At 35.8% G+C, this 72,089-nt stretch overlaps 1 long non-coding RNA gene and 1 pseudogene across 1 annotated transcript; both read right to left on the reverse strand.

Moving 5' to 3' along the window:
• Positions 1-14,229: 14,229 nt before the first annotated feature.
• LOC122325061 lies at positions 14,230-36,651 on the reverse strand (annotated as a pseudogene).
• Positions 36,652-41,518: 4,867 nt separating this feature from the next.
• LOC122325225 lies at positions 41,519-47,215 on the reverse strand. Its single transcript, XR_006247269.1, has 3 exons — positions 46,837-47,215; positions 42,373-42,442; positions 41,519-41,987 (listed from the first exon to the last, which is right to left on the reverse strand). It is a non-coding gene; the product is annotated as an uncharacterized LOC122325225 (long non-coding RNA).
• Between the last annotated feature and the right edge of the window lie 24,874 nt (positions 47,216-72,089).

Below are 72,089 nucleotides of genomic sequence, written 5' to 3' on the forward strand. Positions count from 1 at the left end.
GACTGTTTTGGGAGGATATTCTACCTGCTTCTTGCAGAATGCGGATGGCCTCCCGGAGCGCTCTTTGTGTCAGCCCGGGTGATGATAACCGGCAGCCGAGCTGAGTTCGAGCATACGTGGCTCGCAGTAATTTTTCTCCGGCTTCCTCTGTGATTGGCCAGCTTGTACTAATCTTCCAATCACACCACAGCGATATCTGTACCATCTGCACCAATGTCTTACTGATAATGATATCATCAGCTTGAGGAAAAAAGATAAAATGAGAACAACCATTTGTTCATTAACAATTTTCTACAACGATATTATTAGCGGTCAAAGTTTATAGTAAATCTTCTATTTGTTTTTATTATTTTAAAGGTCATTCTCTAAGTCTGGCAAAGGCATTTATAAAATCTACAGAAAGAAACTTAATATTGTTCAAATATATTACTGCGAAAATTATGCCATATTTAACTTATCCTCGGTTTATCCTAGGTTTATAGATTTTCTTCTTCAGACAAACACAGTCTGAGTTTTATCCTGATCTTCCGAGTTTGTTAATGCTGGTGGATGGTGGCTATGATTTTGAGGGCCTCCACAAATCGGATAGATCCACAATTACTGTTTGGAAAACTAAACTATAAGCCTCCGCTACTGCTACTGGTGAAGGACTGGGATGGGCTCTTTGTAATATTACAGTTTTAAATTATAAGCCAGCCAAGAAGCCAAGACGATATGGATATGGTGGGGGGTGAGTAAATATGGTGTCTCCTACTTTGGGTGATCTATTCCCTAAACTAGTGGTTCTCAACTTGCCCACGCCTGCACAGCCTTTATGTCTCTATTTAAATACACCTGATTCAGATAATTAGCTAGTTAGGAGAGAGATCCATTAACTGAGTGTAAGCCAGATAAGAGAGATAAAACAAATGCAAAGACGTGGGATGGAGTTGAGTGGACTGGAGCTGATAATCACTGCCTTAGACTGAACTTAATACCTAAATTTAATAACTACCTTTACAAATTATGGCTTAAGTAGCAGCTGCTTAAAAATGTCTGTAGAAACTATAAGAAAAAACTACCATTCCAAAGTATGAGGAAGATAAATTGAAAATATATTTTAAATATATTAAATATATTTTTTTATTTTAACAATAATGCATTAAACTGTTTAAAGTGACAGAAAAACTATTTGTAATGCTTCTAATGATTCTAAGGGATTTAAAAAAAATGTCCATCTCAGGAATAAATTACATTTTGTAAAACAGAAAATGGTTTAATTGTAAATACATTACAAATATTAGATTGTAAATAAATGACTGCTTCACTGTATTTATATGCAGCCCTTGGTAAGCATAAGAGACCTTTCAAAAATAACAAATAATAAAAAAGAGGCTAAAGTGTAGTTACAAATACACACAGCACACACACACACACACACACCTTCCAATGGCCATTTTCTGGTCTCATCGGAGTGGTCACGCCCACATAGTAATTTCTCATTCCAGCTATTTATATGTACACCTGCCTCTTTGGCCAGCCGCCGCAGAATGGGCAGATTTGTGATGCCTGTGGTGGTGTTTCACTATGATCCTCCCGCTTTACGGTAACACAACAGCTCTCCTTCACCGCCTGACCTTTGATTCAACAGCAGGTTCTCGTGGTATGTATGGATTCTGCACCAGTGAAGATGCTTCATCTCACAGGAGCTGCGTGGGCCTCCTGGTCCCAGGTGCTGGGGGGAAATATGGCTGCACTCAACGCTACCGTAAGGTGTTCAGGCCGCGGTGCGCCCAGCTGATTTGCCCAGCAGACTCCAGCACCGCCTGCAATTTTATCGCCTGTCTAGGCATGGTTCTGCAATCCTGTCTCACAAATAAATACAGCATGAAAATGCAAAAGGGTTAAGTACACTGTTTGCGTTGCAATTGACAACGCAGATTTATGCAGTATGAGATATTATTGTAATCTGCACACTGTTTAAGAATACAGACTTAAATGTTTTATTTCTACTAAGAAAGAGATAATCGTATGCTTATTTGTGTGGGGATTGCAGGTTGATGCACAAATGACTCATCTTGGCTGTCTCGAAGAAATGTAAATGAGCGGGCAAATGCCTGGTGGTTTTGGACTTTGCTCTTTATTAACAATACAGACTGCATTTATTGCAGTCCATCGAGTTTCAACTACAAAATATATAAAATCACTTCTGATGCATGATATGTGTGAAACCAAATGCATAAGGCTGCTAATGTGCCGTCGAGATTATTAACAGTATAACCTTAATAATACATAAGCGTGTATGAGTATATTAGGATAGTGAATTACGGTACAGACTGGGAGACTTCTCACAATAATCGGTTAAAAAGTTCCTCACGACAGGCGATAAGCATGCAATGTCATTTGGCTGTTATTTTTGAATCGTAATAACGTGACGTGCAAAGTAGTGATTCATAAGAAACAATAATAAAGCATAGGAGTGACAAACAAGACCTGCAAGCAAGTTCCAATTTCCACCAGTTTCCAGGTGAACTGATAGTCGAGCCAAATAACAAAGTCTCGCGATTTTTATAAGTATATCGCGAGACTTGCCATTAATGCCACTACCTTTGCAGTTAAACACGGCGTTCTGTGCGAAGCTATAACCTATTAATAAAATAAGAAACAATCGAGTGATTTAGAATGAATGGTAATTCTACTCTGAAGAAGCGGGTGATTTTAGACAAGTTCGCCTGTTTTTAAACTTCGAGTCGTTTTTCTTGCCACGCCCCTCTCTCTGTCTACTGACGTCTGGCAGAGAGGTGTACTTTATTATATGGCTCTTTGTGGAAATCGATACGGAAATACATCCTCACCCAAGTGAGGCCCTAAGTAAATAAAGCCTATTATGAAACAGAAATATCGAAACTATTTATCACTCGTAGGAAAGTCAAATCCAGCACTATTTTTGTGATAGAATAGAGCTATGTAATGTTTAAAACAATAATCGCCGTGGTTCTCATGTTGGAAAAATCAGCTTTAGCCATGTAGTATGTCGGATTAAACGCTTCCCCAGGCATGTTTAATTATTATTCATTTAAATTCTAGGGCTAGCTATTTATTGGAATTAATTCACTATCATCTTAGTGCCTTGCTGCTATTTTTTACAGCTCTAATGAAAGCTGCTGGATTTACATGACGGAGGGGATAACTCTATCCTTATTTGCTATTAGAGTCACCCCAACTGATAATACTTTTTGAGAAAGCAATTTATGTACAAAGCAAAGTGTCAGATAAGCTCTGATCCTAACCATTGATCCATGATTTTAAAGTGGCATGTTGAGCTGTGATACATTCTCCTGCACAAGTCTGATTCCTAATTCACAGTGACAGGTCCTGGGGAGTTATCTGACTAGGGATTCGCAGGTACAAAATTAGTCCTGAGAGAGAGTAGGGAAGACGATTAAGTGTCGGTCTCACTGCAAATTGCCAAACAGCTGTGAGCTTCTCATGCCAGGGGATTCAATTCATCCCCTGCAAAAATATAAAAAAAGCCTGGCAATTCTCACTGGGTTTGTAAAGACAGCCATTTAGTAGAATCAGTAATCAGATTTTTCCTAATCTTTGATTTGGCTTGTTATTAGTCCTGTTCAGCTTTTTTTCCCTTATATATCTTTTATAATCCATTAGTAGGACAGGCAATTTTGATGAGATGACTCTCACAGACACTTTGTCACATGTTTCTGAGCAGTGCAGCCAGACAGAAAATAATAGGAAAAGCCGAGCTAGATCAGATTATACTTTTGAAATTCTAATGAGGCCGTTATACTCTTATTCCATATAGACATATGAATAAAGGTATAACGTCTCAGCTAGAGCTTTCATGGTATAATATTTCTTTTGGAAGATGCTGTCGGAAGCCAACTACACTGACCTCCACATGAGTCTCAATGGTTGTCTTGTGATGTGAATAAATCTACACAGAACAATCCAGATATGTTTTATGATGTTTTTATGTATTCATCCTCTAAAAGGTATTTCCTCTGGGTAGAATTGCAGGGATGATGGAGACAGTCCAGTACCTGGGAAAATAATTGCATACAGAATATAAGTTAGGTCACACTTAATCATAAGCATGTCTGTTACTGTCAATTGATTTCTGTATTTTTGAGAGGCGAAGGCGAGGATCTATTAATATCAAAACACAATCATTTACAGCTAGCATGCAAATCCAACACTACGTTAGGGGAGCATTTACTACGGGCCTGGACATTTAAATATATGCGTAAGCCATGGTTCAGGAGTAGACTGTAGAGTCTGTAAAAAGTTGGAAAAGCATATCCACTAAACATTCTCTAATATGGCCACTGATCATTTAAAGGCTGAATCTGTACAGTAGTAGTCTATGCCCTTTATAGCATCAGATAACTAGCCAAAAGCAAGACTTAAAGCAATAGTTCACCCTAAAATGAAAATTTCTTCATATTCTACTGCCCCCGAAGTATCATCCTATGACTTTCTTCTGTTCAGGCAAAGTCTTTTTTAAATTCCTGGGCTCTTCCAAGCTTGTTAAGCAGTATACACCCGGTGAGTAAAATATAGGGTCGTTTTTTAATTTTTGGGTCCACTATTTTTTAAATAGAAAAAAATGTACACTTAAATTTTAGGTTGTTTGTAAGTACACTTGGTCATTTTGTTCCCATTAGGTACAACTGTGCAAAACTGTTATATTTTTAGAAATGTCGATAAAAACCTAGTGTAAATTTATACTTGTGTTTCCATTAACAGAAACCTCACTTTTTTCCTCTTTGCAATAAATCTTAGTGATGAATGCTGGTGCTTACATATATTCCATCCAATCGCCCTAACCATAATATTTAACTCCTTTTTTAATTTGCACCAAAAATGGCTTTATACGATCATTAAAACACAATGTTTCTACAAATAGTTTCCATAGGCATCATTTTAATTCATTTCGTAAATAATCTGGAAGGGTATGAAAACGCTGCTATTGACATCTGTACAATCTAAAAATGCAAAGGGAAACTTTACTGTTTTTAGTACATTGCTGGGTCAGGTAAACATACCCTATAGGCAACAATTAACAAAAAAGCTAAACCGGTCAACAGTGTTTATAAATACACAGAGTTAAAGGAATTACTCTACTTTTTTTTTTTTTTTTTTTTTGAAAATAGGCTCATTCTCCAACTCCCCAGGCTAAAATAAGTTGAGTTTTACCGCTTTTGAGTGGTCTGGCTGTTCATGCTGTACTGACATGAACGCCAGGTCATATTGATGTGAGTGAGAAACTTTCCCGAGTTATAGAAGTGCACTTTGTTAAATGTCTTGCAGAATTGCCATCCTGCTTTGAACGACCAAAGTGATTTGAATCTAGCAAATTAGTGACTTCCCAGCTCATAAATACGCACTTCCAGGAGGACTTTAAATGCAGCCATCGGAAACTAAGGAAACTAAACAGGAGCTGCAACACAGGGACATATCCAGCAATGTCGATAGTATCAGCGCAGGCATCAAATTATTTTAGTATATTTCGAAACACTTCTATATTTGATAGCATAACAATCAAAATAAAGTGTTTAATTAATAATAAATAATATCTATAATTATTCATATACAGTACTATAAGTATCTTAACAAACTCACTTAATTTAGACTGTCTGCCATAAGCTATATGCTAACATTATTTTTATGTTCCTCAAACAGACATCAAACTTCAACTTATAAACATCAACTTATTCGATTTATCCAAACCTAACAGTTTACTAATACTTCCCAAGGATAGTTAGTGGTTACTTACATGCTAGTAGAATGCCTAAAGTGGACTATAAAAATAAAGTGCAGGCTAACATTTTTTAATTGAACGTGCCATATACAGTTAATACAGAACAATTGTTTAAATGGCACTTTAAAATGAGACAGAGTTGATTCATTGAGCAAAACTTTCTGTTATTTAAAACCTTGGTAAAAAAAAAAAAAGAAAGCGCTGACTTTTGTACATCTCTTAAAGCTCTCGCTAAAACTCCAATTTACATGCAGATAAAGTCATCTTTGATGCCTGTTTATATTTTCTGACCGACTTATATCTCACCTGAACAAATAAATCATTTGATTGGTGGATAAAGTCTGCATCTTGACACATCTGTGGAAGCATCAGGCAGAAGATTATTCAAAGCTCGACACGCTTCTGCAGCCTTGGGTGTGAATTAGTTCAGCATAATCTCTATTCTGCTTGATAGACTTGTGACCCATCACAGTTTATGCAAATCAGAGATCTCTTGGGCGCAAGAATGAGAGATCTTGCATACAGCGCTACGCTCTCTTGAAAACGCATGTGAAGCTCTGAGAGACGACTTCAGTTTGTGCTGTGCCAGAAATGCTGTTTATACAGTCAGGCAGAAGCCTTCTCGCGACGCTAGTGAGAGAAGCAGGCCGGAAAATGTTTTTTGGGGAGCTTTTTCTGCCACTAGCAAACCTGGAACGTAAGTATTCATTTTAGCATATTTGTTCTACACATGTTAGCCTGTACATGAATGAAAGCAGACGTAGTAATCGTTTTATGTTGGTAAAACTATGTTCTGTTTTTAAGGTTCAGAATATATATATATATATATATATATATATATATATATATATATATATATATATATATATATGAATGGTGTGTAATGAAACAGACATCTGTTTAAATGCTACACCTCAGCTGACTGAAACTAGATACTTCCGCTGTCGAGTTGAAACACGTTGGCTGAAAATGTTCTCATCTAGGATGTCAATGAGAGAACCAATATGAAGTTGTTTTGCATTACATCACTTGCTCACCAGCATCCCCTGTAGTGAATGGGTGCCGTCAGAATGTGAGACCAAACAGATCATAAAACATCACAATTATCTATAAAGTAATCCACAATGATCCAGTCCACAAAAGTTGCATGTTTGTTAAGAAAATCCATCATTAAGGTGTTTTTTTGTGTGCAAATGCTACAAAATACTATATGACCCTTTTTATAATATATATATATATATATATATATATATATAGTCGAATTTTACCTAAACACATAAATGATAAAAACTTTTATTATAAATTAGAATTTATTATGTCATATCATTGTATTGATTACTAAGTATGCAAAAACTATGAAATATTTTCTGATATTGGCCTAGGGAAATGTTATCACAACTAAAAATAAAACTTGAAATAAAATAAAATAAAAGCATAAAAATAAATAAATAAAAGTATAAAAACATATTTTTTTACGTCATAATGTTTTTTTTATGCTCCAATAACAAAAAAAAAAAAATTTTTTTTTATTAAGTTTATTTTTAATAGAGATATATATTATTGATTGTTATGCAGTTTTCTTAAACACATGAAAATCAGAAGAACGCTTTAATTCTAAGTTTCACTATATTCTTTATACAGTTTGATTCTATACTTATATACTAATATAGAAATATTGTTGAATATTTCTATTAGCGTTATTTTGATGGTCCCTTTGACGACAATAAGTAACTTTGCACCTATCAACTAACTAAGTGTTAGTAGAGTATTAGTAGACTGGTAGGGTTAGGTTAGAATAAGACACATTCTAAAAAAGTTACCTATAGTCAGTAGAATGTCTGTTTGTAGATCATCACAATACAGTGTTGGCAAATTATAATCTACTTATACTATGATGAAATTTAGCTATCGTTTGTCGTAGTGGCGCTTCGGCTTGACGTTATCAGCCAACCAGTTAATGCTTAACCTTTAGCGGCTTGATAACTCCGACACGGCCGTGAATGAACTTTCACTAGAACGAACACGAGAGAGAGGGAACGGGTTTCGCTTTCACGATACAGAAAGCACCGATGGGTTTGCATGAGAGCGTCTCATCTGCATTAGGGCCCTCATTAGTGCTGTTGGTGCGATAACTCACTCTGCTGTGCTATGGAGGCAAAGCTGAGTGACAGCAAAGAAGTATGAAAAGAACCGAAAGCACCCCATTTCGCCGTCGCGACTCCCAGCAAGACCTCCGACTAATTTATGGAGAGCCCTGCTCTTCTCAGTGTGGGCCCGTGGCTTTGAAGGAGAGGGATGAGAAATGGCGCTATGCCTCTCAATTTCAAACCTCAGAAGAATGAAACATCCACTGGGTCGATGACAGATGTTAACATCTCTAGTCTTCGGAGAGAGAGATAAATGCCAATGACTTGTTTTATTCTTTTGATCAAATATAAAGTCAAAACAGAAAACGCTGGGCCTCGGGGAGAGCTGCGGTTCAGTTAACTTCTTCGTAGCGCTTTCTGTTGATTTTTTTTTTTCCCGTTGTTTGTCCTGGAAGGCATTCCGCTGACAAACCGTGTGCGTAACGCTGAAAACGATGTGTAAAATGAAGTGCAAGCAAATGTTTTGAAAGGAGCTTAAATGGATAGTTTAATCTCTCGTGTTGTTCCGAAGTGATTTTCTTGCACGTAAAAAGGCATTTGGGCCTGTTGGATGAAAAAGCAAAAACAAAACACTGGCTGTTTCTCAAAGTATTATTTTCCTTCTACAGAAGAAAGACGCTGTGAGATCTGCACCAACGTTAGGTTGAGTAAATAATAACATTTTGGAAGATTTATGCCTTGTCCATAAATCAGCATATTAGAATGATTTCTGAAGGACGGCGTGAACCTGAAAAAGTGACGGTGCTGAAACTTTTACAGTTTTGCTGTAAAAATGAATGCATTTTCAAAATATATAAAACCGTTATTTCAAACTGTAATAATATTTTATACTATTACTACATTTTTTGCAGGCTATTAATCAAATAAGTGCATATTTGGTGACCATGAGATGTCTTTCAAAACATTGCAATATCTAACTAACCTAATATTTTACTGGTAGTGCATATTTATGCATAATATTCTCAAAACTCCCAGTTTGATCCCGAGGTCAGAGTTGAGAACCCCTGATGTTGATATTGTATGATATATCGAAATGTTAATACAGGGTTTTACTAAAGTTATGCTATGATACTGCAAACTGCTTACACAAATACTAAACATTAAAATTAAAATGAATTCTATGCCGCCGCTATCTCAGGTTCCGAGAGGCCGCTTCAAATTCCGCTTTTGATCCCATCGAATAGCTGATTTTTTTGATTCATTGATCGCTTTTCTCCAAATTGTGAAATCTTCTCGCACGTGCAGCTCTAGCTGGGGATGGATTTTGACATTCCTGCAAATAAAAGCTTTCATCTAGCACCCACTTATGAAAAGCGTGGTACAATTTTTAGCCTATCTCAGGCTCAGTTTCAAATTCCATTTTGATCCCATCAAATAGCTGATTTTTTTTTTTTTTTTTCCTTCCAAAATTGTGAAACTCTCGCATGCAAACTCTAGCTGGGATGGGTTTTGACATTTCTGCAACAAAAGCTTTCATCCAGCACCCATTTTTGAAAAGCATGTACAATTGTTATCTGGGGCTCAATTTCAAATCTCTGTCATGGAGGATTGTGACTCTCAAATTTATGGAAAGGCTCTGGGCGAATCCAGAGTTGCTCCACGCTTAACCGCTCCAGCGCCATGAACGAAAAGGGCTGGAACGAATGCTCAGTAAACTGCTTCTGACATGTGTTCTTATATTAAAATATTTTACTTTTTGTAACGTGCAAAGAAGCGATGTCTTTCTTCATTGAATCACCACCGCTTGAAAACAGGTGAAATGATCAAATAAGCATGAAAATAAAAAAAGGGGCATTTAAATGCATCAAAGTGGCGTATTTATTCTGGTTTTATTCATTTTTAATACCAATCGTGATTGAGCATGCAGTGAAAAATTGACAGAAAATAATAGAATGGTGCCATCTACTGGTTTTACTCTGTTACTATATAAATACATTTTTATTAACAGTGGGGTTTTTTTGAGATAATTTACTGATCTGTTATGAATGTGTGATCCTATTAGGCTTTTATAAAATTATATTGCAAATAAGCATGTTTTAAGATTTTTAGGATGTTTTAATAAGTTTAAACAGGTGTTCATTTTTTTGTTTTTGCACTCGTGGTGCAGCAGTCAAGACATCAGCCTGATTTTCTAGCGGTTTTGATGACTTTTAATGAATTTATTTATTTCCAAGAGAGGATCTCAATCGCTACAAACACATTTTCAAGTAAAAGTTTGTTTTATAAATAGGTTAATAACTATAAACAAAATAAATGTTTCTGATTTGGGCAAGATATTGTGCATTTGAGGGGCAGTTATATCCACTAACTGATTAAAAATAACCACAAAAATGGTTTCGTTCTGAGAAAAGGTCCACCATGCAGTAGGTTTAAATTGGTGCAGATTAACTAAAACTGTGCCAAAAAACATCTATTTCAAATAAACGCCGTTCTTCAAACTTTCGAATCATTAAACGATCCTGTAGAAAAAAACAGATTTTTGCACTTCATTATGTAGCACAGCAATTTTCAACTGTGATAATAATAAGGTTTCTTGATTGTCAGATCATATGACACTCAAGACTGGAGTGCTGGAAAATACTGCATTGCCGTCACAAGAAAGAAGAATATATTCAAAAAAAAAAACATTTTTGAACCATACTTTGATCAAATGTTAAGTCTACATTCTACTAAAATAAAAAGTGGCAACTAATTACATTTTTATTATATTATTATTATTATTATTATTAATATTATTGATATATTATTTTATATATTATATATATATATTATATATATATATATATTTATTTTTTTATATAAAATTTAATAATAAAAGAATTTAGAAAAATACACTTATTTGGTGGTGCAACATGAGATATCATTCTACAGTAGGAGGTAGTTATATAATTATATATTTTTTGTAATGTAATGAGCAAATCTGTGCAGATATTACAGTGCATTAAAATAATAATAATAATAAAGGCAGTGTATCTGCATGTTTGAATGATTAAAAATCCAAACCCAAAGTATAATATATATATATATATATATATATATATATCAACTACTTTCCAAACTCTTTTGAAAGAAATTAATGCTTACTGTATATTCACCAAGGATACATTTAATAAAAAAAAAAAAATAAATAAAAATAATAATAATATTAGAAAGATTTCTGAAGGACCATGGCACACTGAAAGAGTTATGCTACCGAAAATTCAGTTTTGCCATCAGAAATAAATAATAAAAATAAAAATAAATTGTTATTTTAAATCAAGATAATCGATTCTTTCACGCATTACAAAATATACCTTCCTCGGATCTTACCGGACCATTAAGTTTCCCCTTTACAACATAAAGCTGTGATATTACAATATTTTCATGAGCCAGCAAAATTATGTAATATATAACTGTTTTATTATATCATCCAAACAACCTTTCATGAATCTCAGGGGATAAATTACATGTTAATGTCTTATGGTTGCCTGGTACATTTTGTTAACTTCATTAGAGTTCACAAGAATGATTCACGCCACATCCGATAATAGATAATATCTTATTATTGATGTACTGCATAATGTGCCTTTCATATCCGTAATAAAGACACTACATGAGATATATATATACAGCATGTTCAGATACACATCCAATACTCAGTGACCTCAACGGGGCATATTTTCCAGATATTCTTGTTTATAATGAAAACCACAGTTCACGCATGGAAATTCATGTGCACTTCTCGTGATTGTGCAACTGGAAGGCTGATGCCGATGGCATGGCGAAACACACCGCGTCCATTAAAGATCAGTTCGTAAAACAAAGGATAAAACAAGGCATATGACAATATACATCACTCCACCGCCAAGAAACACTCAAAAGGAATATCAAACGGCAACATCTGACGTGTTTAGTGGTGGATACACTCTGAGAATGATCATGCTAACAAATAGTTTGACATGGAAAGCGAAATAAGCAGTGAAGCTAGTTCTGATCGCGTATACAGTATCTTAGTTCCCTTTAGCTATTTTACCCCGTAACTGTGCCTGAAACGAGTAAACCAACTTAAAAGAGTAACCGAGCCACTCGAGCTTGGACTTTGTCAAGTAAACCTTGGTTGTTTGCAAGGCAGCGCTGTAATGAAACTTGACTAATAAATCACAGCATCAAGCGCCTGTTGTGTCCTAAAATTCCCATCTACGGCAATGTCTCTCGTATCACATCTGGGATACTTTTTTCATTTCATATAAACACAGACGGTACCATCTTGCATCTCAGTTATCGGCTATAGCGAAATGACCTCGGGGATTTCAGTGTTAATGCTACTGCAGCATTATCGCAGTGTTTGACTTTTTACTAGGCCGATTTTGATTTTAATTGTTCGTTATAATCACTTGTTTCTTTGCTAAAGGATAATAGAATCTTTGTCTTTGTTTTTATATGTATTTGTCAACTTTCTGCATTGGTATGTATCCTGATCGGTCTGCTTTTAGCATCTATTTTATATTTTATACCTCAGTTTAGATACAAGGCATACTTTCTTAAAAATTTTTTTACTTGCTATGAAAGCTAGAACTGCAATAGTTTGTACAATTTACACTGGGAAATTTGGACACATATTTTCCATGTTTTTAACTGCTTTAACCGTGTTTTTACTTTTGATTTGTGTCAAAATTAAATATGGACACATTAGTGTTAAGCTGAATGTATACCTTTTATTGTATTCAAAATAAAATGAAACATAATTTTTGTGACAAAGATCAGAACGCCTATTATGATGTTGTATGTTTTGATGTGCGCTCTGCATTACTCTCTAATACTTTTCCTGCATAATTTCTAACAAAACAGTGATCAAATGTCTAATTAGAAGTCTTAAACCTTTCCGGCACTATATAGATATATAATTAAATTACGATAATATTGTAGTAATATAGAAGTAAACTTCTACCAGTGGACGTAAACAGTTAAGTAAACAGTTAAATGTTTTTTTAAATCCTAGTGTTTGATATTAATTCATTCATTTCATATTATATATATATATATATATATATATATATATATATATATATATATATTATATTATATATTTAATTTTTTTCTGTTTACACCTGATTCCTTCTTGTTTTTAATAATGATGTTTAGGAATTTAATTGAAGGCAATTAAGGTCAATTTGACTCAAGTAGCACAACACAATGTTTAAAATCATCGGACATTAAAAATGTTTCTCTAGTGAATTGTGAAGTAAAGTAGCAGAGACACTGAACAAAGATGAAACTTACTAGTGTGCACGTGTTGAACAAATGTGTCTACGCACAGCACTGAATAAAACAAGGCAATGCAGTTTTCATGTCAATACTGGCTTTACACCTAAAAGTCTATCTTATAATATTTGTTGGTTCTAGAACACGCTCAACAGATGCACGAGATCTTTACCACAATTCACTTGCTGCCTTGCAAGCACAAGTATTTTGTCAAGGAACCTCAAATATTGCCTAGACATTGCATTGAAAACTGTGCTAACATGAGTGTTTTGATATATAACTAACATTTTCACGTTATTTTTTTAAGGTTCGTAATCTGATTCTCAAAAAAGGTCCGTTAGGTATTTCTGCTAAACGGCATTTCTGCGCTTAATAAATTCCCTACGAATTGATTGGAAGCACGTGACTAAAAAGTTAAGGTTTTGTGCTGCTGGGACACTTTGGAGTCGCAGCAGCACAGAACGTGGACATACACTCGCTTTTAATTAAACATTTAAACAGTCAGCGGCACTTCAGATCTTACTGCAAGTCTCTGTCAGTCAGTAGTGCATCAAAAGAACAGTGATAAGCAAAGGAATTTAAGGAAAGGGGTCACATTCACACAGGCACATGTACACTAACACACAGAAAATAAACTCAATATGTGATTAAGGCATTCGACGAAATATTGCATGTAGCCCCGATGTTATATGTCAAGGTCCTTCTGATTTCCAAGCAGATAGATCCCATGTACTCTGCAGATGAATGCAGCCAAATAGAACTCAAATAATGATCGATAAGCCAGTCATCTCAGAATATCCCATGTGAATGAAGCAACTTTTGGACACTAAGGGCATATTTGGTTTGGGTATCAGTTTTTTCAACACAAGCAAGTATTTCGGAGTGACACAGGTGAGTTCAACCTTCATGGAGTATCTAGATCAGCAGTCTGATGATAAATAATTCTAAAATCAATTGAAAAGTTTATAATTACGGTTTGTAGAGTAACAGTTTACTCCTACATTGGACTCTAGGAACCAAAATGGCCGCCAAGATTGGCCACACAGAGTTCCAAACCATACAAAACGACATTACTGCCATCTACGGAGACTGACAATGGGAACAGGAAGTCGGCATGCTGTTCATTATGTCGTCCTTCATAAAGTCACCGACATAAAGTCAGCACCTCAAGATGAGCCACTTTTTGACCTTTGAAGGGATTTTGAAGAGGAAAATAGTTTTAGCAGAAGGAGCGAGAGCTTTAATTCTCAGACCCACTCCTGCATGGATCTCTTGCAGTACAGTATGTGGCGCTGCGATCCTTCCTCTTGAAGCGAACACGGTGTAAAGCAGCACCATCATGCACAGGGCCAGGACGCACGGGATGGCGATGGCCACCGCTTTCTGCTCCACCGCTGCTCTCCAGCTTGAGTACGATGTCAACGCTCATCATTGTCATATTGTGGCGGTTCTTCTTCCTGTGGAGGGCTCCAGTCCCAGTCGGGTCGGCGGGTAAGCCATCGCAGCCCATAAAATCACGCAGGATGGACCTTGGGTAGCCAGGCTCCACTCTGAGTCTCTGGTTGTTGAACTTCCAATATTCCTTTCCCTTTGTAGAAGTACGTGAACCCTTTGGAGAAAAGGCAGACAGCTCAAATTGAACTATGCAAACTGGAAATTCTTAACTCCAAGGTACAATAACAATCACACCATTGCCTGTATAATTGCCTGTACCTGTGCCGCTTCAAATAAAAATAAAACATAAGTTTGAATTGTGTTTGAAGGTCCCATCTGGCACTGTGGCTTCAATTACGAAGAAATAGATGTTATAAGCCCAAATTCTGCCCAGAACTGCTTGTCCTCAAAAACTCAGCATGAACAAAGAGATTTGTGAGAGAAGCCAATTATCACACTGAAGGAGCTCAGATAATACCAGATTCATAAGACACATTTGAGGACTCACTACTTGCACAGAGATCATAGCTCAGTGAATCTTTTCTTCTACCAGTCAACACAGTGACCCCAAGTGAACCAATTACTTAAACTGAACTTCTGGAGAGATTTTAAGATGGAGAGTTGTAGAGCATTTCTACAGTCTAGTGGCTCAACAAAATACTGGTGATACACAAATGTGGTGATATTCTCTACACTTATGTGCATAAAAATAATAGGATAACTGACAATGGACATCTAGTGACATCGCATTTTAAATGCATAGATTTTAATATAAAGTGAGTTCTCTCGTTGTAGCTATATGAGACTCCACTCCTCTGGAAATGCCTTCCACAAGAGTCTGGAATGTTTCTGTGAGATCTTTTTGCCAGTTTATCCAGTAGAACACCAATGTTGGACAAGAAGACATAATCTCCATTCCAATTCATCCCAAAGGGTTGAGGTCAGGGTTCTGTGTGGGGCCAGTCAGGTTCTTCCACATTAAACTTATTCAGCCATATTTTTATGTACCTTTGCCTTATGCATAGAATTGTTTAAAATGTCTTGGATGAAGCATTAAAAATTCCATTCACTAAAGGTAAGAGGCCTTTCCCAACCCCTGAAAAACAATCCCAGTCTCAGACTTGCTCATCAGACTATCGAACAGAGAAGTGTGATTCACCACTACACAGAGCAGGTTTCTACTGCTCCAGGGTGCATTGGTGGTGTGTTTTACACCATTAAATGCAATGCTTGGCATTGCATTTGTGAAGGGAAGCTTGCATTCAAATGCTGATGCACATTTTTTGTGCTGATATTAATGGCAGGAAGTTTATAATCAGCAGAGTGGAGCGACTTGTATGCACCCCAGCACTTACCATGACCTTTACATGGTAACTCAATAATTTTGTCCTTGTATAGTTATAAAACAAAAATATTTTACTCTATAAGTGAAGTAGATATATAAAAACATATATATTTTACAATCTTGACTTTGCAATAATTTAAAATTGAACAATTTTGGGTCTTTTTTACCATTTTACTTTAATAGACTATATTTTACATATATTTCTACATAAAAAGTCTACATAAAATGCAAGCATATTCAAACTTACATTACCTACATAAAAACTCATTGTGTCTGAGCAAATGTGCAAGCCACCAGGCCATGACACCAATACAAATGCAATTATAAGAATAATTAAATGTGATTTCCAGTACTGTGAAACTCACATTTCAAAACTAGATTCATAATATGAACGAATTGGTCTGGGATCTTTGCAAGGCACTGCATAGTCAGCTCGGATCATTTCATGTCTCACCATTTTCTTTGTCCACAAAAGCTCCCTGTGGAGAGTCTGGAATGCCTTTCCACACAGTAATGGGTTTTGGATATCCAGGGTCCATGGTTCTCATATCCTCATTGTACCTCCAGTATCTGCAATAGTAGACAGAGACAGAAAAAAATGATCTCAGACATTATGGAACAGTCAAGTGAAGGCGCATATCCACTGGGTCCTATTGTACACTGTAGCTAGGAGCTATAAAACTGACCTGTCCCCTTTGAAGAAGTAGGTTTTGGCCACGTCTTCCCACCAAACAGCTGTTTCAATGCTCTGTGTGGGCATTCCACTGCCAAAAAGAGAAATGTCCTGAGGATATGTGGGCTGTAGAGTTGTATCCTTAAACACCCAGAACCGGTTGCCTTCAGAAAAGCAGAGAAAAGAAAAGATTGTCTTCAGTGTTTTAAAAAATGCATCTTCTTCTTCTAATAGTATCATTATTTAATACTGATCGTAACAATATAAAACCGAAGATGTTTTCAGACCTGTAGATTTAAATTTTTTTTGGTTTGGTTCACTTTTACAAGGCAAAATGTTTTTTTTTGCTAATCACATGTGAGTAAAATGGTTATATTCCTCATAGCATCGTCGATCAAGAAGTTAGCTCCGCAGGTTTATTGCCAATGTAGCCATTATGAATCAAATAAGCACAATAGATAAGCTGCTATTAGCAAATTTCCATTATGAATGATAATACAAATTGTTTCATTGATCCAATGGGTCAGAATGCCTTCTTGAGACATCCAAATTAGTCAAAGTTTGTCTTCAGTTTGTCGCTTTGGTGTGGATCTGAGGGCGACTGCTGTATTCATATATGTCTAAATGAACCAAACCAAGGGAGAATTCTGTGCTAGGTTCTGAAACTAACTCCTAACAAACCAGGTGTGAAAATGTCCTTAGCAGACCCTAAAATCTGAGCTCTTCCTTCACATATTCACGTCTATATTTAGCTTGCAAGGAAAACATCTTACCTTTGAAGAAGACAAATTTCCTCGCTGTTTTCGTGAGACGGCATCGATCTTGGGAGGCAAACCTCTCCAGAAGTAGCTAATTTGCATCGGGTATCCAGGCACCACAGAATTATCTCTTCACCCTCCAGAACCACTGATCCTAATAAGAGCGTACTGGTGTTAGGAAACACACAATTTATGTAAATATATCATTTTCTCAGTGAAGATGTTCATTATTCATACCTTGAAGACGAACAGCTCCTGTCGTAGGATTGCCAAAGTGTTGAACCCTCCGTCACAGATGTTGGGTTTGGAGTTGGGGTGGGCTGGTTTTGACTTCTGCGGAGGGCGATGAGGGCGACCCTGTCGGTCATGCTTTCGAGGGTCAGTCGGTAGGTGCAGGCGAGGAGGCGTAGCGGTCGTCAGCAATCTTGTAGGCTGAGGATTTTTGTCTGGAGGACCTGCAGGAATGAATACAGAATTCAAATCAAAAGAGTGTCAAATCTTTTAAAGATATTTTTGAAATCTCATGAGCCTGAGTTCAAATAAATGAATGCACACTTTGTATTTTGTGTGGTATAAAACTTCTATTCCATTTTCAAGTAATATACTGACTAAAAATGTCATGAGATAAAAGTAACACCATATTTCCTCAGTTCTTCAGTAAATTTGAGCGGTTTGTTGATTTATTGTTTTTTCAGTTCATGTTAAATAACAGATGTAACTTAACAGATATAACAACTTAAGATTTTAATAATGTATTAGTATACGTGTAAGTTAATTAATTAACAAGATTAAAAGTATTTTTCACTGACTGAACAAATTGAATATATATATATATATATATATATATATATATATATATATATATATATATATATATATATTTTTTTTTTTAATTCACAATTATTATAAATTCTTAATTTATAAATATACATTTATTATTATTAAGTAATATTAATTTTAATATTAATAAATGACCATAAAAATCTAGTATCTTTTTTTTCTTTAAAAGATAAACATGTATAATATTTTAAGAAGATTTCTAATCTTGACAGTAATGAGGGTCTGCATTAATTCATTAATTCATTAATTCATTCATTCATTCATTCAATCAATCAATCATTTAGTCAGTCAGTCAGTCATTTAGGTTGATTGCACCAAATTAATGTTTTAGCAATTACTTTAATTATTTCTCAAAGTAAAATAATAAGAGGTTATGCCAAACTACAAAAAATTCAAAAATTTCTTTAAAAATAAATAAAATAAAAAAATAAAATAGCATTTTTATTGCATATTTGAATAAAAACAGATCACCATTACCCATTATTAAAATCTTTTGTAAATTATTTCTTATATATGAAATCTTTAAAAGTTTTGTTCCATATAAAAACAAGTACATTTAAAAATATATGTACCAATAATACCACCATTTTAGTGTTCTGTAGTGGCAGGGTTTGGCGTTTCAAGGTAGTTCTGGTTGAAATGCAGTTGCTCATTGACCAGATAAGTCCAATAAGCCATTGTTTCTATAATAACCTGGTTAATATGATATGGCTAAGGATTTTGAGCAAAAGTTACAGTTAAGGATTTGAGCAAAATTGACAACAATAAGGCTTATTGTTTAAACGCACCATATATTTTCTGGATGCCCTGTAGATCGTCATGAGGCAGTTTGAAGCTTTCAGTGTCCATATACTGATAGAACGGAGCCATTATAGCTGTAGGGTCATTAGAATGCTCCAGTCCCAAAGCATGACCAAGCTCATGGACCGCCACAAGGAACAGGTCATTACCTAAGGAGTGTAGAAACAACAGCGAAAATATAAAATACAAGTGAAAATACAAACACAAGAATAGCTTTGTTTTTTCGCTGTGCTTGTACTCTTATCTTGAGAAGCATCTGGGATTATGACTCACCACTCAAGTGCCTGATCTGAGAACCATCTTAATGTTGTAATGTTCATGTGTACAGTGTGTGGGCATGACAGAAACAGTAGCTTTGAAACAGAATGCAAAACAGATCCCACGCTGCTTTGTATTATACAACAATATAACTGGAAATATCTTCCATGCTGACCTAATGATGAATGAAAATGTTACGTAAGCTATCCAAGGCATTGCGTTAAATGCGCACCTGGAGTTTAATTCAAACATTACGGTAAATTTTTCAAAAGCTGTACTCGCAGATGATGTAATATTAATTAAATAAAAGGCTATTTAAATGTACTGACATGATTTCGGTGAGTGCGTTTTATAACGTCAAACTAAAAGCGTAAAAGTATTTTTAATCACTTTTTTAATCATCTTTTTGTGCTTATATCGATGTGTTGACTAACATACTAACACTAAATTAATTTAGTGTAGTGTATTTATTTGATGTAACATTCAAAGTGAATGTATTTTAAATGTACTCAGTTTCAACTTAATTGCTACAAATGTGTAATTACAAATATATTTAAATGCATGACATATACGCTTTAAGATGTCACTTTAAAGTATTTTTTAGTTTACCATAAATACTTATTAGTACATTCAGAAGTATACCTAACCACATTTCAAAGACAAAACAATATTATTTCTGTAATAAGTACTTAAATGGTTGTTAATTAAGCCAAACCCTAATCCGAACCGTAACCAAATAGTTATATAAAATTACTCAGTATCTAAATGTATAATTACACTGTATCAAGGACACCTTAAAATAAAGTGTAACTATTGTTATGGTCCTCGTATGGTACATTTTAGAGCTTTGTACAATCCGATCGGCTAACAGTGGGATGGGAGCCGTTCACTTCAAAATTACCTGTTAAAAATAATCCCTAATTGCTGTTTAGTTCATAACATGTTGATGGCAATCAGGCTTAATGTAAGAAAGAAAACCACACAGTGTGTGGTCCATATAGACTGTGGTGACTGTAATGAAGCTTGAAACCACGGGAGGGTATTATGCCATGCACGTGTAACATCAGAGACGGCAGCAAAACAAAAAGCTGAGGGTCCTGAGTGCAGGCGGCAGTAAAATGCCAGTAGAGAATGTAGTCGCAGCTATTCATTACTGTCTCGGCCGAGACATTTTGTGAAAGGAGATGAGCATCTTAAAAGCTCTCTGCATCCAGTCGGCCCAGGTAATTAAAGCTGAGTGCCTCTAAGTGCAGCTCGCAGTGAAGAGACGGATCTGATTACCTCTCATTTAATGGGTGCAACCATAACGCAAATACTACATATCAAACGAAGCTGACACCTGACATGCACACAAACATCAACATGTGCACACAAAAAACATATTCAGGCAAGAATATTCAGATGCGACCAACGACAGTGTTGATTATTTGCATTGGTGTCGAACCTGATCATCTGTAAAGTATTGTTCATGATACTTAGCTAATGTTAACTTTAAATGGTGTTGAGTATGCACTTAAATACCACGGCAGATGGATTTCCAGCGCGATCTCACAGCCATTTTTACATATTTTACAAGGTGGCTAATTCATACGAATTCGCATAACCTAAATTTTTTGCTAATTTGTATGTATTTTACGAGCTTGAATTTGTATGAATAACCTCCAACTAACCCCCGCACCCTAAACATACCCATCACTTGGGTTTAGACAAATCGAATTTGTACAAATTAACCACCTCGTAAAAATACATACAATTTGGTTGTGAGATAGAGTTGGCATTTCAGTAATCGTTCGTTAAGGATGGGGAAGATTACTGAAATCGGACTTTATTGGGAGTATGCAATTTTACCAACACAATTTAGAATGGGTTCTTTAAATGCTAGAAGTGTGACATGTCTGTAGTGCAATGGATGAAAATGTGTGCAAAGAACACTTTCTTGTTAAAACAGATGTTACCAAATCTAACATTTAAGGATATTTCAATCTTAATAGCTTTTTGAATGCTTAGAATATGAAAAAGGTTAACGATTTGGCCTTGGCTGACTATAACAGGCATGCGTAAGTCCTGTTGATCAGAACCAGACAGGTGGAGCTGGGGAGGTGGGGATTCAGAGGAACCCTCATAGGATCAGCTTACAATGAACATCTGAATCAGCGTTTAACCAATGCTGTAACCTCCTTGGCTGCAGAGGCCAATCAGCTTGTGCCGTGAAGTGCCAATAATGTTAATGCTAAAATACTGCAAGTTTCATAAATGAATTTTATTTATACACTTATTTCCCATTATTTACACATATATACCATTCTAAAATTTACCTCATGATACCTAATGCATCAACTAATATTAACACACAAAAATTTAACTGTAAAGTGTTAATATATACGGTAGCGCTAATGGCTCCATCACGCTCGGTGGCTGCATAACCTGGTTAAAATACATTGTTGAGTTTGCACTTAAATACTTAGGTGTCACAGCAGTTCAGCGATCTCTCCTACCAGTATTTACAAAGCACGGTTTGTTAAAACACTAATTTCAGCAAGTAAATTATAGTACTAATGACTTTACAAGTGAGTCTTGATTTGCAGAACTGCCTTCAGCTTAAGCTATAAAACGTAATTTGTTTTTCAGCTGGGCTTCTAAAAGCCTCCAAATGTCATTAATGATTTAGCTGCTCTATCACTTGTTTGTTCGCATTCCTGCTGAAACAGCGACTTTGTTTGTTTATTAATTGTTGAAATTGAAAATGTGGCCTAACCTGCCGCTTCTCTCACCATCATGGTTTGGGTTGCCCAGAGTCCAGGGTTCATCCGAGTCAAAGTGCGTGTCGCCCCTATGCCCGGCCCTGGGAAATAAGCGTGTGCCAGGAAGCCTCCTTCTCCATCAAAAGGAGAGCTGTCACCATGGAAACCAGAGGCGAAGATGATGGTGATGTCGACGTCACGTTTTCCGCTCTCCAGAGCGCTGTAGGGCACGGCCTCAAAGCGAAGCGGTGTGACGCCTTGCCATACGTCGAACGCCCGGCGAATGGCCTCGTGCGTTTCTCGTGCTCCCACTTTAGGAGTGACGTTTTTAATGCTAAAAACAAAACAAAGAGGAAAAAAACTAGTAAACATAAACACTAAGTCGTGGCAAAGTCCAAAATGGTTTGATTCAGGCTTGCTTGTGGTTCGCATTGCAGACTAAGTGCTTTAAAGCTTCAGACTTCCAGAGCTACGAACCCCATAACAGACAATAAAGACAATAACTACCCGGCACGTCTTTGTGGTGGTCTTATTTTAAGGTGGTTTCCATTAAAGAAGAAGTCTTTTTTTTGTTGCATTTCTGTTGTTGAAACATCATGAATCCGAGATATTTAAAAAAATGTATGCACTGTAAAAATCAAGCTGTTCAAGCAGAAACATTTTAAGTCAAATTGAAAGTCAAAAATGCTGAAATCACAAATAGACGATCACTGATCCATAACTGTATTTGTTTCTGATCGTCAGAATATCGTTTCAGAATATGTAACTTATTTTAGTGCAGAGATAACTCTGCAACCTTATAGATATTTGCTTGAATAATAGACACATTTAAGTCGCTTTGTACTAAGTCTGTTATGAGTTTGTACTTATTTCACTTACTTTTGAGTATGTAAAGATTATTGTATTCACAAAAACTCCAAAGCTGATTGCCTTATCTATTACAAAAACATCTACTGATATTTGTATTTGCTAAAATAATATATTTTTATGAAGCATTTCCCTTTAATTCATTTGTCTTACTGACTGCTCTCCATTAGCATAATGTTGTGTAAAATGTAATATTGCAGTATCTGTGTCTGTAGTATCTTCAGCTATTCTTTCTTCTTTGAAAATTTTTTCATATGTGCTATAAATGGTGTCTTTTGAGTTAGTGTTTTCCAAATTTAATCGGATATTAACATCAAAACCTTCGCCACGATCGAAATCCCCCACTATCAAATGTCATAGTAAAATAGTATGTGTTAATATCACAGAAAAGAGGGAGCATTTTCACTTCCATAGTGAGCTGCACCAACTGCCCTTAGACTGGCATCTCTGCTGAATTTCCCACATTGAAGTCTTTATCTGCCTCTAACAGACTGAGAGGCCCAGAAAATCTCAGCTGACTTTTCTCTATAGAGGCCAGTCACTCACTGCCAAGCCTGTCTTCATTTACATTCCATTTGCATAGGTGGCCCATCAATTAAAAAAGCAGGATTTGAATAAATCATTTCAGTTATCGCCCCGCTGTAACCGGGAAAGTCTAAATTGAGGTGAGAGAACACTCTATTTCCTCCAAGCCCTTTAGAAGGTAATCTTCAGGGAATTCAAATATGTTTCTTGAAGGTTAAAGAGTGAATGCTGGAGGTTATTATATGCTTGGCTGTGTCTTCGTTGCAGTGCAGCATATAGGACGGCGGTGACAGGACAATTTGAGCCACGTCCGACAGTTTCAACTTATCAGGGTTTGGTTTCTGAAGATTCAGTGCAATTCATCTTAAGAGTTAAACACCAGATAGAGACAGTATTTATACAAGATGTGAGATGATATGTAAACAGGAAGTGATATCAACCAAAGCAAAGAGTAAGCGTTGGTCGCACTACTTTAAACATGAAAAATGTCTTTGGATACTGCAGCAGTCGTGATATGACGAAGTGATCATCCAAAATGTAAAAACATATCTTTTCGAAGCAGGAAAACATGAAAGTTCTTCACATGAGCTTGTGTTTCTTTTCTGCCACATTTGCATACACGTGTCAATGTCAGTGCAACAAAAGGGTGGCGTGACGTATTTTTTGGTAGGAAGTATAGCATACATTTTCCGAAAGAGCACTGGATTCAAAGAAGAAGCAGAAGCAAGCTACATGTAAAATAAAGCGATCAACATCTAGCATACAAATCAAAACTGCCAAATGAAATGTTAAAAAGGAATGATGGAAATGATGTACTCCATCTATGTTCTGAATCCAGACACTGACACTGACAAAAATGTGATTGTGCTTTTTAAATTAAATTTACCTAGCTAGAATATTTGGTTAGTAATATCTTGTAATATCATGCTGATTGGAGAAAGAGTTGAGTGATTCTTGAGTGAACTATTCTGCAAACATACACGTTTAAATAACACTGTGTTTACTGAATAATAATTTTAACGAAATTTTGATTAGTACGTTTATTTTCCAAAATATCGCTATGATAAACCAAAATGTAAATAATTAGTATACTATGCCTTTAACACAACTGTACCTTTAAGACAACTTATTTAAAGCTCCATTATACATTTCAAGCATTTCATTTCACAGTTCTGGCTTTGCTGTATTTATAGACCAAATTGTTAAATCGTTAACACTGACAGAGGAATCATGTGTCTCTCTAACCTGTATGTGATGTGTGTGCGTTGCCACTTCTGTCCAGTTAGTGCATAGCGCTTCTTCCTGCGGGACCCAGATATGCCACCAAGCAGGTCCGGTACCCCACATCTGGGTTTCTTCATCCAGCTTAAAAAAAAAAAAAAGAGCAGGCGTGAAGTGATTTCTGACCTTCAACACATTAAAAACTAGGTTAGCTAACACTGTTGCTTTAAGGCATAACTATAAAAGTGTTTGAATGGATTTAAAAATAACCGCTTCTGTGTTCATTCATCAGAACACTTTTCAAATGAATCTTTTGTTTACTCTATTGTTATATATTCTGAACCACTTGAAGTCGCTGGACTACAGTTCGTAAAAGAATACGCACGAAACATATATCACTGACATTCAGCACCAAATTATAGTCATCAGGATCCCTAGTGTCATAAAAAGTTCTATTTTACTGCGAGTTACGTAATTCCATCATTACAGCTTACGTTAATTAGCTTTTAGAAACTCGCTAACACGAGATGTTCAGATAAAGGATAATATATTTCTTTACATCACTGAATGTGAAAATCAGCGCCTCGTCTTAACTCGTCATCAATAAACCATAACACGAAGACACAAACGGAATAAAAAGAACTGTTTAAAGGCAGAATAAAATGGACTGCAAGGTCAAGCAGAGAGCGCTCATGCTTCATAACACAGTGCAGGCCTTTTCAAATAACTTACACGAGCAGTAGAAAACGTTCTCAAAACATTTTAGATTGGAAATTGGCTTATAGTGTCTAAGTTAAACATCGGAGATCAGAGATGAAACATTCACAAAGAAAAGGTGATTAATCTGAATCAAACATGAAATTATTTAATTAATGACTTGTTTCTAGGAAACTGTGTCATTTGTATCCCATTTTTACATGCATTATTTACTACTCAAATAATTAGCATGGAAAATAGATACTGCATTCAGTCATATTGTTTGATAGAGCTTATGTTTTATTGAAATTTTGGAAAACCTGCTAATTTGGATGTCCTTGTTCATCACCATTAGTTTATTGAGTTACATATATATATATATATATATATATATATATATATATATATATATATATATATATATATATATATATATATATATATACTCTGGTCTCATAAAAATGTATATAAATCATTTTAAATTCCTGCATAAATCAGAAACAGTCATATTGATATGTTTTCTCATGTGGCATGATGATAAGCCAATTTTTTAAATAGAATGGGCCTAATATGTTGTAGTCAGTATTAAATATGCGCACTTTACGCGTGACTTTACTGTGTGCTTAGGAGTACTTACTCTATTGTCTCCTTGTCTAGACTCCCAGTGATGTTTAGTCCATACTTGTGCTGCATGGCAGCAATAGCAGAATGCATTGTTTGGGCTGATCGCAGGACAGCCATGTTAGGTTGCGTCTTGTGGATGTATCCATACCTCTGTAACCACGCCTGCAAAAGACAGAACAAACATAACCTCAACACATATCCTCAGCTAAACCCCAAAGCTCAGCTTTGCTGCCCGAACAACAAAACAAAGCATAAGAAGCTAAACATGCCCTTGCGAGGTTTAAAAAGAAGCCTACAAGTTTGAGGGTACAGGATTTCAATTTATCCTGGTTCTCAGATGGTTTCGTTCTCGAGATGAGACACTGAATGCTAACCTAACATGATACCGAAATTGTTTGGCATACAAAAGTCAGACAACAATGTCCATAGAATCATAGGATCAAATTAACATGAACCAGTCCCAACAGTACAGTATATGCAAATAACTGATATGATCATAATTTATTAAGAATATACATTTAAATACGTGGAATATAGTTTCAGTAGTAACTACATTAAAGTTTATTTCTGTTTAGGTAACACTTTATTTTATGCTTACACCTATTATCATGCATAGTGCTAGAATATTAGCCATGTATTAGTGTTAATTAAGCACATATTAATGCTGTATTCTTCATTTTTAATCATACATAATACCTAAATCTAACAACTATCTTAATAATATTAATAAGCTAAAGTGTTACTGAAATTACTTATGAAGATGTACTTGATTCCTTGCCTATGTGGGTCAAAACCGCATTAAATTGATTTAATGTAAATTTACACTTTAATAAATTTTTGTTTAATCATAAAAACGCAATTAGCATTAGAGAACATTCGCACTCAGTTCACACTTATGTATATTATTTTAAAGCATTCTATTTATGTGATATGTACTATTTTATGCTGGGGTCTATGTCTTTTCACACAAGGATGCTTAACTGATGAAGTTTGACGGACATCCCTTTTACTACATGCTTATTTAAACCATATTTAACCACACAGCTAAGCAGTTTAACCATGGTGTTTTTAGAAAAATTGGGGTTATACAAATGCTAATCGATATGCCAAAACACCATGGCAACTTGCTAAGTTTTCTAATCAATTTTAACATGTATCACGCTGACCTTCCAGAGATGCTAGTTTTGCTAGCCTCGCGATTTAAATGGCTGTAATCATTTAGCATACTACTTCAACCGCATTTCAGGAATAGTAAGGGTACTACGTTAGTACACAGTCCTGAATTCAGTAAAAGGCATACCTAGAGAGTGCTAAGTGTGAGCAAAAGAACATTTTATGAACTCTCGTTGTTGTTGCAGTGAACTGTAATGGCCTGTTGTAATGCGTCCTATGAGAGCTGTGATTTGAGAAGAGTGGTATTCTGAAGGTGCATGTTAAGATCATTTCATTCCAAATAACATTATGCTGGAAAGAGCTTTTAAGATAATGCACTTGAGGTCAAACATACTTTGAAACAATCAATAAACAAAAGGCAAACTAAACGTTTTAGTGCTCTGCATACACATAAATCAATACTGAACGTCTGCATATGTACATGTACGATATATTAATATACATGCATACGTATAAGAAAAACATTTATTTCAATGTCAGTGTTGTACGTGCGTCTCGAAAAAGGACATTAGGTTATATATCTCGCAGGCCTATTTTTTCTTACGAAAGCAAAATCGGTTGAGAGCCAAATTGATTCTCTAGCACTAATCAGACCCTGCGTCTCTAACCAACACAAGGGCTGATTACTAATTTATATGAAGAAAACACAGATGTGCTATAGAGCCGCAGGGGCCTGGTATGGCAGGGTGTAACCATGGTGATAAAGAGTCATAGATAGAAGCAACTTTGTCATCCTCCGGGTGTTGTAATCACTCTCTTGTGAAGCTATAAATACAGAGCTCAGCCAAACTGATGCGCATTAAACATGTCAATGAAAGAAAAAAATCTGTGACGTCAATATACTTAATATGTGTCGAATAAAATCAAGATCTGCTCTGCGGGTAAACACACAGGCGCTCTCACACTCATGTTTATGCATAAATAAAGCAATGCGATGAAAAACAGGCTTAATAGGTGAAAAATGGAGCATCTAGCAAACATGATTGTATAATTTCACATCTTTTCTGCGGTCCAACACTGTTCCAGCATCCCCAACCAAAAGAATTTGATCCAAATGAGGCAAACGATCTCTCCGAGATTTATTTGTTTTTTTCTCAAGTGTAATTATTTATTGACCCAACCAATCAAGAGCAAAAAAAAAGAGAGAGAAAAGAAAGCAATACACAAAATTACAGTTGTCAAAAGTCAAATTTTATAATAATCTTTATAAATAATGTTTTTAATGCTCGCTTCGGATGCATTATTTATTTGATCAAAAATATAAGAATACTGTGCCATATTATTATAATTGAAAATAATTGTTTGTAAATGTAGTTTGTTAAGAAGCCATTATTCCAGTCTTTGGTGTCACAGAAGTCATTCAAATTGGCTGCTTAAGAAACATTATAATCAATGCTGATCTTACAGACCCCACTTTTGAACGATAGTCTATAACTTCTTAAACATAACATACTGTAACGTCACCAGATATAACCATATTTTGTTTAATATTTCATTCTGTATCTTCCTAAATGTTTATGCTTGTCCAAATGTATTATGAAAAAAATGATTAATTCTGGTTGAACGTTTTATACACAAACCCTAACTGCTATCTTAGTAATGATTAATAAGCAGCAAATTCATTTACTGATGAAAAGTCATGTTAATAGCGAGAATTGGACCTTGAAATAAAGTTTATTTACAATTTTTAATACAAAAGCTTACAAACACTTACATTTATTAATGCTTAATAACACTTCTCATAATTTCTAAGTATCAAAACCAGATGTCTTTGAATCACATGTGTAAACCATGGTGTATATTGTTAAAAAAAATACATTATTATTAACTTTTTAGTGCACCACCCACTGCACTGCAAATTGACAGAGCATAAATATTTCACTAGGAGGGAAAAAAACTGTTGCCTGAAATACAAATATCCTAACTAGCCACCTGATCTCTCCAAAATGTGTCTATACTATTTACAATAACACAGGCTTTATTAATTACTGTTTGCAGAATCTGACAAGAGTGAATATTACCCACAGAAAGATGAGATGCAAAACAAAAGGATGATTTGATTTTTATGCGAAGGGCTAAAAGCTGACCAGACCTATCTCCATAACACACACACAAGAAGTGCTTTAAAACGCGGGGTTTGATTTCAGTAGCGAACCAGGCTAAGACAGGTTTTCTTGATGTTCAAAGTGCTTAGTCATTAGGTGGTGGTTTGCATCCTGTCACAATCTCACCCTACCATGACAACATGAAAATGATCATTACCCAGAAGCTGCTGCCACATTTATACCAGATGGCAGAGACAGACAGAAAAAGGGCATGACGGGATGATGATGAAAAACTTCCTTCTGGAGGACGTTGGAACAACAGTGTTCCTTATGGAGACCCTTGAGTATATCCACCAAGATGAAAAATCTATTATAAACACATAATGTGAAATCTGACGAGAGGCTGCAGTATCATAGATAGAGATGTGTGCTTTTATATATCCTATAAGTACAGTAAAATTGTTCTGTTTTAACTGCGGTGTGTTTAATAGTGTCTGTTTAGTTATTTGTGTCAGTTATTATATAACTATATAAAACCATCAAACAAAACTTTTAAATAGATACTAAGATTTAATAAGTGTTGATGTACTGAAATAACTAAACCTGAAACTGAAATAAAAATTCATAAAACTATAGACTTACAGAAAGATATATTTTTACTGTAGCCTTTTTAAAACAATAAGTTCCCTTTAAATAACTATAATTTTACTCTATATTACATATGCTTTGCATTAACATAAACTGGCCATAATGCAACTTCACCTGCTTTCCACTGCAGAATTTTCTCACTTGTTCTTTCTCTGTAGCTCATTCTCACTTTCTCTCTCACTTCTCTCATTTGCATCTTGCAGCAAAAGCCAATCAATGAAGTCAATTACAGGAGTCAGTATGCTGAAATGCAGTTGCATCCTAAAATGTGGTACTGTTTCCAGGCAAACAAATTCTCCGTGCAAATAAACTGCCATATTTTCCCCTGAGTGCAACGCCATCACCTTCCTAGGGGTCAGTGGAAGATCTAACCTGTGATAGAGAGGTAAAAACCTCAAGTACTGCTGCTCTACACACAGTCTGCCAGGAACTAACCAGCAGCCAGGAATATACTAACCTCCTCTACTTATCTCTTGTTCATCTCCGTCTCTCCCTCCTTTCCTTTTTCTTTCTGAAACTCCATACTGGGCCAAACAACCTCTTTTATCCACTTTCTATGCTTTTAATCAGCTGTAAGCACATGAGCGTGTGTATGGTGTGCATTGTGAGTTGAAACAGGCTTCAGGCCAAAGTGACTCAAAGATACTGTGAAAATTGGTTTATTTCCATTCTCTTCCATTCATTCAAACAGATTTTTGGTGCTTGCCCGTGCAAGGCTTAGAGTTACAGTGTTGGTTCTTGTGGATGGTTGCCAAGATGTTGATATGTAGTTGCTAAGTGATTTTTTAGCTTGATGTGGTTTGCTGTAAACTGATGCAAGGTGTCTCTAGGCCATTGCTTAGATGTTTTTTTTTTTTTTTTTAATGCAGTATTTTTTTTTTACAATATTTTGAATTTGGACTGCAATGCCTACTTTAACCACTCAACCACTGTATGTCAAAATGTGTATATATATATATATATATATATATATATATATATATATATATAGTTTTCATTAGCTGAACTCAAAGATCTAAGACTATGTACACAAATGGCCTATCAATACACTTAAAAAACATTTGGACGTAGTGTCCATGATGAGGTTTCTCAAGAGCATTTTTGAAGCTCATAATATGCGAAGCCAAAAGTCGCCATGTTGGAATCGCATTTATTTTGAATTTAATTTCCCCACTGTTTCTGTGTTCCCATGTTTCCTCTGCTCAACTCGTTTCATGGTAATGAATTAATTCCTCCCCTTGTTTTCTCATTATCCTGTCTATTTAAACTCCATTCAGTTACTGATCTAGCTGCCGAGTATTACTTATTAGCCTCTACCCTTGTTTCTCTCTGTTTTGGATTTACTTTGCATTGTGCTTGGACTCTTATCCTTACGCCTCTGGCTTGCTTTGTAATCGAATTGATTACAGAGACCGTCTCTGCATTTAATAACAAATTGTTCAATCTCTTCATTATACATCCCTATCACTGTATTCTTCTACTTTATACTGTTCAGTGCTTTGCTACAACCTGTGTTGTTAAAAGCGCTATATAAATAAAAATGACTGATTGATTGATTGACTCTTGCTCGTCATCTGACTACCACCTCTTGTCTCGCCCTCTAGATATTGTTTGCCGTTTGCAGACCCACACTCGCCCTAGGACTATTCTTGTGTTTTGCCCATTCCACACCTGTTTGCTGTTATCTGACCCAGCCTGTATTTTTGACCACGATTGATATTAAAAGCTTTGCACATGGATTCGCTTTGACTCTTCCATTCTGCCCTTAACAATGAAGAACTTCAAGGCTCAATATAATGTAAAAAAATTTTTACCCCCTCACAGTTGTCATGAAAGACAAAATTAGCTGTATAAACCAAAACCACATTTTGTACCAGGCTGTAAATAGATTTGTTTCTGCTGGAGGTTGCTACTTGTATTTCTCTGAAATGTTGTTTACAGATCTGTCTAAATCTGTGTTAGTGAGCACTTTTACTTTATGCCCAGATAATGTATCCACCTCACAGGTGTGGCATATCAAGATGCTGATTAGACGACATGTGTTATCGCACAGGTGTGCCTTGGGCTGGCCACAATAAAAGGCCACAAATCTGCAGTTTTATCACACAGCACAATGACACATGTTGCATGTTTTGAGGAGCGTGCAATTGGCATGCTGACTGCAGGAATGTCCACCAGAGCTGTTGCCCATGAATTGAATGCTCATTACTCCACCGTAAGCCATCTCCAAAGGTGTTTTAGAGAATTTGGCAGTACATCCAACTGGCCTCACAACCGACTCCCACTTTGCATATCCAAAGAACATCTGCAGCAACTATCAGAAACCATCTCAGGGAAGCTCATCTGCATGCTCATCGGATTTTCGACCTGACTGTAGTTCGTCGTCATAACGAAGTGAGTGGGCAAATGCTCACATTCGATGGCATCTGGCACTTTGGAGAGGTGTTCTCTTCACAGATGAATCTCTATTTTCACTGTACAGGGCAGATGGCAGACAGCATGTATGGCATCATGTGGGTGAGCGGTTTGCTGATGTCAACGTTGTTGATGGAGTGGCCCGTGGTGGCGGTGGGGTTATGGTATGGGCAGGCATATGCTATGGACAATGAACATAGGTGCATTTTATTGATGGCTTTTTGAATGCACAGGGATAAGATCCTTGATGAGATCCTGAAGCCCATTGTTGTGCCATTCATCCTCAACCATCCCCATGTTGCAGCATTATAATGCACGGCCCCATGTTGCAAGGACCTGTACACAGTTCCCGGAAGCTGAAAACATATTTTTTATTGTGGCCAGTTTAAAGCACACCTGTACAATAATCATGTTGTCTAATCAGCATCTTGATATGCCACAACTGTGACGTGGATGGATTATCTCGACAAAGGAGAAGTGCTCCCTAACACAGATTTAGACAGATTTGTGAACAATATTTGAGAGAAATAGGCTTTTTGTGTACATAGAAAAGGTCTTAGACCTTTGAGTTCAGCTCATAAACAATGGGAGCAAAAACAAACGTGTTGTGTTTATAATTTTGATCTGTGTGTGTATATACAGTATATATATATATATATATATATATATATATATATATATATATATATATATATATATATATGTATATGTATGTGTATGTGTGTTAACATTTAGTCATTTAGCAATCAAAATCAAATAGTAGGTGATTATATTATAGATAAAAACACAATTTGGTGCTGAATGTATATGAACTATTATAATTTCATATGAATTTGAACATATTATGTAAGTGGCTATACTGAAATAGTATTTAGCATTTACCAACTGTGCCCTATTTACTTTTTCCCAAGAGAAAATTATTTAACATATTGGCGCATTGCTGATAAATTTGTAAAATAAAAATTTTATGAAAACATGATTTTTAGAAAAAAGTGAACATGAAGGTACACCCCTAAACTTAACTCTCAGTGGCAAGTAAGCCGATCATATGCAAATGAGACTGTATGAATTCATATTCACTCACCACCAATTTAACCATTATATTTCTACAAATATACTGGGGTATATTTGTAGGAATAGCCAAACATACATTGTATTGGTCAAGATTATATTTTGCTTTAATGCCAAAAATCCCTAGGATATTAAGTAAAGATCAGGTTCCATGAAGATATTTTGTATATGTTTTTTTGAAAAAAAAAAGAAAAAAAAGATTAGTAATGTGTATCGCTAAGAACTTCATTTGCACAATTAGACCAATGTTTTCTGTATTTAGGTTAGTTTTTTTGCACACTTAGATTCCGGTATTTAAATGGTTGGCCATATTTTGTCCTATCAAAACAAACCATAAATCTATGGGAATATATTTATCCGTTCATATATTCATCTTTCAGATCGATCTTATTTTTGATAAAACTGCCACTTATGACTGGTTTTGTGGCCAAAAAAAGGGTCACGAATGTTTAGCAAGCGGAAGCATAATTCTCATGAATACTTTACTCCTTTTATGGCATCATGACAGCTCAAATGCATTTAAAACTTCATTTAAATTGATGAAGGGTCTGTACTTTGATGTCCACCTCCGTCATCCACAAAACCCACACTATCTTATCCGAACCATTAATAAGACGCATGACTGTTTACAGTAGCTCATTGGTCAATAGCACATAGCAACAACACCTGACACCCTATTAATCACATGTAGGACCACAGCTACATGAAATGTCATTACCGACTTAGCACTAAGCTAAGCACATTTGCACCTGTATGGGAAAGACGTGCGTAATTAAAGCCCTGGGGGCCCAATCTTGATTTCACCGCTGAATCCTTGAACCTTGCGCTTTCTAGTCTATTCCTAGTTCAGGATCAGAGGTCCCCCTTCCGAGCAGTCATTACTCATCTCGCACACACGCGTTCTCTTTCTTCCCCAAAGACCACTGACCTGTGCACTCAACTCACAACGGCTGCCAACCACTGCAGCCCTGCCAGCAAAAAAAAAAAAACAAAACAAAAAAAACCCACACAGGAGCTACATGGGTGGCAGAGAGCTGAAAAGAAGAAAGAGCTTCTAGTTACCAAGAAAGCGAAGAGCACTAATTTAGCATTCGGGTGGCTCTGTCGCACTGGTCTTATTGTAATTTCGCAAAGGACAGTTTCATCAATACAGCCCGCTCTAAAAGAGCATCAATATTACCATGACAATGCCATGTCCACCACGAGCTGATCCACTGGCACGGCACCCTCTACAACTCTCGCCTCCCAGCCAAACCGAACCGGGCGGGTGACAAATTCTCTCAATGTCAACCAACCCTGCCAGCAGCACTAAACATCACATTTGCGCCCATTCCAGCCCAAAGGAGTTTGGGGGAGAGTTGCTAAGCAACTTACATAATCTTTATGTGCTTCACATTATCGCAAGAGTCTGCGGTTGAGTAGCACTGAGTAAATCGAGGTCTTGCTTCCCCTATCACCCCATTGATCGTCGCATGGCCAGTCAGAGGCGTGTGATTGTCATCTCTGAGTGAATGGATTTGAACTGGAGGAAGGAGCAATATCTCTGATTGCTGCTGATCTCTCTCTCGTGCCTCAGGTCTGCACTGTTAAGAGATTGTGTTAAGTTGCGTAACAATGCACGTTTAAGTTAGAGTTTCTGTGCAATCGGTACAAGGAAAGAGAGTAGAATTATGCGGAATAGAATAGAATAGAACATGCTACTTAGCGAACATTTAGAAAATAGGCTGAAAAATAGAATTCATGTCCATCTACTCAGTACTGAGAATGGCAGAATAGAATGACATTTCTTTTTACTTTCTGTAGAATAGCAGCATTAGATTATATCGCGGTTAAGAACATAATTCTATTCTAATCTAATAATAACAGCATTGCTATCGTATTTTGTTCAGCACACCGAATAACAGAATTGTCTATATGGAATAGAGCGGCATTTCAATTTGCTTGTATTACAGAATAGGAATTCATTTGTTCAGGACGACAAATCACAGAATAGAATAGCATTTCACTTTGTGCTACAGAATAGAATAGTTTCTGTTTACTTTGCATGCAGAAGCATTCTATTCAGTGAGCAAGTGCAGCCCAGTCTTCTTTATTCTATTTTGTAACTTGGTGCAATAAGTAGACGGGAATAAAAGTCCATACTTTTGTTTTCTGTAAATTACAACACAAGACAGACAAGAAATATATTATGCTGGGTACTTTTTGGTAATAGAATGCAAAATTATATTCTGTTCCGCTCCTTTATACAAAGTAAACACACATTCTCTTCCATTCCAGTCGTCTATTTTCATGTTTTTTATTTATTTTACTGTGTATACAAAATTGCATTTTTATTCTTCAGTGCATAGAATTACTGAACAGGCTAAACCAGGCTGGACTATAGCATTTCTGTTTACTATATCGAAATAACAGAAAGAGGGTTGCATTCCTGTCCACATAATAGCTGTATATATATATATATATATATATATATATATATATATATATATATATATATATATATATATATATATATATATATATATATATATATATATATCTCTCACAGCACACAATCTACCAGGTGATTCGATGTGATTCTGTGCCCTGTCCTGGTTTATTTATGAACTGCGATATACCCACTTCTCGTCGGTCTCGGTAAAAACAGGACGCGTATACGCTTTTGTGTTCATGACTCAAGCTGAAGATGCTGATGCTGATGTTGGGCCAGTCTTACCTCAACGCTGAAGCGATGGTCTTCGGCCGCTGAGCAGCACATCCACACAGCGTGATGGAGCCACAACAGCACCGCATACGCACAGTCCAGCCTTCGCTTTTTAAGCAGCGTGCCGTTCATATTTGCAGATTCGCTCGGTTTTCCTTTATCAGTGACTATTTATGTCTCTATCCTCGTATGTCAGTTAAGCAAGTGGCGTTTTGGACCGAAGATGAAACCGTCGGAGCGCGGAGAAGCGTCGGCGTCCGCACATTTTGTCATTTGGCTGGCAATACACATTCCATCTTGCATGTCGGATGCGCTATTTCGAGGCATTTCTTCTGCTTTGAAACGTTACCTTTGCGAACAGGCAGGTTGCTTTTCTATATTGAGCAGCATCCAGAGCGTAAGCACTGCGCATGCGCTCTGATTCACTGGCCGGTGATGCTTGTTGACTAGTAGGCACCATTCATTCCGTCTTCATTCTTCTTTCTCTCTTGTCAATCACGGATCAATGAAGGTGTAAAAATGGCTCTTAGGGAGGCGGGACGCTGAAACGGCTGACACCGACGGTATAGCCTCTGGGAAACGGCCGTTAAATTGGGTCAGAGCCAGTACTTCCAGCGGTCAAGCATCCTTCTGTTTAATAAGATCATGATAATAACATTAGACCACTGATTGCAGGGTACTAGCCAGAACAAGCAAGAAATGCGTTTATAGTCCATAGGGAATTATTGATCAATATGGAACAGCATATTTATTTTCTATGTCTGGATGCAACCTCCTTATTTTATCACATTTCCCCCTTTTAATCAGTATGACCCTTAAAATAATAATAATAATAATAAAATTATTATTATCACTTTTATTCAAACATGATTAGTGAAGTTACTTTGGTTATAAAAAAATAAACATTTAAAATAACTATTAACGAACATTCTTTATATTCTGTATTTAGTCTCTCTCTCACACACACACGCGCGCGCGCGCGCGCACGCACACTCAAGACGCAACATTCTAGTTACAAATATGCAATATCGCTGCTTCATTTTTCAATACTTTACATACAAATCCAAGTATCAGAATTATTGCCACATACGTTATTCATGCATTCCCATACACTGATTTTCTTTTAGTGTCACAGCTTCCTGTGCACAGAGACGACAACAACGCACAGATAACTGCACACACAAAACGCAAAATGTAAGATGTGGACAGTGGACGTTCCATGCCCACCACAAGATGGGGATGGTTCACTATATTAGGAAATTTACAGCTTTCTTTTCAGTTTGTTAGAAATACATCAATACGTGTGCGCGCGTGTGCGTGTGCGTGTGTGTGTGTGTGTGTGTGTGTGGCCAGAGAGCAAGAAAAGACAAAACAGAGACAAATCACTTTATGAAGTCACCATTATTTGGAAAAGAATAAAAATGTTAATACAATTATTAAGTTACAGCATAACTGTAATAAAAAAAGCCGTTTCAACAAAATAAAGCGTTAAAACGTCTGGAAATGCGTATTTAATACAGATCAAATACAGACAAATCACAGCATTAGACAGGCCAGCAATGCCGGGGAGGTCTTGAAAGCTCAGTCATGGGAAAATGAATTCATCTGCTTCGCACATTAAAGAGTGAAGATAAAGAGGCATCTGCGGTGGCCTCTGGTTTTGTGGGTATTAATAGCGCTCAATTAAAAATGAGCTCAAGGTTTTAATTTTCACACAGAGGTTGTGCTGGTGAGGAGCCGGTGATGAACACTGCAATTTAGTCTGATCAGCTGATCCGAAAAAACAAACCAATTACGATGATACTGCTCTCTGCTGCACTCAGCCACTTGAAATGCGATGGGAATTCAATGACAATAACGCAAGAAGAAGTCTTGACTCAAAAGACATACACTGTGTGTGCGCGCGCGCGTGTGTGTGTGTGCGCGCGCGCGTGTGCGTGTGCATCATTATTCAAATTGCCTCTGTGTCATCACTTTGCTTTTCAACTGAAAAAGAGATACAAACTGACATCTGAATCGTAGGCATCTAAATAACACGCACAAGATCCTTCCAAAACACGTTTTTTCCCTCTAAACTCAATAACTGTTGTTTATGACTTTTATTAATTATTAACACACAAATCATTAAGAAGCTAGGCAAGTCTACAAGCCAAAACCTTATATAAAAAAAATAATATACATTTATTTTGAAAATTGAATGAAGCGTATTGGCTACAATATTTTATTTTTAATTGAAAATGATGATTTATTTACGTAAATTACGAAGGAGTTTTAACGCTGTGTATTTTGTTAATGAATTAATCTGTGTTTATTTATTTTTTAAATAATGTCAATGATTTAGTGCCATTCATAACAGCATTCGCCAGCTTCGTTTCTAACGAATCAGCTGTTTTGAATAAATCTTTTTAATGAATGAGTCAATGGATCGCTCATTTAGAAGGGCATTTACTGCCCCCTAATGGCGGCTTTGGTGTTGTTCATTTACCTTTGACAACTAAAAGGTGTCAAGTAATTATAACTATCGATAATAAATAAATACATATAAAATATTTGTAACTTATATTGTAGATTAGGGTTTAAAGGGTTAGGGACAAAGGGTTTAAAAGGTGTTAGGGTTTAAAAAGGTTGCCTTCAACCTAAAATGAGATTGACTCCTCTGGTTATATATCTGATATAAAGGTATTCTGGGTAATTTATAACAAAGTCAAGTGTAATCATTTGCTCAATGCTGTACTTTAGATACACAGTCAGGTGAAATACGTTTACACAAAAAATAAAGTAGCAGTGATCAATTTAACAGTTTTTTTTTTTTTTGACATTTTACTGAAAAAGACATAGTAATGTACTGCATGCTAGAATTGGATATTTTTATATTGCACACAAAGTCAAAATAAAAGGAATCTAAAAATGCTTTAATTTAGCATATTCAGTATCGATTGCAAAAATAATAATAAAATAATGAAAATAGAAATTGTATATATATATATATATATATATATATATATATATATATATATATATATATATATATATATATATATATATATAATTTACATTAGGCCTATTTATATAGTTAAAATAAAAAAAAATCATTAAAAAAATTATTACTTTAATTTTGGTTTTGAAAAAGGTTGGATATAACTTTAAACAAACAAAATTAATTTTATAACAATAACAAAAATCATGTTAACACATATTATTCACGCCACATATCATCTATACTGTTTTGTTTGTTTGTTTGTTTGCTTTTTTTTAGAGTGACAAGTCAGAAATGACGTTTCATGGTTTTTAACATAACGCCGCAAATCTAAACTTTAAGTGGACCGAACCTGCAATATTGCTTTAAACTGCATAAAGTCGCTTTAAAGTGCGTAAAGTGAACTTAACCTGATCCGCCTAGTAGTTAAAAAGCTTTACTCGGTTACATGAGTTGCAGATATTTATTGTTTAACCAGAAGAGGAGCCATGGTGACATGCATGCTATGACAAGCGTACCTTGGCAACGGTCTGATGTGGCCTTGCACAACACACCACTCGCAACAGAGAGCAAACTGAAGAAAGAGTGCCTGCGTCGAGTAAGAAAATGACAGTTAAATTCATTCACCATATCCCAGTGGTTAATTTGATGTATGCATCTTCTGTCGTCTTAAATTATCCACTGACATTCTCGTCGATACGTGAGAGAATATATCTGACCTTTCTACCATTACTTCCTCTTCTAAATTTTTGTCATTTAAAAAACATTGTATACTGTACTTATAATATTTATAACTTAATGTGACAGAGAGCGAAAAAGGATCTTCAAAGTGAAAAACAAATGCAGGTAGAATGTGATCCATCTGGAATTGGTTAGTTTCTGAAAGTGTGTCAAATGCAAGTTCGCTACAACAGCTGTTTTCATATTTTGATAGTATCTGCAGAAAGGCCATCTGTTCTAAAAACGATGTTTGCTTAATTGCTAAAAATGCACAAATAGCGTACTTCAAATCCTAAATCCTGTACTTACAGCACAAAGCGAATTCATGGTTGTTTTTTTTTACGCACTTAAGTAACCACTTAAATTTATTTTATTTCATTTTTTCACTTTTAAGTACATTTTACTTTATGTTTTTATTATCATTGACTAGCATGCTCAAGCACTAGTGTTTATTATAATTTAAACTGAAGCGTTATTTCATATTCACAGGCAAGTCTTAGGATAAAATTTGAGTGTTCCCAGCTGAAAATATCTCCTAAAAGCCGCTTAAATGTCTCCATTTAACTAATGCCTAGTCCTGGCTTAAGCTAAGCTCTATCTTAAAGTTAATATATGTTATGTGTAATAAAATAAAATTTTTCTTGTCATTGCATTTAGCATATCTCAAAGACAAAAGTGGTAAATTTTATAAACATTTTATAAAAATTAGAAAAATTAACTTGAGGTAAGGGTGTTAAATTTAACTGATTACACTGAACACATTTTTTTAATCGAATTAAAAATAACCCGTGTTTCAATGTCTGAAAACATTGCATTCAGTGAAGTATATTCTTTTAAAGTACGGGCACCGCAAGCATATTACTTCAAAAAAAGTGTGCTAATGCTACTTGTTTTTCACACACTGAACGTTTCAAAGGAAGACTAACTTATTGCATTTTAATCAACGACCGTTTCTTTCTTTGGAATAACACACGCCGATGAATTGTTCGCAATGAAAGCTGGAACGCACGTAAAATTGGGTCAGTTTTGCTTTAATGTTGACTCTAAATGTAATAACGCTCCGTATGATTGTCAGGCAGGGCGCAGACAGCCTTAAGGAGAACAGCTGCTAAGGAATGTTATAGACGTACTCCCCTTCTTAATTAAGCCTAATTATTTCTCTTCTGTGTTTGGACTGCCTGCAGCAGATTCAGGCCTTCGTTGTGGGGCAGCTCTTCGAATCACAGTGGCTACTTAATAATTAGAGCAGAACCACTAAACGGCGTCTGATTTGTTAGAGGGCTGCGACTGTGAAGGGGACACTTGAATGAACTGCGGTTGAGATCAACGCGTTAAACATTTGTCATGGCAGGTGCTGGAGTGAGTCGTTTTCACAAAACCAGTCAAAGAAAGCGCAAAAGCTTTAGATAAAAAAAAAGCGTACTATAATACAGAACACAAAACAATGCAGCCGAAAGCTGCTGTTCATTTGGTATTGCTCAGGAAAAAAGATAGCAGTTTATATAATGCACATTTAATAATGCATTACACAATTACGAAAGCATAAGCTGTTACATTTGTGCAACTGCATATATTTTATTACATTTTAATTAGTAAACATATTGTGTGCTATTGAAGAAACCACTGAATAAAAAGAAAACGTTGATGACAACTTAACTCACTGTAAAACATAAACAATAAAAAAATAAAAAAAAACAATATTTATGCACTGTAAACTTATTGCATTTGAAGAAAATTTCTAATATAAATGTATATTTTCTTAAATTACCATAAACTCAAATTCATTGCATATATATATAAAAAATATTGATTTATATATATTTATATATGCATATATAAAGTTAAAGGGATAGTTCACCCAAAATTCTAAATTTTACTGTCATCATTTACTCACCCTGGTTATGTGATTATTGTTATTATATGGTTTTGTAGATTTGGTTTGTGCTTCTGGTGTTCGAGAAGCAAAATTCAAAATAATTTTTTTTAAAAGTATTTATCAAAATTATAAGTAAAAATGAAATGTAACTTTTTTTAAATGTACAAAATTTAAATTTTTTTAAAATTAGGAATGGCTAACAACTATCTTGTTGAATGCACGTGTTGTGTTTTTATATGCGCCTATGTGTGTGTCCTAAAACAATGCTTTGATGATCAAAATTCGTAAGATAAGTACGATACTATATCTATACTTAAACAGCCTTCTGATTGACCTCATTGCAGCGTTGCCTGTTGTTCATCTGTCTGTCCGAGTCATTTTCTTTGGTGATTTGGACGGCTCCTTCACTGTCCAGCTGGGTGTCCTCTTGCAAGATCAAAGCGGCCAAAAAAAATGCTTGTGAGACCCTCCTGCACGGTGGAATCACACATTCGCTCTTCTGCATCAATAAACAACTTAATTGCTTCCTTGTCTCATTCTCTGACGAGTCTCTTGCCAGGATTTAAAGAAGAGCACAAACCAGCTCAAAACCACTTTAACACCTTAAGATTTATTGTTAAGTCCTGCTTTGCCTTACCGAAAACAATTAATGAATAAAATAACATCAACACAACAGGGCTGTTAATAATTTGTGTGCACCCAGATGGCATCCTTGAACTCAGTCTTGACCCCTGCTGACTGCGTTTGAGTGTGTGTGTGTGTGTATGGGTGTAAATAAGTGCATTGTGCTGTGCAAATGTATGTAAATCACCTTATGTCCACAACTTTGTATATGTGCCAGCGCATCTCCCCATTCTCTCAGTAGTCTTGCGCTTCGAAACCTTCGAAAATATGAACATGGTTAAAATATGCCTAGTTGAGCAAGCTTTATTCAGTTAGAGAAAAATGTATGAGACTGAAGCAAATTAAATGTTACGTTAGTTATAAATAGTGCTAGTCGGTGCTAGTGCTAGTCTATTAGCACGATTATGGAAATCTTACCTGATTATGATTTATGCATGACTGACGAATACGCGTCACATTTAGTTTATGTTCAAATTGATGAATCCAGATAAATGGAAACACGCAGTTCGAAAACATAAATCTTAAATATGTTTTGAGGGCTTTTACAAGGGTCATGTGACGTGTCATGGAGGGGGAGGGGCTTTCTGGAGTCAATCGTTCTGCACATGAGGGATTAAAGTAAGCTTTTACTATTTTAATATTTTCAATTCGAGACGAACGCACATATGCCTCTGATTAAATTCGCTTTCCCGATATCTGTTTGACTCTCGCTGTAATGAAAAACAGTTCCCTGATTATGTGATTACAGAGAGCTATAAATATTTGACTTTTTGAGCATTAATTATTAGGCAAAAACAAAGATTGTCTAACGGTCTGTTGTTCTTCCAGTTATTGGCAGTAGCCTAGCAGGCATCATATTACGCGAAGATTGTTTTTAATTTAAGCACATGTGCTACTTTGGATGAGTAGCATCAGAAATGTCATGCGTATGTTACTCATTTGTATGTTTCACAAATAAAGTTGCAAAACTGAAGGTAAAATGTTTTTGCTTGGTAAAAAAATGCTGTAGCAGAAATCTGTGTAAATATGGTCAATCCATCACTCGTGTACAAACCCTACTATATTCACTTAGAATGTAATAACTAAACATATATATTTTTGGTAACATTTTACAATAAGGTGTCATTTGTTATTTTAAGTTTTAATGCATTAATGCAAGTTGAAAATAACATTAACTAAGATGACTGAATGCTGTAGAAGTTTTGTTCATTCTTATTTCATGTTTACTAATGTTGCTAATAATGTTCACTTATAAACCGTAAAGTATTACCATATTTTTTCACTAATAATTAATCATCCCAATGCAGCTAAATTTTATTTATATAAACAGAAAAAGGTACAAAGGCACATGGGCATTATCATTAAAAGGCACTTATATGTATATTTTATCTACCAAAGTGCACCCTTAGAGGTAAATATGATACAAAGGAGAGCATACCTAATTTCCTATTCATTTAATGTCTGTTCATTTTGTTTTTACTCTATATACCTGTATTCTAATGTCTGAATATTGTCAATATATAATGTTTTCTTAGTCCTTGTGACTGTCTGCTATGCATTAGTGTTCATTCCTGGGGAAAGTTTTGTTTTTATGTCATGTGACACGCTAAAAGTGACAATAAATTTGATTTTTCTGTTGAATACTAAAGCGATTCACACGTTAACGATTTTTTTATTCATTGCAATAACTAGCTTAACCCTGCTTTTTTTGGCATTACAGTATTGCAATAATGTAGCTTTTAAAATTACAACAGCATGCTCTAACATTTCAGTTTTAATAAGGGAACGGTGGTAATCAGCATTGATGTTCACGACACCCCTGAGTAATATGCATTATTTTATTGTCTTGTGGTCTTACAGATGTGCTTATAGACTGCTGCATTATTCAAGAGTTAGTTCCAGTCCATTAACGTTTTTAAACAAGCAGTGTTCCTGCTTGAGCGGAGATGTTTCATATCGCTGGAAACTTTTATTGTTTGTATTGGAATGGTTTTGATAATCCTTCTGTACTCAAACATATCCATCACTGCTAAAAATAACGCTCTTTTTAAACAGCGTATAACAGATATTAGATTGAGCCATTCTGAACTCTAGATACTGCTGCTCCTGCAAATTTCCATACAGGACAGAGTGTTCTCACCGTATCTTGACTATCTCGACTTTAAGTCTTAGCTCTCCTGATGTTTACATTTTTTCCATTGGTTGCGCTGCCTGACAAAAAAGCCTGGAACTTTCCAGCAACAGGTTAGTGGCCTTAGTGGCTAAATAACAATATAGATCTCAAACCGCCCCCAGCCCACCTGATGCTAATACCGGTTCTCTTTTTTTATTCTGATGACCCGTCCCTGTCATCCATAATCAATCAAAACTCAACCACGCCCATTACTTCCTGTGTGAAAACCACTTAACAAGACATTAGCTAACTGTAATGTAATATTCGCTCATAAAAATGACCGGAGACGTATGAGGTCTTTCGTATTTGTCCCCATGCAGTCTAGCGAGGGATATTATTAAGATTTGCGGCCTTCTCGGTTTCCTGAAATGACCATTTCGAAAGTCTTATTAACGTCAGCCGTAATCCATTCTCAGGTAATGCTGTTGTGACGTGACCTGAACAAATTAAAATTTAGTATTAAAACTGCTTATCAGACCCATTTCGACAGATATGCATTCAGGTTATAGATGCGAAATACGATTTTTTATAACGTATTAAATCTTTTAAATAATTCACATTTTAAGACTCAAACAGTCTGAATCAATGTGCCGCTCAACTGTTTGCCAGCTGAATTGCAATGGGTTACTCTGTTTAGAAATCAGGACACAAGTATTGCACAGATGCAGTAATTGGGTGGCTGGACGTAATCTCAACTTTTGAAACGAATAAGGTGTTGCAGTCGATATTTCCAATGATGTTCTGTATCACCAACGAAGCAAATACCCCAAAACAAACAATAATTGCACTCGTTACATTTATTAATGTTTACATTAAATCTGGCAGTCAATTCAGTTTAACATTGTCTTTGTTTATTTTAGTTTATTTTGCAAATGAGAAGACTTTAAAACGGGCGATTTTTTTAATACTTTAAACACAAAACAAAATAGACGCAAAAGGTCAGTTTATTCAAGACCCGGTGGAGTTTGAGTAGGAAACACGAGATTCTTTGTGGTCAGTTGATCTTTGGTGACCTTTGGGAACACAAACTTCCTGGATGCTTTCCATCTCCAAACCACTGTCTGGCTACTGTGGCAACTCAAATGAATGCAGCCACGTCTACGGTCATTTCTTAAAGGACTCAATGGACGATTCACAACAGACAAGGGAGGTTTCCGAAGATAAAAGAGACTCCAAGAATTACGTCAAAGACACTGATTTTGCAAATGACTCTGTTTCTCCTACAGAACTTTCAAATTCTTGTTGCCAGCCATTCTTATGTATTAAAATGCATTGCCCGGGTGATGCCTTTTCACCATAGATCCGGTCAGAATCATCCTTAGGTTGTTCTAAACCTTTCTTATCCACAAAAGAAGAATGTTGGTAACCGAACAGCATTTTTCCGTACTACTGGCTTACGACCCGCCCAGGAAGATAAAATTCGAATTCCGCTCTTTTGAATTTCCACGCTTTCTGATCTGTGTAAAATTGCGTAACTGTCACGCACGCGCCGTCGACTCGTTGAGCAACGCGACAAACTTGATCAACCAGTGTTTCTTAGACGCAGCTTTATTTGCGGCAGCCTGATACGATATTCACACTGACCGCCACAAATAACCTCCCGTGGCAGCTTCCGAGATGGGCGTGTGTCGATCCCGAAGTATCGATATATCGATACTGCTGCGAGTAAATCAAATATATCGATACAGAGGTGTGTTATATTTACCAGTGATTCGGTTCATTTAACAAACAATCAAATAAAAAAAGATAAAACTATAATAATAATAATAATAATAATAATAATAATAATAATAATAATAATAATAATAATAATGCGTGCAATGTGCACTGAATTGACAAAATCCTGTGGGAATGGGAGAGTTGTAACACTATCCCTTTAACCGACTAATGACCTAAATGGGTGAAATACATCATATATGAAATCATATATTTGTTGATGTTGATAAATAGCTAGCAGGCCTGTTTTAATTTGAATTAACAGTTACTCTTGTTAATAATGCAACATATAACAAGCGTTATTAATTAATAAATTAATTAATTAATAAAAATACAGGAGGTGAATTTTGTAAGACTGTAATTCTAGGCAGATGAAGATCGATATAAATCGTCTGACATATAAAAACTGAGCAGAATAATTGTTTCCAAGTTCACGTTGCTAATATAGGCTAGCATCTTCTTCAGTTGGAGATATTGTTACTATTCTGGACATATAAATATTGATGACCACAATATAGGCCTATTTCCATTATTTCACAATCCATCAGTTGATTAAGCTGTTACAACATCGCTTTTATTTTTATTTATTTATTTATTTACTGTTTATTTGTCACAGAGTGCGAAAAGTTGTACACGTAATTTGTTGCAGACAAAAGCTATCGGAGTAGTTTGTGACGAAAACAGTTCGTGTGTTGTTGTCTTCCCTGCGGGTCCTCGTTTGTCGGAATGATGTCACAGACCTCGAGATCAATAAGTAGCTACCTGAAGCTGTCCGGCGCTCAGCACGCGCGCGAGCCCTCCTGCCGCTGACGTCACGGGCTCGGCTCCCGTCCCGCAGAACTCGCCTTTCTCGCCGCTGATGTTCTCGAGCGCGGAGGAGGAGCTGTCAAAGAGAAGGCAAGATCCCCGAACATTCAGAAACCCTTGAAAGAAGAGCCCTTTTAAGTATGGAGTGAAGCCTGAGAGGTTTTTTACACGCGAGAAATGGCAAGACCGACTGAAATCGGATTGTTTTTCACCTTACTGCTCTCATGGAGCTTCTGCGCGACGCCGGAAAAGAAAGGTAGGGGTATTGTGAAACGGCTCGTTGTGTAAGGTTAAAGCTTAATCTTTTGAGAGAGAGAGAGAGAGAGAGAGACAGAGAGAGTTTAAGCTTTGTGGGAACGGAGCACATACCTTCAGAGATGTGCGCTTGGAGAAGCCTCGGTCAGCGTGGGAACAGTGTGAAGTTTGTGCTCACTGTCCCACAGAGAACTTCCACTTGGATACTAACTAAGTAGCGTAGTTTTTAACTGACGCTTTTATTGAGGTTGGCCAGTTCTGGAACAACCTGAGGCTGAGTTTCTATCAGTCCTTGGGTTTGAACTTTCAACCTTTCACTTACCCAGATTTTAGGTTATGTGACCCCACCCCATACGTTTTTTTAAATAAGGTTGTGATTTTTAGCTTTATTGTGCAATACTGCGTGGCGCTGCCAGGATTCAAATTGCGGAGCAGAGGTTGAGAGAAGAGGATGATTCTTGCATTATTATAACAGTGTTTTTATCAGACAACCCAAAACGTGTTTCGTTTGGTAACATTGCAGTTGGCTAAAAATATGAATACATTTTAAAAACCTAACAGTAATTACATTGTTATATGTGTCTGTAGATATGTGGTAGAAATAGCTTCTGTAGTCTACATTGGTTTTTTTTTATTATTCTGTTTGACATTTACATTGCACCTTTTTTTGTAAAATTTTGCTGTGTGATGTCAGCCTACCTAAATCTTTTTGTTTATACCTCATCTTTAACCTTTAACTTTTGACATCGACATTAATGAATAACTAAATTAAAAGTGTTAGGAAAAGTGCAGTAAAGCTATGGTTGTGAAATTTGAATAACTTTTTAATTGGAATTTTTTATTGTAGGTTTTAGTACGTAAGCATTTTTATAGTTAAAATAATTGTTGCCTTATTTACTCTGACCCTGATTTTGTTGGTTTAACCAAATGCAGTCATCTTGGTTCAGTCATTTTAACTTAAATTTGACTTCTATCACGCGAAGCATTTTTTTCTAGGTTGTCTAAATTATGTTTTAATATGCAGATCTAGTGCTCGATGGGATGAACGTTCTCTTTGAAATGAATTCAGCGAACTAAATCCATTTATTAAATCTACGATGTTAGGGTTTGTCACATTTATTAGATTAGTTAAAGTGTGTTTATACGCCACTTTGCATATTATTAAGATAATCGCACGGGTGTCCTGCGTGTAAACACATGACCATGCCAATACTGGCAGATGGGGCACGCACAAATCACTTTATTACAGTCTGCTTCCTCATTTGGGCTCATTCAGGTTTACAGTAACACTGCCAAGAGAGAAATCCCTTTCCTTTAATATACTGTAAGTTCTGCTTTGACAATCATCACCGATGGTACATGTTCATACCGCTTGTCACACTTGGATACCTTTTGCTTTCACTACGTATGGAAGTTAGACAGAGAAAGGGTGTAAAATGTGAAGAATATTAAACAAATAGTCACTTATTGTCATTGTTAATTGCACTGATTGCTAGTTTTCCAGCCTCTAGTGTTTTAGAGGACAGGCATATTACAGTATCAGAGAGGACAGTCATGACGTCCTATAATGTCTTTCGGGCTCCCTGTTGTGCCTCACTCAAGGTCAGAGAAATGCAGCTATCTGTTATATATGAGACTGAAACAGCTGTTTAGTCTTCATAGACTGCCCAGGTTAAATACTAGATAAATGCATTGCTGGCCCAGATTCCAAGTAGCTGTTTCAGAAGGTGCACCATGTCGAGCTATATTTGAATTTGCAGTAAAACGTCCCACATTTGGTCATCAGTCCAGCCACATGACGGACTTTCAGATGTGTCTTTCTTTTCATTAGCGTGGCACTGACCTCTGGATAACGTCCAGCCTCATTGTGACCTAGAACAATGTCTCTCAGGCGGTCGCCTAAATCACCGGTGCAGTGAGAGCCATATGTGGGTATGGATGCTGGAAATTGTTAAAGACTCTTTGGGGTGCAGTACATACACTACAGGATAAAAGAATTACAAATTACAATTTTTTCATGTTGTTGAAAGATATCTCTTTTGTTCACCAAGGCTGCATTTTTTAATCAAAAACATGAAACTGTAATATTGTGAAACATTATTAAACTTGAAATTAATTATTTTTAATCATTAAATCATTCTAATTTGCTCTTTTGTTGCAACATTAATATTTAAAAAAAAATCTAGTTTTTGTAGTGTATATTTTTACCTAAATAAAAGTAGCTTCAAAGCAGATATTATCAGAGCAGAACAGAAAAAACCTTTTTTCTTCAGATATAGGGATGGACTCTAAATTAAAGCTTTTTAAAGCAGATAGGAGCATACTCTTTAGACACAAGTTTATTGTGTGTTATTCCTGTTTTACTGAACTTCACTCAGTCCAAAATGAAAGTTCCCAAAACTTGTTTTCATTGTGTGTTTAAATTAGTTTTGTCTATATAGGCAGTGGGATTTAATGTAGTCCATCTGTGCTCACAGGTCTTCTACGGGCACTTATGAGTCTCGTCCGGATGGCTCAGAGGTGACTCAGAGTTAAAGCATACAAATACGTGTGAAATGAGCTTTAGTTGTGTTTGCTGGGTCTGGGGCTTTGGCTGAAATAATAAAGGTGTTAAAGTAGTAAAGATGTTGGAATAGGGTTTTGTCAGCATATTTATGTACAGTACTTTTAGAAAAGTCGAAACCCAAAGCTTTTAACAAAGCAAATTGCTGCTTTTTTCATGTCTACATTTTTTTCTTTTTTGCTTGTTCAACTCTTTTAACAGTCCAGAGAAATATACATTAGTATTTCACCCTCATTCCTCATCTCAATATATTCCTATTGCAGTCAAAGGATTTTTAATCTAAAAATTCTAAAATGTCAGCAGAACTGCTGCAGAAAATCAAAAAACTTTGAAAGTGTAGTTCACCTCAAAATATAAAATGTAATCTCTTATTCAGAATTCAGCTTTTTTGTATTAGATGTTGTGTCTCATACGCAAGTCTGCTTCTTCTTTAGGATAATTCATCCTTTTCTGCTGATCTTCTGCACTACTAATAATATTCTCAGTAGGTTGGTCCATTGCTTTGAATTTGAAGTGCGCTTATCGAACCTGATAGAATCTTCCTTGGGCCCCAGACAAAGTGTTCTCGGGCCTGAAATGCTTCTGGACTGAAGAAAATGGGAAATAGAAAATAGGAAAACGAGTCTGTTTCTTGAGTCAGGCTTCTTCTAATCATTTACAACTTGCTTGTGTTTGTGATCCAAAAGACAGATCTCCCAAATATTTCAAAACAGTTAAATTAAACAGCCATCATGTGCTGTACCATTCTTTATTGAGACGCTGGCAATGCTTAGGAACTTTCAAGACAGTGAGTAAGAGCATGATCTTAAAGAGTTTCCTTTAAAGGGATAGTTCCCACAAATATGAATGTTCTGTCATCATCTACAAACCCATATGACTTTGGTTATTTGAATCATTTAAACTGACATTTGAATGAATCAACTCAATTCATCACACAAAACTACTATTTTAGCTGTTGTGGGTTTCACAAGAATAGAAAAGGAAAATACATAAAAAGTATTTTGTGTGAGGTTGGCTGGGAGTAGAATTTTATTATAAATATGCATGTCATATTATCTAGTCATAGCAAATATCATGACCATATACAAGTCAGAGGCTATAGTGTAGATGTCTTAATAGTTCACCAAAAATGTAATCGGCATAATTTACTTAGTGTCATATTGCACTATTTTTTATATGAAAAGAAGATATTCAGAAGAATAATTTGGGCCATATAAAAGTTTTAATGTTTGGACCATGTTGATTTTCATTGTATTTAATACAATTTTTTCAATACAAATCTTCTTTTGTGTTCCACTGAAAAATTATATATATATATATATATATATATATATATATATATATATATATATATATATATATATATATATTTATATATATATATTTTTTAAGTCATTTCTGTTTATCCATGATTAATTCTCCTATTGGGAATTCTGTTTATCTCATGTCTCTCTCATTTATTTACAAGAATTCTGAATTTGTTTCTTGTTAACAGTGAAGGTCATAGATGGATTTGTTTTGCACTCTTATGAGTATCTTGCCTATTCAGCCTCGGCATCATACCATTTAGATTTTGTCTAGAAAACACCCTGACATCCTTGCCAACACTGATACCAACACCTTATAAAATGTAACAAAGACAGGCCATTTTCATAATTACAGGCTCACCTAATTTTAAAGCACAGGTTGCACATCCCTCCATGTTACCCAGGTCTGCCAATTTAACTTGTTTACTATGATAAATAGCCTTTTCGATTTGTCATAAGAAAGATAAAATGTGCACCATAATCCGATTGTCCTCTTTTGCAGTCACAGATCCTCCTTCAGAAAGCCATCATTGTCAGTTCTTCCAGTAATGGCTGGAGACCATCAATGTTCTCCATTGGGATTCTCAATTGTTTAGCCAGTGATCTTGGGAAATACATCAACCCTGTTTTCCCCTAATTGTGAGTTGAATTTGAGATGTGATACTGCTCTTCTTTCCCATTACCTTCCTCCCCCGCCTCTAGACGGTCCAAGACGGAGGACAGTTACGTTAAACAGTCAGGCATCATTTCATCACGTCTTCTGCCAAATAAGGATAAATGTAAATAACATATGCAGTTGGATCAACTGGAACATCTTGGTCAGTTAATTGGCATGGGAATAGTTTTTGGCACTGGTTTTCTAGTGTCATGCAGCTTTAATAGCAATGACAGCTCTCTTTCTCTCTCGCTCTCTTTAAGCCTTGTACTCTGGGGGCTAAATAACATCTCCTCACCAAATAAAAATCATCGCAAAGGAATGCTTTGAGCCTACAGCTTTCCTGTAGTTCAACAGGTAGAGCATGATGCTTACGACACCAGAGCTTGAGCTGACAGGAAACTTTCCACCATTTCCCTGAGCTTTGACTAATTCAAAACTCTTCACGTCACAGAAAAGTACAAGAAAAACTTTAACATCATTCGAGCGCTCACTCTCATCCAAGTGACTGTTAGAAAACACAACTCTTAACTTTAACACACAAGTAGATAATGTGCTATTTTCCATGTGAAGTAATTATTTTAGTTATAATGACAAAAGGTAAGCCATGTATTCTGATGTTCATTTTATTTGTTTTCTTTGTTTCGTACGGTCCAGTTCATTGTAGTGCCAAACACACTGTAGACTTAAAAGTCATAAAGGCCTAAATTACTGGTTTTAAAACCAAAAATGGCAAGACGGATGAGCTAATTCACACAAAAATTCTTTCGCCATTTAGACAATTCGCCATTTTTGTGACAATAAGTTAATTCTGTTAATTAAAACAAAACTCATAAGTAGGAAGTCAGTGTACGTCATTAGTTTTACTTTCTCACTAACATTTTATGATTGTATGTAAGATTATTATTTTTAATTACTGATCATATTGGCTACATTTGTCATGTCTTTGGAAAGTAGGGCACACACAGAGCACATGGGCGTGGAAAACAACAACAAGACAGTCCTATAACCTGACAACATTAAAGTGGTGTAGCATTTATAAAATATTATAAAATAATATGTAGTCTATATAAAAACATCGACATGACAGATACCTACCTAAGGAAGAACACTATCAAAATGCAACTATACAGTAAATCATTGAAGTTAGATTTAGTTTACATTTGATACAACAAACGGATTTTTATTTATCCAGAGATGTATTATCATTGACAATCGGAAATCTCAGTCCAGGAAAAAAAAAAAAAAAGATCATTGTTTCTGAGCCGTGTTATCTTGTATTTCACATTAACATTACATTTGAGATATTTTAGAGTTAAACGATACAATTCTCAATTCCGACTTCAATACCACAGCAAAACCTAACAAATATAAAGTTCAAGCCTTATTACAGACAATTGAACGGTCAGTAAATAAGAACAAATTGCAAGCAACAACACAAATAAAGAAGTAGAACATAGATTTAAATTAAAGAATTGTTTAGTTTTTTTAGGTTGGTAAGTGTTCAGGTAAAAAATGTAATAATCAAATATAAAAATCATTGCATTTTCACTGTATAAATAACATATATAATAATTGTTAAAGCTTGGCAAGAAAATTTATTTTCTTTCTTTTGATGAGCAATAAGGACAGCTAGAGCAGCTGGTAATTTTGTTGTGGTTACTTTAAAATATAATGCAAGTTTCAAATATAGTCAGACTGTTTTTGACGATACTGTATGTGCCAGGACAGGAATTTTGACATACTTTTGTCTGTATTTGTATTTGTATTCATAAAGAAGCTCAATTCGGGTATCGCATTGCATGAAACGTGGCTCTATATGTGTGTGTTCTAAAATCTCCAAAATGTGCAATTAGGCCAGGTGTATTTGCTCATTTAAGCGCATGAAGACACGAAGACTCAATGTTGTCATGTTCATTTCAATGCTCTATAATCACTTAGATTGGCAAGGCATAAAAACATGTGCAGTTGATAAACATTCCATGTCGCCACAGCAAGCCAGTGACAAACCCATCAACTGTCCCAAGTGTCTTTCACACTGGCCCTGGGCCATCAGCAGTCCTTATTTTTGAGCCCCACAATCACAGTCTTTTCTCAATTGTGATTTCTTGTTTTGTTTGCAAGAGCTTTGCTCGCTGCCTACAAATGATTGTTTTAAAATCCCATTAACACAAGTATCTACCCACTAAATAAACATGCTTGACACACCGTGAGTTTTGTTTTAATATTGTTTACATTTCTTTCGATTTCGACGTGATTGTTTACACTATAAAGTGAGGTGATGATATGCAAAACACCTTGAAACCTCACGATTTCTTCTCCATTCTGATTTGCTGTCTCATTGTTCTCATCTGTCATCGAGCTCCCACACTGTTTGCACACGCTTTGCATGACCTCGTGATTGGTTTTGCAGATGACCGGCTGTGATTTCTCTCAGCAAAACCTGATGCCCGGCATCAATTTCCTGCCTTTAATACCTGCATACTTCCTCCTCCACCTCGACTAAGTTTTTATCATCCGTTCTGAACGCTCTTTCAAGATGAGTTACCAGAGCCCACTCATAGCTCCATATTAAATTCCGTGAGTGCGATTGTAAAAATGGTCCGTTACTAAGGGCCTGTAGCATGCGAGGCTGGTTGTTTCTGGGTCTTGATGCCTCTCCCCTGTGATTGGCCTTCCCAGAACCACATCTGCTGAAGCTGTTGGAGTTTCAAGAGCTGCAGAGAAAGTCAAATGAGTTCGCTGAAAAAAGACGGACCTCCTGCTTTGATAAACTGTTGAGCAGTTACCTAAAACTGGCGAAGAAGTCAGTGCCTCATTTGCTGGAGTGGCTCTCTCGCTCTCTCTCTCTCTCTCTCTCTTTGGCAGAGAACAATGAGGGTTTTCTTCAGGCAGACTGCAGTTTTTGAACGTTTCTCCATACGACTGCTATCATGGAATAAGCTATGTGACAGAAGTGTCATGTTCTTTGAGTTCCTTTGTCATTCACAGTCGTGTGGCAGCTCCGACAGTTCGATTTGTATGCTGATTGCAGTGACAAGGCTTGAGTCTGAAATAGCCAAAATCTGTTTATAGCTAAATGCTGTGATTACCTGTGACGAAAGGTCTTTCTTTCTTTCTTTCTTTCTTTCTTTCTTTCTTTCTTTCTTTAATAAGCATGTTAATTCTCAAGCTAGTTCTGTGACGTTTGCCAGATCATGGGAAGACTATGTTTGGAAACTCATGAATTTGCCCGTAAATGGTGCATTGCACCTGGACCTCATGGAGTTTAAAGCATTTCCATTATCAAGTCAGCCATTATGGTGGAAAGAGACCTTGGAATTCAGGCTGGAAAAAATAAACTTTCCTTTTCATTCTTGACATCTCATTAGGGTGTGGCTCCATGTGAGAAGATGCAGTTTGTGCAGATCCCACAGGATTTCTCATCACATTTAATTGCCCAATAGAAAATGTTAATATATATATGTATATGTATGTGTGAATATACTGTATGTATGTCTTTTTTTACTTGCGGGTCAGTGTCCAAGGTAGAAAATGTTCAAGCGTTTTTAAGTTTTTAGAATTGTCTTTGTAATAATGTTAAATTCATATTAAAAAATTATTTTCATATGAATGTTCATATTTTCATAATCCGGAGATTGCGAAGCACTTTGGCCAACCATGGTTGTTTTTTTTTTAAATGAGCTATATTAATAAAACCAAACTAATTACACATTGATGCACAAGCACACACATAGAATTCAAAATGAAAAACATACTCGTCTTTGTATGCATGTAGGCCGCTTTTGGATAAAGTACTAGACAAAGAAGCAGCATGGCAATATTGACTGTGTGTGCGTCACACTGACAGTCATTGGTGGCTATATTTTCGTTCACTATTGGAAATCACTGAGGTGTAATATTGCAGGGAACACACTGTACAGGATTTTGACAGACGGAAAAAAACACAGCAAACAGAGTCAGTCCCATCTAAAGCGCCAAACAGTTACTCAAATATTTGACTTCATTATTTGATCAAACAGTGCCAGTTGTCTGATCGCAATATAACGCTGCTGAGGATGGACCCTCATTACTGGTGTCTAGTGACTGCTGTATGTATATTAGACAGATGATCTGGGAGGATGTGGAATAGGTTTTTAGACTGCTTAGATGTTCAGGTGCTTGTTCTTGTTCAAGTGCTGTTTCCATTTATTATTCCATGGAGTGTATATTTAGCAAACCTTAAAAGGGGTGAGGGGGACGTAAAGGAAAACATTAAGAAACAGGATGACAGTTCTAGGCCAGCAGCTCTGTGACGCGCATATGCTAAAATGCACACTAACATAACAATGCAGCGTTTATTGAACCTGTACCACATTCTGTGGTTGACAGTGGCCCATTTGAAGTCTGGAATGAACTTTTGTCCTAGACTACTCCTCAAAACATCCAATTGAAAACTCATCATGTCTGCTGGGCTGCGTGCAGCGAGTGTATTGCTGACTAAACTTGTCAGACGTCAAAAAGACGTTTATGCCTATTAAACAACGGCAACCATTTTGACTCTCCTCTTCCAAACCTGACCACATCTGAGTGACTTTTCAAACCATAATTTATAACTTGCGTTCATAAAACATTCCATTTAAGGCAGAGCTTGTAAGAAATCTCTCAGCCAAAGTGAAACATTCAAGCTCGCAATAACCTTCTGCGTCTTCTTGGACGATCATGTTTCAAAATAGCACTTGATCCGAACAGGCCACAGATGCCCTGGGATAGGTGATACGGCTATCAGTGACACTCCTCTACACACGTCTATTGTGAGTACACCGTATAGGACATGATGTGAAAATATAGACGTGTGTGAAGTGAATTGTAATGGATATCTTTGTTTACATGCTTTGTTTAGTGTATTGTTGCTCACAGGTGAACGGCTACCGAGGCAGAATACAAACACATTTGAAGACAAAAACATTGTTTTAATTCATTTAACGCAACTTAAGTCTTTATTATATAGGTCATAGTGGAAAACTGACAGGAAAGTGGAGGAAGTACGAGAGGCAATAGAGTCAGACCATGACCTGGGCTAAATTTAAACTCAGGACCCCACTGTGATAAGTCTTTTTAAGACAAAGTCTGCTTTATGTCTTTTAAAAGACTACTCATGGTGAATTGTGCAGCATCAAATTTGTTTGTTTTTCCGGCTTTCTTCTTCACACTGTAGCTGTTCTCTTGAATATTTGTTTCTTTAAAAATATGTCAAAACACTTTTAGCCTTTATTGCAAAGTTATAATGTAAGAAAAACTAATTTTAGTCACACAGTCAAATAAGTACTTTTCTGCCAACATTTTTTACATTTGTGCATGTGCATGTATTGTGTTAAAATAATTTTCTATGGTAACCGTTAGCATTTCACAGATGTGCTTGTATTTATTATATTGAGTTATGTTATTTAACATGGGAATTTTCTTGAAATCAATGCATTCCCAGCACACAATGGTAAATATACCATTGTTAATTAAGTAAGTTAATTAATATGTATATGTTTATATGTTTTGCATCGCAATCATAATTCATTGTCATGTATCTCAGACATCAAGAACATGTCATTTGACACAAATGCATCCTATTTCAGTTAACTGCTGAAACTGCACGTCTCATAGGAACTGCCGTGATATGCATCTAGGATGTAGGTCTTGCTGGATGTGGTTTTCCCAGCCCTAGGCTTTCTGCCGCTGAGGCTTGTGAGAACAGCTGAACTTTTTCCTCTCTTTCATTCTTTCCTATTTACTCTCTTTTAGTTCACTGAAGTCTCCTACTGTTTAGTACAACGTAACTAATTCATCACTGCGCAGCACGTCTCCGTCTTGACATATCCATATATGCGATCGCTGTGTTGTTTACTAACTTTGCCAAAGGCTTTTGGCTAAGCCTTCCTCAAATGTACGGATGTTAGAAGCTCCTACAAAACCTGACACGGAAATCTCCACAGGCATGTTTTCACACGAATGCTCTTGAAAAGAATGAAATTCATGTATTATTGCAACAAAAACAAGCGTATGGCTCATTTATTGTGTACCAGGATCTGTCAAGTTGCTCCATATCCACCCTACTCTTGAACATTTTCGACTTATGTTATTATAGCTTGCTGATTTGGTATGTACAGACCTTATCTCCCGATTTCTTCTATATCACGAGGACAAGTGTTTTTAGTCAGACTGTGTTTGTTTGGTCTAGAGGTGCGTTATGGTAGTGCCAAAGCAAGACTATGTCTCGCCTACAAGGCCTCACAGCATGTGTTGATTTGAAGTGGATCTAATTCTAGACGCCCCACTTTTACTCTTTCATCGGTTAATTTGGGCAACATCCTTCAAGCAGAACAGCAACTCTTCATAATGACTTCTGAGGCAATGCATGCCATAGTGTGTGGGGAAACATTAGCGACTGTAAATGTAATTATTTCACCGTTACATGAAATGAGATTCTTGTGAAGTACCACTTTAGGGCTAAAAGAGTTGGAATCCTGTGTGTTAAAATTCTTTTTAGTGGTAAATTAACATATTTCCTTCTTGAGATGTGTGTACAGAGGTTTACCCTGAATACTGAAGACATGATTACAAGGTCTGAAAATGTGACTGTGAGACGGATGGGACATGACAAATAGAGAAAGTGCAGAAAGAGAAACATTAGCCTCACAAGTGAGTCCAGGAACAAGTTTGAGTACATTGTCGTTTCCATGGGGACAAGCGCAGGTAGCACAAAAGAACCTTTATTCGATGATTTAGCATTGACTTTGAAACAGGCTTTACCGCCATTGTTGGCAGCATAATGCTTTGTATACACATGACTTCAACTTACAATATTACTCTCTTTACAGTAAATGCTGCGGTAAAGGAAGATTATTATCCTGTCTCACTATTCCTCTTGAAACACAATAATCCACTAAATTAATAAACGTTAGAGTCATGTACAGAGTCAGAGTAAGTCACCTAATGCTGTGTTGAGGAGAGCAGGAAGCTGAATCATTCTGTGGATTTTCTGTATTTTACAAAAGCACATGCAGTGATTATGTTAGCAGATGTCCTGTTTGGAAGCTCTACTAATGAAAAGATGCGAGTTGTGCAGTTCGCAGTGCATCATTAGTTTAATTAAATGAGATAATTTCATTTCAAACTGGCAGTGTAACATTGATAACGGCCACATCTGTGGTCATACAGCTCATATCTTCTATCTTCTATGTTTGTTTTGATTTTTCTTTGGTTCTTTAATAGAGCACTGCAGTATTGCTGTTGTTGTTGTTGTGTTTTTTTATTTTAGTTGGTAGGCTAATATGTAAGCAACCTGCTTTCTAAAAAATAAATGTAGGATTTTTGTACCTTTTGTTTATCATGATAATGTTTATAATAAAACTCCACTTTTACGAAATCACCAGAAGTAAATAGGCTATCAATAAAATTTCAGTCTTTAAAATCCTAAAAAACATACAATAAAGTTAGAATAGTTTTCAGTGGTAAAATTCTAAACACAAGGAAACTGTTAAAGTGGACTAGCAAGTAAACAATTAATTGGGTAGTTCACCAAAAAATGTAATTTTCTCATTAATTACTCACTCTTATGGCCTTCAAACCCGTAAGACCTTTGTTAATTTTGAGAACACAAATTAAGGTATTTTTAATGGAATGGAATTTCAAGGCCCAGAAAGGTAGTGTGAGGTTGTGTTGCTGTTTAGAGGTCGGAAACCTCTCAGATTTCATCAGAAATATCTTGATATGTCTTCTGAACATCTTACGGATTTAGAACAAAATGAGGATGAGTAATTAATGTTTTCATTTTTGGATGTAAAACACAGTTCTAGTTTCAGACATTTAACCAAAAGCTATACAAAGGACCCATTGACTTTGGGACTATGGTGTTAGAAGTGCTAAAATGCTAACTTGTTTCCATGTTTTGACATATACGAAGATATGTCATCCTCACGGCACATTTGGAGAAAAACAATTACATTTAAAAAAAAAAAGTGGTACTTGCCCACTTCAACAACAGTTTGTCCTGTCAATGCGTTGCTAAGTGGTTTTAGTGGTTTTAGCACATTGCTTTGTCTAAAGCTCTAATGTCTGAGGACTTTCTAAAACATTGCATTACTATTGAACCTATTTTTGAAAGTTCTTTTGCTGTGGGAGTGTTTTGGCTGCCATTCCGTGGTATTTTATAATTTGCCTTTAGAAAATCAGGTGGCTCACAATGAAGCAAAGACTTCAGTGTTCGAATAATACAGGTTAACAACTAAATAGTGGCAAGCTGCCAAGAAAAGATCCTGTTCACATTTCACAAGTAAAATGGGCCCCGTATTTTCAATTATGAATGACCAGGTCTTCTTGTGTAGTTTCTTTTTAACAATAAACTAGGCCTTTATAGTCTTTATAGAAGTAAAAATCCTCCTTGATATTCCATAGTCTAATTTGTTTGCTTGGTAAACTGCAGGTGTTCTAGCCGGGCTTGAAACAAGACAGGACCTGTTAACAGTCCTGAAAAGGTATTAAGCCTTTTTCTTGACGGTTGACATCCGAACTAAAAAGCAACACTTCAGTAACAGTAATAGAAGTTACATTTTGTGAAATTTCACGAAAAGAAAGGTATTTCTTTAGCTAAGTGTTGAGAGGAGTGTATGAAACACTGCATTGTACTCTAGGTTGACACACAGACTGTGTCTCAAAACCCGCCAGGCCCCTAAGGTGCAGTGCTGTTTGTGAGGAATTGTACTGCATTTCCTCATAAGTCATGTTTACTCTGCGTGTGATAAACGAAGTTGAAGTAAGCTGTGTAAAAATGCAGGAAAGCCGATGAATAATAAAAAGATTAATGTCACTCACACTTCTGCTCTGTCTTGCTATCTGTTCCCTATATAGACACCTGCATTCTAAGGGTGCAGCCTAAGTGAAATAAAGTGAAATTTGGAAATTGCATTGTGCTGTAGGCAACTATGTAGTGCATAGTACAGTTTCTATACATTTGAAGTATACTTTGTTTTCATTTAATTAATATATAGCATGCAATTAAGTGTCCAAAATTATTGCATTCACTTTGAATTTAATTGTATTGTTATAGTATATTACTTCAAATAAAAGGTACTTTTTTAAACTCAACTTTAGCATGTTGAAAAAAATAAAAATGTAATAACGTAATAAACATAATTATTATATTGGATACAAATAGTCTACTAAAGATATTTTTATCCATACTTTAATAAATAGGCTTCAACTAACGTATGTCATCTTTGGTGATTTGAGATGATGTTATTGATAGTAACAGGCCAATACTAATTATATAATACAGTGATAAAATACGGTCCCGATATTTTTATCTTTTGTAACTGCCTGTATTGATACCTTTTAAGCGTCTAGATGGCTGCTCACTAGGTTTTTGAGTGGAGTGGATTAGTCACAAGCCAGTGATGCTGCATACTGTCATACCGCGGCTCAGAAAAGTTTTAATTAAATGAATGAATCCACTCCCGCTGCTCAGGTATTTCCAGCACCAAGAAAGTTGTAGACATCAGAACAGCTCAGAAGGATGTTACACGCCTCAGAGCGAAGCAATCCAGCTATATCGCTTTTAGTGATAGGTGCAGAGGCTCTCCGGGACACTGATAAAATCTCCTTAGAGATAAGCTTGAATTTGTCCAAGTGCAAGATTAACTCCTGACTGGTGCAGGGAAATGTTTTATGTATTTAATTTTTCATCAGGCCGATTCTAAAAAGGAATCTTTAAACATTTAATTTAAAAATCTTGTTTTAGTTTTACTAACATTTTCATCCATTGGCAAATCTAATCATATGCTCATAACTCCGGGATTAGAGGATTCACAATATTTAACGGGTCAAGAGGTCATGCATGCGAGAAAGGCTGTTTTCGTAGTGGCTAGCCAAAGCTATGAGAGGAATTTGAGGCATGCGATGACCATATTCCAAGGCCCTTTACAATGCCTGCAGAACTCTCAGCTGTATAAGGGATTTTAAAGCCAGCTGACCAAAATGCAATAAGTTCCACTAGTGAAAATGCTTTTTTTTAAATTTAACAATTTTATACGATTCTATTCTATTCACAAAAAACAAGCTCAGCGTCGCAATTTTACTTCTATTTCTGCATTTAATATTGAAATATTTATTCTCGATTTACTGTTAGACATTTTCTTGATTTTAAACGCTCAAAATGTGCATTTGGAATCTCACATTTACAGTGTGGTCTTACTTCACCCCAAAATGTAAATTTTGTCATTTTGTCAATGCATTTAGAAATGAATTGCTGAAACATGCTACAAAGACTGTGAACTATATAATACTTAATGATGGAGTTATACCGTTAAACAGTTTTTCACCATTATCGTGAGCAGATTTTATTGGATTTATACATTAATTAGCAGTCACTAAGACAGTCATTTTGGAGGCGGAGTAACCCCCTTTAATCTTACTCTGTTGAGCCATACTGTACAATACATATTATTTGGTTGTTGGCAAGATTATATCTCATAAACCTTCCCATAACTTGTCTTTCTAGACTACATTTTGCATATACATAACCTTCACACAACAATCAGAACATTTATAAAATGCCCCTTTGTTCAGTCTTGAAGAATGTTTCTAGTTTGTTGTACAAGGTGTAAATTAGGTTTAGTCATAAATTCAATTTCTTGTTACATGTGGATTTTCATGTGTCCACCAGCTGTGTGTGATCTTTGATGTAAAACCCAGCAAGGTGCTCGATCATCTGGTTTTACACCTCCCTATTTGCTAACATCATGCACATCTGAAAGCAAGTCATCCAGAGTAGTATTTTGGTCCATGTTGGAGTGTATTTGCGTCAGCGTTCTGGATAGAAAGAAGGTCACAGTGCACTGTAGGAACTTGGTGTCTGAGATCTTATAACTTCAGTGGAAACATGAAGCATTTTTCACAGGACATATCACTGCATCTGCAGCCGGTTGAACATCTGTTCTGAAGGCTTCACTGATGTAATCTGGTTTCACGACAAGTGAGCATTCTTTGCTTGTGCCGCTGAAAACCATCAATGTAAATAAACAAGAAAATGATTCAATTGATTTTATGTTGCGAGCAACTTAGACATTCAATTAGAGATGAATTATATTTAGAGAAATAATAAACACATTTTGTAACTAATAATAAACAGTTTGTTTTCTTTTCAAGTGTGAATGATATTTTGGAGACTTTTTAAAGTAACCAGAAGAGGAACGCTTTGAATTCAATTAACATCATCTGTGACACGCTATTGATTACGGCAGAAAATAATTTGAACTTATCACTTGGTTCGTAAAAACAAACAAGAAAATCCCTTGTGCATTCATGTACTAACAATGATGGGCCAAGACATTCTGAAAGGATTGTGGACCGATAATCAGTTCAGCAAATATAATATATATAAGCAATGTTTAAGTGAGTTTTTTTATTATTAATAAGTATTTTAAATATTTACAAACAAAAATTCCCCACTTTTCCCCACTTTATATTAGGGTGGCCTATATAGTTAGGTTGAATGTAAAATGAATGTAAATATTGTGTACTTAGCCTGTATCTTTAAAAATGCCTTCATGTAATTAAATCAGTAATTATTTCACATGTATAATTACACTAATGACCCATCCCTTACACTTGAACCCACCCTTAAACCTACCAATACAACCACCCTAGCCTTACCTCAATACCATCACATCAATAGCAGCAGGAGCATTTTGCAATACAGTAGAAACACAATAAATACATTGTAATAATTTTTGATTTAAGTACATTGTAATTAATCAATCAATCAATCAATCATTTTTATTTTATTTATATAATTAAGGCCACCTAATATGAAGTGGGACTCAGTATTTCTATGTATTTCTGTTTATTATTATGTATATTTGTTTTTTATTTTTATTTTATGTTTGTTGGTTATTTTTCTATTTAATAATTATTTTGTTGTAAAAACATAAAACTATTAACTAAAAAACATATAACTATTATTTTATGTTATGGCATTATTATTTCGATTTATTTTATTTATTTCAAAATATTAAGTACCAAAATAGCATTGTTATAAATTGATTGTATTTTTATTTCTTATGCATTTAAATGCTACAAATGATGAATATCCTATGTTGCGTGTATTCATCGCAAATGTTTTAGACAACTTAGGACAGGCCACCAAGAAATAGTGGAATCATTGTGATTTTTTTTTCAGCAGAATGTTTTTTGGGTTTTTTTCTTCTTTTGTTTTTGATTTGGATTGCAGGGTCAAGAAAGATCATTTCACCTGTGAGAAACAGTGAAGTAAAACATTCTGGAAAGTTAATTTGTGGCTATATCTGAAAGAGACAGATGAGGCATCGCTATACTTACTTAATAAAAATATTAAACCTTACAGACTAATCTCACATCGTATTCATCATGAGACATCATGCCTGGTTTTAGATTAGATTACACAGTTGAATGTTCTTCAAACCTCAAAGATTTTGCAAATATGATTTCTCTTCAGTCTCATGTATTGTCTTCATCTCCAACACATCGTCTCATGTTTCTTTGCTCTATTGGAAGCCCGGACGTTTCAAAGCAACTTGTCTAGAATTGATCTCAATGCAAGTTTATTCGAGCCAACTTCAATGCCCAGTTGAGTGATACGGGGCAGGCTGCTGGGACCCTTTGAGTTTAGAGTGAGGGGGTGGGCTTAAAACAACTCGCTTGAGGATGTGATTGTAGTTTTAAACAAATAGTGCCATTGTTTTGAGAACTCTGTCTTGGCCCATGCCTTGTTTTCAATGGAAAAGATGACTGTTGCAAAGCTAATGGTGAACTCCAGATGAGTTTGAATACTAAAAGAAGATATCTGCAAATGTGAAATGATAAAGCGGTCATTATTTTTTGACTGGGTCTTGCTCATTTCGTAGATTTCTGAGATTTGTCATGTTTTTTGGCATCGTAATCTGCATTTTTAAACGTGATTTCATAATGTATCATCTAAACCCTTTGGATTTCAGAGTAAAAATCTGATTGGTCACAGTTCTAGCAAAGGCAAAATACACCAAGACCCTTTTTGCTATTGTGAAACATAGTCTTCACTGTTAGCGCGAGTAGTCTCTCTTGGTCATAAGCATCTGGAAGGGAGTCATCCTTAATCTGCAGTGAACAAAACCATGTGTGCCATGATGTGAAATGCGGAATGTTACAATGAGTAAATGATAAGTAATGGTTGGGAGCAGCACATAGAAACTCATCCCTGTGCTCCAGTGCACTCGCACTCTTTAAATCAGAGCTCCGTCCTCTCGGTCACTCGCATACCCATAATCAAAAACATCGTCGTCTGTTCTGTGAGCCTGAACATCTGTTAAAATGATACAAAATCTTGGTTGTTAGGGCGGCAGATTAAACATATTCGTACAAATACATATTGATGTTCACAAAATAAGCCTGATTAGCGAGCTGTTTCATGTTTGAGTCCTAAAGAAACATCTGAAGTTGGTGGTTAACTGTCACCTCTGAGATTCATTATGCTGCTCTGTAGTTTGTGGGAAAAAGAAAATTGGGAATGTCTAGGGCAACAGGGGATTCCTGAATTGCAGCTGCCTCTTTCCGGCTGGAAATGATATATGAAATGTGTGGAGTTACTCAGCAAATGAGTAGTAGACTCTTTATTGCATAGTGGTGAAACTCTGCCCATGTTGCCAGTTCACTTTCTCTTAGCTCTTGCAAGCTCTGTATTTCCTGTAGTAAGTATATGGGGAGGTGTGTGTGTGTGTGTGTGTGTGTGTAAGTTCCGAATGCCTTTTCAAAACTATGTAACAATAAATTCACACAATAAATATTTTTTTAAGATGATTCCACAAAATCTTAAACAGCACAACTATTTTCAGCATTGATAATAATAAATATTTCCTGAGCACCAAAGCAGTATATCAGAAAGATTTCTGAAGCATTGTGTAATACTGAAGACTGGAGTAAGATGCTGAAAACATCCTAGAGTAAATTACATTTTCAAAATATTTACAATATTACTGTTTGGTTGTATTTTTAAACATTAAAATGCAGCTTTTTTTAAAAAAAAAAACATTTGAAACCTTAATCAATTAAACACTCAAAAATACAATTTTTATATTGCATTTGAAAAATGTTCAGTATGTGGTGCAAGGAAATTTTGGAATCAGAGGAACAGTTTGATAAGAATCTTGCTAAAAGGTTAGTTAAAAAGTTAATCAAACTGTTTAATTTGTTTATAGTTAGCTACTTTAATGATAGTACAATCGGTTTAATGGCACAGATATCTGAAGCTAACTGAAGACAACCACATTAAAGCACAAACTGCACACGAAGTGTATACTTTCATAGAGTATGTTTCTGGTTTAGAGTTGGAAACAATAAGTGTGAGCTTAAGATTTAGCACATTCATTACTGAGCATTACCTCACCTTCCTAGAAATAAGGACAAAAACTAGCCAGGGATTTGACTCAACCTCAGAAAACCGCTTTCTTTACTTACTTGACATGACACATTTTCTGGAAGTTCACTTTGGAAGTCAAAAAACATGCTGACCTCCTGGCTAGTTTCTTGCTGTATTAAAATATAATGTCTTTCTCAAATCTGCCTAGTCATCTGATGTTATAGGAGTTATGATAGGCTTGATGGCATAATTATGCCCTTCTTTCGAACACTAATGTTGGGTTTCATATACAATTTGAATGAACTACTGTCTGGATTAGGATAGAACTTTCTTCAACTCTCATAACCGGTCATATATACAGCAACAAAAGAGGTCATAAGTCAGTCAATGATCTTAGCTTGACACCATTGAGAACAGTGCGTCTTTTTGTTACAATAAAAACACAGACATACAGTGTTTATTTTCTGAGAAGAATATATCACAAAAACAAATCAAATCTGTGGACAAGAAGAAGACAACTATTGAAATGAATTAGCTCTTGGCTCCTCTGGTTCTTCTTCCAAAATGATGAATAAAGCCCATGACTGTGTGGGCAAATTCAGTGGTCACATTAGCAACTCCAATGGGTAACGGATCTGAGAGGCCATGAATGGGCACGCTTTTTGTTCTCACGGTCAGCAGAAGATGGAATGTTCAGCACCATTTTAGGCTCCTAATGCAAGTAATAATGTTCAACTGATTATGCGCGTTTCTAATGGGACAGCATCCAAACATTTCTCGCATTAGTGGTTTAAAAGGTTATTGCAAATAATAGAACAAAAACCACCAGAGTTAGAAATGGTGATCAGACGTGATCTCACCGCAACTTGATCCAAAAGGGAAAAAGTGAAATGCTAGCGCAGCTAATGTTTTGCTAACGTTATGACTAGCTCAAAAAAGGTCCTTTTTCTCTGGCATTCCAGCCCTGGGCCTCAGGATAAACAAAGTCAAAGATTTGCAAAGTGTAACTGGAGATGTACACTGAGTTGTTAGGAGTGCTTTCCAAGAGAGATAAACATTTGCCTCAGTTTAGGTCCTTATTTGTCTCTCTCAGGAGTTTTCGAATAAAAAAATGTGATGCTTTAAGTAGATGAATGACGTGCTTCTCTCATATGATTAAATTGATTACCCAAACACAAATAATGTCTAAGAACACAGAGTCCATCAGATTCCTAACTTTTATCTCTTGTAAGATATTTTTTCAAGTCAGAAACGTGGCATTCTACACTTAAAACATGGTGAAACTTCAATGCTAGCTACTTGAAACTTAGATTGCCAAAATGCCTTTTTAAACTTATATTTTAAAACAATTATAGTGTTTAGTAAATAGAGCTAATGACAAACTATATCTAAGAATAATTGATGAAATGAAAGGTTTCACTGGCAAAAGAAAGTTTTTTAGTTTTTTTTTAAATTAGTTGATAATTGGGGTGGTGGTAATAACAATTCTGTAAATAACTGATTTCTTAATTTTAATTGTTGGAATTCATACTATTTGTCCATTTTTGTATCTGACTCATTGTTTGTGAAATAGAATGTTAGGCTTTAGGGGCTCAGGACTCCTCCCTTAGTTTTTAAATAGCATTTCAAATTAAAAATATCAACTCCCATGAAATACTTTTCTTGTGAGATCAGCTTGCCAAAGCAATATAAACGAGAATTATAGATGTGTTTACATTAAATTTTTTTAATGAAACACTGTAAAACTGAAATTAAAGCAGAAAATCCAAAATAAAGTTTAATTTAATAATCAATTAATGAATCTATTTTTAATATAATAATCATACACAACTAGCTTGGATACAAACATTTAAATTGCACATTATTCATTACTGAAATATTTAAAGAAATAGTTCACCCAAAAATAAAAATTCCTGATATTTTACTCCCAGGATAAAGAACCAGGATACATTTTTAAAAAATCAAGAAAGTCATGGTCGATGGCTTTAGGGTGAGTAAAATATAGTAATTTTACTCATTTTTGGTTGAACTATTCTTTAAATAAAAACAGTGAAAATGGGTCATCGGAAAAGTGATCACATCAGGCAAAACCAAATGATTTAATGCAGTGACAGTAGTTATTCACAATTGTTTTATCACACTATTTTACTTGTTGTAGAAAAGCAGTTTGTTGAATGAAAAATGTATGGAAGTTTCTAAACTGGTTGAGCAAGTGTTGCAGCGATTGTTTGCCTACATACTCATACGCAACTGAGGAGGAAGCTTTACAGCGGGTGTAATAAAGTCAACACAGTATCGCTTTCTGCTAGTAAAGCCAATAATGCACTGTAAAGTTACATTCTGTAAATAAAATATATATTTTGTAAAGCCAACTGGCTTGGTTCAAACATTGTCTTTCTTCTCGTAGTTCCTCTCCATCCACCCTTTCTTCTAGCTCTCTGCCCTCCCGGAGGCCAATGAGGTATCTGGGTATGGAGAATGCAATGATCTGGAATTCCATATGCTGAACTTCCTGAAATGTCAGAAGGATTTTTTTTTTCCTTTTTCTCTGTTTCTATTGCTATCCACTTTTTCAAGTGCAGTGGTGGTGTTTTTTTGTGTGGATGTGTGTCTCTGTTTGTTCCATCTTCTTCCTGTGTGTTCCTCAAGTCCCTGATCTGGAACACCCCACATCTCCACAGTTTTAAGTCGGTATCTCACTCATTGCATTCATTGGAGCCATAATCCCAGTTAGGGAATCCAGAATTGATTTCCAAAGACCCAGAATACATTATTGCCATCCACACCCTGAGTAATCCTTCCACAGTGTTAAGTGATGGTATCTTTTTGTTTACATTGCACCATATGCAGTGCGGAACACACCTCCTCTGCTGGAGTTCCTTTAACACCTCCTGTCTCTAGCAGGGGAGTGGAAGTGTGGGCTTACTTATTATGAAGAGCTGAGCAAAGTTTCTTATTTTCCTCAATAAAAGTGATAGTGGTCCTGAGGGGGGTTTAAACTGCTTCTTAAACCTAAAGTCTTGAGTCTAGATTCAAGATGGATGATTCAGAGATCATCAAAATTACTTTACACAAAACATCTGCCTTTATCCTTGTGAGATAAAACATATGTTCTCTTCAGACCATCAATCTTTCCAGAAAAGTTCAGCCAAAGTGGGGATTAAACTTGGATGCTATATAGTAATTCATTAGGAGAAATGAGGAAACATCACTTAAATTAATACTAATCTAAATTGCAGGTTATTTAAGAAAACAAAATAAAAATCGATTGATAATTCTAATTCTAATACCTAAGAATGCGGGTAGTTGAATGCTGTTAAATAACAAAAAAAGATAAAAACGTTCTTGTAAACAAGATGTTTGTGGTACATAATATAATAGGTGCTCAGTCTCAAGGAATAAAATAATGGCTACTCCCACTGCAGGGAAATCAAGCTAGCATTGCTGTTTCCTTATAACTGTGGTTTTATTTTCTTTTAACTCCATTACATGACTTAAATAGATTATTTCTATTTCCAGGTAATGACATCAGCGTACCATGAGGGGAAATGATCTCTTATTATTTTATGTTGTCTTGGAAATGGTTTTAGTTGAAATTATTTGATCTATTTAGTCTATGCATGCATTCAGTATGTCCAGTGTTTGCAATAACGTAAAAATATTTTTTCTTTATTTCTTTTAATTTGCTAAGAATCTAAATACACTGCAGGTCCATAACAAATTCCAATGCATTGTATGTTATTTTTTCCATTTACCTAATAAATCATTTAAAAGTAAATTTTAATCACGCACAAAGGCATGGTAAAATATATTTTATAGTCCTCATGTTTTGTGGTATAGTGCTATGTCAATTAACCTCTCTATCATTCTCATGCTTTGTCTATTTATTGAACACCTGCAGATCAATGCAAAAACATTGTTTTCTGTGTGTTTATCAGCCCAAATGTTTATCTCTTTATTTCAGCACAGCCACAGAAGTAGCTGACATCTTGTCCATATTAGGTATTTCCTATACAGCAGTTATCACTTGGGTGTGAGTTTTGATCTTGAGAGCACACTCTGGTTTTTTAAGTATGAATAAAACATACACTGCATGACAGTGTTGACTGCTTTCACTTTGATGCAAAAATAATCTTTGAATTAAAATTCAGATTTATTCACACTGGCCCTGCAAGAAACTGTATATTAACACTCTTGCACTCTTCTTGGGTGGACGTTAAGTATTAGAATCTCAAAAGCAGGAACCAACTGGTCATAGTAATCACACCAACCTTTTTTCAAGCCTCTCTTCCTGATAATTTTGTAGTAACATGCTAAAGAAACTAAATATCAGCACCTACCTTGAAGAAAGACACAGAAAAGGATGTGACCAGACAGTAAATTGCTTTTTCTTTTGTGATGGAAAATGCTTTTTATATATATGACTCAGGTTCTGGTGTTAAACCTGTAGTAAGGAGTGCATGGGAATGTGTCATTATGATTTCAACACACCTACAGCCAGCGGCAATAAGAAAACACACTCACAGTTACGCTTCATACCTGGACAAGAACAGCATACTTACAGCCAGCCTAGGTACAGCCACACCTTACTCCTTTTACTGTCATTGCACTCGCCAGAGGAGGAAGGCAAGCAACTCAAGATTTAACGATGGAAACATTGATGCGTCACCTCTGTACATGATTTTCATCACATGCTACAGTTACGTCTGGGATGAAATGGAAAATATCTCTACGGTTTTAGGACGTCATGTTTTCTGAGTAACATCCTTGCAACAACCTGTCATCTGCTTCTGTGAAAGCTTTCAGTCTGCCCGTGACCAATGCAGGAAATGAGGTGCTGCTCCATCGGTCGTCCCAGATAACACCGTTAAGGCCTCCTGCTTATGAATTTATCTTGTCAAGTGTGTAGGCGGTAGTCTGATGGCTTCTTTCTTCTGAAGCTATGAAACACACTTTTATTGCAGGTGGGAAGGAGAGCACAGTGAACCTGTTTTTTCATCCTCAGTTCTTCTCCTACTGCTGTTCCTCATAACAGAAGCACTGCTTTTCAGAACTACTTAGTACTACTTTACCTAGCTTTTTCTACCTGAGTCCTTGGAGGCCCAGTGGAGGAAAACTCAACTACAGCTTGTAAACTAATGCTCTGAGATATGTGAAATATCTACTTTGCAAATACTGTATACTGTAAATCCTTTCAACATGTTTGAAGTATGTATTTGCTTTTACTCCAACTCGTCTATTATGCTGACTCTTGTCAGGACCCTTGAGTCACTCCTTTTCACCCCTTTGAAGGTGATTTTTTAAGGGTACAACATTACTTCTTGTAACAGTCCATTGAATTATTTGCATGCAATTGTAAATTGTAAAATTGTACTTTTGGGTTTGTTCCTGACATTACATTATTTGCCCTCAGAACACTTTGGTATGTTCTACATTTTAAATAAATGCTATATTTATCATAATATTGCGCATTATTCTGCCATATTTTAATGACAGTAATTCTTTGCATCTACGTAATGGACACTAGAGGTTTCTCAATAAAATTAATGGTGTGCTCTTACATGTATGCCATTACCTTACATTGAAGGTTAAAGGACACCTGATACAAGAAGTCCTGTCTAAGCATCCATATGTGACAAGCTGGAAGTGGGAACTAAAGAACATGTTGGTATTTGTCATTTGTTGGTACTGATTATCATACACAAAAAGAAGCTTTTGTTGTTCTAAAAAGAATCAGTTCTTCTGTGCAGCAAACCAAATGCAATGTCTTCTGGAAAGAAGATAGGGTATGACCAGGATATATTGTAAGTAATTAAAAAAAAATCATAGTTTTAGTTTCTTTGAAATGTGTCACACTTGGAAAGTTTGTACACAATCATCAAGAAATATAAGGTCTAATGTTCAGTGAAGATTGTTGATATGTATTTGTTCAAAGAAATAAGACACTCTAACAATAATAGAATGCTTTATCAATTACTTCACTCCTCATGTTGTTCCAAAACTGGATGAATTTCCTTTTGTGAGAAAAAG

The sequence above is a fragment of the Puntigrus tetrazona genome, chromosome 2 (assembly GCF_018831695.1).
Source record: "Puntigrus tetrazona isolate hp1 chromosome 2, ASM1883169v1, whole genome shotgun sequence".
NCBI lineage: Eukaryota > Metazoa > Chordata > Actinopteri > Cypriniformes > Cyprinidae > Puntigrus > Puntigrus tetrazona.